The sequence below is a fragment of the Falco biarmicus genome, chromosome 1, assembly GCF_023638135.1.
Source record: "Falco biarmicus isolate bFalBia1 chromosome 1, bFalBia1.pri, whole genome shotgun sequence".
In the NCBI taxonomy this organism is placed as follows: Eukaryota; Metazoa; Chordata; class Aves; order Falconiformes; family Falconidae; genus Falco; species Falco biarmicus.
This window is the reverse complement of record NC_079288.1, coordinates 38808418-38863147: the sequence shown is the minus strand read 5'-3', so window position 1 is coordinate 38863147 and position 54730 is coordinate 38808418. Positions and strand designations below refer to the sequence as shown.

The window sequence follows — 54730 nt, the reverse complement described above, 5'->3', positions numbered from 1 at the left end:
AGATGGCTAGACATGACTGCAAGGGAAGGGAAGGCAGCACTACAGAGTGCCGGTTCAGCTTTCAAGTCTTGTGCTCCCAGGATCTACATGCCATTTCTTGGATGTGGTTTGCCCTGAGGGCAATCTCAACAGCTGTGGAGTTTCAAGCAGATGAACAATGTAGTTTTCAATAAATTTCACCGAGCAAATGAAAGGATTTTAACTCATTCCTGCTAGCACACTTTTGCTCTGAAGGCTCTTCCAGAGCCAAATCCATTCACATCACGAGTGTTTCCTGTTTGAACCCCAGGGCCTGGCTGCCGGAGCACACCTGAACTAGACTGCTCTGCTCCGGGTGTTCGGGGAGCTCTTCCCCATCAGAACAGGCTTCTCCCAGCCATGCCCATGGGTCCTGGGAGGTGTAGGTACATCTCTGCATTTACCTGTGTCACTTAACCCACCCTGGTGACCTGTGGGTGGAGGAAAGTACCAAATTTGGAGTGTGGGTGCCCTCACCTCCAGGTGGGGAAGGAGGAGGTGGTAGAAAGAGAACTTTGCCAAATCTCCTCTTCCGCAGTGGAAGCTGTATCTCAGAAGTTCAATTTCCTTTGTATTCACACTTCCAGAAGCAGGGCTTGTGCACTCGGAGGCATGTTCTGATCCTGGCTGAAGGCTGATGTCATTAGTTGTAACTGAAAGAAGGGGGTTTGAGTCCCCACATTCCTCAGCCAGATCCAGTCAGGGAATCGCCTCTTCCAAAACACCTCTGGTGTATCCTCAGATCATGAGGACAACAATTACTGTGAGCTCTGTGAATTCACCTGCTAAATACAGGACAAGACAGCAGACCTGAGCCCAGAGATTTTGTTTTGTTTTCTTCATGGCTGCAGAGCACCCCATAAGCAGTGCAGCTAAAAAGCCAGCGCAGGTTTGTTTGCTGTGTATCTGGAGGGTCTGAGCAGTGAGACACTGCCCTTTGCTGCCTCTCCTCTGGCTGGGATCTGGCAGGTGGTTTCAGGGAGCCCAAAGCAGCAAGCTTGCACCCCTGGCGGGAGATAACAGCGCTGAGTGGGCCCTGCAGGCATCTCACACCTTTACAGGCTCCCCGCTTTACCTGTGCTGTCCCGGTGGATGTGCTTGGGGCTTAGCATTTCCTCCTCAGCCAAATGTCTGCCCAGAGGCCATTCCCTTCCACTTGTGCACAGCTGCTCCCTGGCTGGTCTGGTTTCCCCTCTCTGTTGCAGACACACAGCAAACATCCCTGGAGAGTGCGAAGTGCAGCTCCAGGGGCAGGGGGCACTGACAGCCCCAAGGCATCTGTAGTAAAATAACATGTAAGTATGGAAGCGTGGATGGGGTCTGTCTGTAAGGCAGAGGCATCCGTGACCTTTTAGGAGGCTGTTAGCACCAACCCACGAACAGCTACTGCTTTGAACTAGAATATTACAGTACCTCCCCCCAACTCCCCCTTCCCAAGCAAAAACATAGCTCATACAGCACTCAGAGAGATCTTAAGCGATGCTGCAGCCTCTACACAAACAGTTCACAGGCACCCGTGATTCAGGGTCCTTTGTCTCAGCTCTTCAAAACGTTTCATGAGTTTTAATCACCGCATTGCTCTCCCTGCCCTACTGAGGCTGTCCAGCCACCAGCTTCCAACATCTTTCCTCAGACAGAGGCCATCTTTTCTTTCCTCTGTAGAAGAAGCAGCTGGTGTCTCCTTTTCATATGGAGAGTCAATAACCCCTGCAAATGCACAAGGAACACTGGTTGTGCACTCCGGTTTGTCATGATTTCTGCTGAAATGCTTTTTCAGCTGCAGTCTCCACCATAGAATGCTAAGCTCAATGCAGAGTCCATCCATGGGCTTCTCCATCAGAACAGTGCATACATCCTCTTCGGTAGGAATAGCCTGGCCTTTGCAAAATCAGTGGTCCAAGCAAACACCTCAGGTCTCTGGAAAGGCTGGGCACTGTGTGGGCCACACTGGATTCATTCGCAGCCTTGTGCAAGCTCTTGTGATGCTGGTTTTAGACTGTTCTTCAGGGTCTTGAGTTTGGTCTCTGAGCGCTTCCCTGGATCTGAGGATTCTACCGTGAGTTTCTGATAATGCAAACTTGGCGTTCAGCCATTGCTGCCCAAGAGAAACTGGAATAACATCTGGGAAACCAGTCTCTGCCACAGTCCATCAGCCAATTTATTCCAGTAACCTTTGTTAGTGGCAATGCAGTGTGGGTCACAGACATGTCTTTCCCCACAGCATCTAGGGTAGCACGAGCTCTGAACTGCAGGGCACTGCATCACTGCTGCATAAAGCAACAGCTGTGACAGGCACTTTGCATCCCAATGGGAGCCAAGAGAGTAAAACACCAACTCGGTTACCTCTCTTTCTGGTTACCTCCTCTGGACCGAGTTTGCTCACTCTCGTCTTTTCTGCTCTGCTGGCTCATATCCTTATTGCTTTCACAAGGCTTCATTCAGTCAGAGCCCACAGCCTGGTGCTGGGAAGATGCCTCATGTATGCCTAGTTCTGCTCATCCAGCACCAACCAGCCCAGCTGCCTCCCTGCCACAAGTGCAGCTGCCCCTAGTCCTGCCGAGATGTGGGGAGCACTCTCTCCTTCCTAATGCTGGCCCTGGCTTGCCAAGCTGGCCTGCACATCCCAGGGATGGACACCTTCCACTCATCACAGGCAAACACATGCCATGGGGTGATGGGGGTGATGCCCGAACAATGTGGAGGGGCAGGAGGGTCCCAGCAGCAGCGAGGCTGTCCCAAGAGGGACTGGGAGAGTGGTACCTGTTCCAGGCCACGCTGCTCCAAGCAGAAATGTGCATGAAGAAAAGCCTCGACCCACACCTTGAATTCCACAGCTGGGCTCCAGGGACAGGGGGAGGGAGAGAGGACAGGACAGGACATTTCCCACAGACCCGCAACTTGTTCGTAAAAGCCTCATCTCAACAGCCCTGCCTGCCTCCTCCCCCATCACCTCCACTGCTCACACTGGGTTTTATTAACGCAGTCCCCTTAGGCTAGAGGGAATCACATCCCAGGAGACATTCCAGTCTCAGCTCAGCTTCGGAGAGGATCAGAGGGAGCCAAGGGTGGGGGGCGTTTCACCAGGACGTTTCATTTGCAGAGAGCTGGCAAGTTGAGAGCACTGCAAGACGGCACTAGCAGCCTCCTTATCAGACACGAGCAGCTGCAGGCTGGAGCTGAGTCTCTGCTCGGCTCTGTATCTCCCAGTCATTTCTGCTTTGTCCGGGCTGCTGGCTGGAAGCTCTTAGCTTGGCTCTGCCGGGTGCTGGGTGCATGGCCGGGCACAGGGAGTCTGGGCAGAGAGACTCACCCTTTTGCTCAGGTGATGAACACAACTGTTGGTGACATACAGCCGGGTCCCAGCTGCCACAGGGGCTCAGCCCAGGCTCAGCACCCTTCCCTGAGCACCAACAGGGCCTCAACTGCCAGCTCCTTGCAGCCATCGCGCTCTGCACCAGTCGGGGCTGACACTTCTCACCAGGAATGGGAGCTGGCTCCCCAGCGTCTGGCTCCTCAGGTGAATTGTGGTGTGCCCTGAGCCTACGCCAGGAAAATGCCGGCAGATGAAACCTCGTCTCAGGCCAAGAGACACGAAGATGGATGTGTTTTCCTTGCCTGGCTTATCTCGCAGGCAGTGCTTTTCACCGGAGCCCAGCACTGTTTGTGTGCGCTCGGCTCCTGGCACGGGGGCAGGAGATGATTAGACAACAAACACTGTGGCGTACCTCTCCCGAGCCTGCAGCCTGCCCCTGCCCTGCCGAGACCACGGCCCGGCAGGGAGCTGCTTCGCGGGGCTCAAATCCCAGGGCTGGCTGCAGCTGCATCAGGGCCACAGAGGGCGAAGAGGGAGGAAGAGCCGCATGACCCTGCAGCTGCTCGGACACCATGTCAGCTGCAGTGCGAGCTACACGGGGTTGGGCTGCAGCTGCCTTAGCTGCTCCCCCAGGGACTTGCTCCTGGGCTGGACCCCTGTGCAGGTGCAGTGCATCTCTTTTTCAAGGTGCACTGTTTGGATCCAGGGCAGTCAGCACAATTCCACCCATTTTCATTTAGAAGATTTTAAAAAGCTCAAAGGAAATTTGAAGCAAAGCATTTTGCTGACCAACAAACGTTTTTTACATATTACTTTACATATTTCTTTACCTTTCCACTTGTGAGTCCAGGTGCAAAGGCCAAATTTCCTGGAACCCCACATCCTCTTCTTGCCCCCTCCCCACGCCCATGCTTTGGGCTGCTGAGGAGAACAGGGTAAGTCAAGGCCTCTTCAAGAAATACTCTTGATCACTGGTGTTTACAAGGGCAGTAAGCACTGTGCATGACCTCCAGCCATGTTTGCACCTACTACCACCTGTACAAACACCCACTTTGGCTGCCCAGGAGAAAAACAAGATGCCAGGGCCAAAGGAAAGGGGGATCCCAAAAGCAAGAGGGTGAGAACAGAGACTTGCCTGATGGGGATGTGTTCCCATTTGTTACCCACTGAGCAGTAATGCTGGACACATCAGTTCATGTGGCCATCACCTACAGAGAGAAGAGGAAAGACATTAGAAGAGAAATCAAAGGGGTTTCTCTCTCCTGGGGATTTGGCTCCTGGACCCTCTTCCAGCTGCTCAGGCAAGTGCTCAGGAGGTGTAAAGCTCCATGCTGACTTCGCAGGGAACCTAAAATCAGGTCCTCAGCCACACAGAATACAGCTGTGAAAGTCACACCAGGGAGGTGGCAGGAAACAAATGACTTTGGACAGACAGGCTTAATCCATTAAAATTTATTTTCTCTCTCACTTCCCTCCCCTTTCCTCTTTGCTCTCATCAGAGACCTCTTCCCGCACCTCCTCTTTGTCCAAAGGGCCTTATGGCAGTTTCACACCCAAGTGGCCCATTGACTGAAACAGTTATTCCACAACAGAGCAGAATCGGACCCACTGTTCTCTTCCTTCATCTTGCAGTCTCTTTCCACCAAACACCTGCTGGGGAGGGGGCTGCTGGGAGACATTATCCCAGTTGCTGGCTCCTGTTGAGACTCACGTTAGGATACTGCTTTGCCTGCCCAGGCATTCACAAGGTCCCTCCTTGCTGGAAAGTCTTAGGAGGGTGGGAGAAGAGCTAACGCTTGTGACCAGAAGGACTTGGAAAACTCATGACAACTCTGCCACTTACTAGGACTGGAAGGCACTGGAGCAGATGCTGAGCAAGAAAAGCGAGGCGTGAGGATGCTGTATCAGTAACATCAGTGACTGTTGGGACCTCCCAATCATGAAGGCTTCTGCTGAGCTGCTGCAGCCATTATGAAATCCCTGAACCCCAAATCTGGCTCCAGCCTGGCAGGAGCTTCAGGAAAGCAGACAATGCCTGCACAGACAGATGTCAGGCTGTTGGCCCTCTGGGGCTGGAGTGGGAGCCCTGTGCTCATCTGCCAGCAGCCTCTGTACGTTCAGCAAGCTGCAAACAGAGGTAGCGATGGGGGCTGCACAGACAGGACAGACAGTGGCTGAGAGAGCTCCTAGCATAGAAGTCCTAGAAAAAAACCTCTGCAGGCTGCGCATAGGGCCCTTTGCAGAAGGTGAGTACACAAACACCCAAAATGCCCAATGGGCCATTTTCCTGCTGCTAAACATCTACTTGCTCAGCTGGGAAATATTTGTAATCCCAGACACACCATCCACTTTTCTTTTGTATTAAGTGCCTTGGCAGGAGCCAGCAGTTCTCACATGCTGTCCCATCTCTGCAAGGACTGTGTTTCCCAGAACACCCCCTTCAAAAGTCTCCCTTTATTAAGATGAGCCAAACTGCCTGTTGCTCACAGGCTGCTCCTGTCCCTTTCCCCACTTCCCCAGGGCACCAGCAGGCTCCACTGCCATGGGTTGGAAGGCACTGAGGTCCCAGAGACACCAGTATTCAAAGAAAAGACACTAAAGAAAAGAGAGACAAAGGCAGGAAAGCTTTTCTTACTGGGACCCAGCTGTCTGGCTCAGAGCAAGGCAAGAAACTAGGATCAGCTCTGCACTCCCAGGGCTCAGATGGAATAGCAGAAGAGTAAATTCCACAGTGTAAAGTCTGAGCCCTGTGAACACCAGCTCCTTGCTTCTTCCCTTTTGCTTCTTCCCTCCTTCCCTTTCCCCTCTTCCAAGTAAGGCCTTGGGAATATGCCAAACACACTGTTGTGGTGTGGGAACATCTCGCAAACAGCCCGCTAGCTAAGTGCTGCAGCACCTTCCAAGCACAGCCACAAACAGACTCTTTCTTCTCGCATCTGCTTACCGTATCCAGTATTTACATCCTCAGGATGGTTCCCATAAAACAAAACATGAACAACTGATCACAGACAAATAAAACAGTAATATAGTCTGGGATGTCAGGAAGCCTTACCCACTCCCTGCACACCAGCACAGGCAGCTGGAGATCAAAGTTTTCTTATTTGCATACATTTCTTGAAACAATTTGCAGCTAAACTCAGTCTACTGAGGGGATGCTGACACAGCCCAGGGCTTCTCCCATAGAAAGAGGAACCGAGAAACCAGATCTGTGCATTGCTGCTTCCATCTCCAGGTGGCTGAGCAGATGGAGGCTTTGGCATCTCCAAAATGGGGAGCCGCTCCCTTCCTTCCCTTCCCTTCCCTCAGCATCCTGCACAGCGAAAGATTTCTTGGAAATGGTAAGTGAAGGGCTAGGCGCACACAGATGGCTCTAGTGGAGCCCTGCACAGGCAAAGCAGGGACGCAGACACATTTAAACCCAGAGATCGGATATTCCCCACGGGGACTGAGTGGTCTCGGTGAGTTCTGAGGGTCTAGTTGGATTGGGTTTAGTCCTTGGTACCCCGAGGCAGGAGAGGTGAAAGACACTTTTAACTGACCCGTTTAAAGCCGTCCCAATCCAGGCAGAAGCCAGCAGCAAGACTGGAAGCACTGACACCGGGCTTGGGCGGCTCCAGCCGCTGCTCCCTCGCCTTCAGATGCAAAAACCCGGCGGCGCTGCAGTGTATCGCCCCCGGGGCGCAGTGCGTGACCCCACGGGCACTCGCAGGGACCTCCACAGCCTGCTCGCGGTGGGCACCCGGTTACACGGGGCCGGGCAGGCGCGGGAGGGGGGTCCGGGGGGTCCCGCCCGTCCCGCCCTGCTGCGCTCCGCCCCGCCCCGCTGCCGGGGGCGGTGGGGCGGAGCGGGGCGGGACCCCCCTCCCGCGATGCCGGCGGGCCGTGTCCCCCCCGGCCCGTGCAGCCGCGGCTCGGGGAGAACAAAAGGCAGGAGCGGGAGGAGGCGCGGAGAGGAGGGCAGGCGGCTACGGGGGGGTATAAAGAGCTCAGCGGGGACCCCCCCCCCCCGCCCCATGTCCGAGCCCGCTCCACTGCCCGGCATGGCCCGTCCGCCGCTGCCCGCTGCCGCGCTGCTGGCCGCCGCTTTGCTGCACTGCGCGCCCGCCGCTCCCGCCCGCCGCCACAAGCCGGTGAGTTGGGACCACCCGGTGCCTCCCACCCCCGGTGCTCCGTGTCCCCGGCCGAGTCCCAGCCGCCCCTTGCCCCGCCGCTCTCCGGTGCGGCCCCGAGAGGAGCATCTACCCGGTAGAGCCTCCGCTGAGCGGGGTGAGCCTCCCCCCCTTCCATCCCCCAGGCCGTCCCCGGGATGCCGGCAGCGGGCAGCGCTGCGCCGGCGGGAGACACCGGCCCGGGGACCCCCGCTCCGCGGGCTCCTCCTGGCGTGTTAGGGGAGTTTCCACAGGCGTGCTGCCGTCTGCGGAGCGAGGGAAAAACAAGGGGAAAACAAGGGGAAAACGGGACAAGGAGGCTTTACAAGAGGACACGGGATCCCCCTTCCTGTGAAGGCAGCAGAGCACTGGCTGCCTCTAACGGCACCCCCCGCCTGCTGTGCGGGCAGCGCCGAGGAGCGTTACGGGGAGGCTAAAGGGATGAGTCGAAGGAGCAGGCAGGAGGGGAGCGGCGGGGCATGCCTGCCAGATCCCAGCACCTGGGACGGAGCTGCGAGCAGCTGGGACTGCCGCCGCCGGAGAAGAGCAGCAGCGTGCGAGGGATTTGGGGGACGGGAGAAGACAGAGAGCTCCTTGTGCTGGGAATGTGTGCCTGTGTAATCGGGTTATTATATACATGCGCTTCGCTAGTGCGCCATAAAATAATGATAGAGCAAATACCCAGTAGCAGCCCAAGGGGATTAGTTCAGGTTCTGTCGATGGTTTTATTATCAACTCTGTCATCTGAGTACTTTCTAACTTGGCTGTTAAATACGCTGTGGGCTGGAGCTTGGCACAAAGCAGCCTTGGCCCCCAAAATACTTGTATTATTCCAAACGAAATGTCCATGCATTTGGCTGTACTCTGCCTTTGAGGAAGGTGAGGTGAGCACTTGGGCAGTAGCACTCTGCTGCACCCCAGTTATGACACTGCTCTGTGGATTTCATCCCTATCTGAATGCAGCAAGTGGTGGGCTGGGAGGACAGAGCTCCACCTGAGTAAAGCTGGAGACCACTGGTTCCTGCATTCTGCAGGGACGTTGGCTGGGCTGGGGGCTGCCTCAGACTCTGCCAAGTCCAAGCGGTGGAGCTGCTGCTCCTGGAGGGACCTGCACAGCCTCTGGTCCTAATCTTGCTGCCAGCAAGGACCCGTGCGGGATTCCCAGGGAAGGGAAAGCCAGCCTGGGTTTCACACTGTCTGAACTTGGGTCTGGTCCAGCTGTGACATGTACTATTCATCTGCTTTTGCCAGTGCTCCCAGCTGCTGAGTGACTGCAAAGGTTGCTGGGGCTCATCTGTCTTGGCCAGTGCCCCTTGAATGGGGGGAATACACCAAACTGCTGAAGAGCACAGAGTTAATGCAGGGGTCTAGGTCTACTCAGGCTCCCTGTCCATGTAATCCACCACCACACTCCTGAAGAAGGTCCCCACACCTGGGTAGCGTGCTGCCCAGAGATGGTTTCTTCCTCATCTCGGGCTAATGCTCTGCATCATGAGTGCTAATACTTTCCTCTTGGCTGGAGTAATTCCAGGTGATGCTTCTACAGGTATGTTTTGTTCTGGGACATCTTGTGCTTGTGTGTTTGAGCAGCCATCTGGAGCTGGGGATTTCGGATCAACTCAGTCTTTGCAGAGATGGTGACTGCATTGGTTTGGGGTTGGAAATGGACAGATGCTTTCTCCTTTCAAACAGCAGTTCTCTCACCCCAAATAGCTGCCCTTTTGAGTTCCTTATCTGGTGTCAAGGCTTCTGAAGGTTATTCTACTGCCTCTGAGGTAAAGCCAGCATCACGGTGGTTGCTCTCACATATGATGTAAGTAAATTGACAGCTGTGCCCCCCACTCCTCTCCTGCCTGGGGTATGCATGTCAGTGTGGAACAGCTGAAACGGGATTGCTGGGCTCACAGTGTTGTGTTGCTGGCCTCAGCCCTTCTCTACACTCTCTTACTAGAGAGCTCTGCCATGCATGTTCACTTCTCTGGCTACTTTGAGCCTCCTTGCAAAGAGATGTTTCCCTATGTCTAATAGCAGCTAATTTCCTGTCGGGGCACCTTTTGCTGTCTGGTGATGAATGAGAAAGGAGCCGAGGGGCTGTGCTGGGAAAAGCTCAGCCTCACTCCTACAAGACAGACAACGGTGACTTCCTCGAACTGTGCTAGTAGATGGGGTGGGCAAGGACTGCCCTAGGTGCAGCAGAGTGCTGCATCATGGCTATTTGGTGCTCCAAAACCAAGTCACAACATCAGTAACTGAGGGGGGAGGGAATCAAAGGCTAAGATTCACTTTAAAGCCAGGCTACACAGGGCAAGTTGCAGGACCTGTGTTCTTTGTAGCAAACCCTGTAGATCTCCTCCACTTTTACATTAATGCCTAAAGAAAGAAAGAGAAAACTGAGAGCAGAATACAGGCTGTGTCTGGTGTCCACTGTAAAACTTGAGAACAAAAGATCTGCAGTCCTCCGGGCAGTGCACGCGCAGACACTGAATTCCTGCATTGCTTTCAGCTCCCCTGGGAAATCAAAGTCAGTCCATTTGCTGGGAAACTGTCTTTCTGTGGAGAAGTGGTAGGCACCCTCCCAGCTGCCAGTATAATCCCTCAGGACCCATATCCTGCAGCTCTTGCCCTGAACCCAGCAGGTTCCCCACTGGAAGCACGGCTGCCTTCCCTGCAGCCCAGGAGCCGGGGAGGCTGCCTGCCTTGCTCAGGGCTGAGGCAGCTCCTGCACGAAGGGTTTGATTTGCACTCTTTGATTTGGCTATTTAAATACTGCCAGTGAGTGAGTGTTGGTAATTTTAGGCATGTTTATCCTCTGCTGTGGGAGAGACTCAAGACACATGTAAGCAGTTATTTTCCAGCGGGTTTGTTATGTTTGAGCTTTCACATGCAACACACATGCATAACCCTGCAGTGTAGCAAGACTTGGGGTATGCAGCTGGCGAAGTGCACTCACTGGGGAGGGAGAACAGAGCAGGGAGAAGAGAAGCACTTTGAGGAGGATCCTCCACTCCAGCTCATGCTGCACTTTACTTGCTTCCCCCATGTGTATCCTGCCCTGGCACCATAACCTGGGGGGCTCAGCAGAAGGCGGCTGCACTGCATAGGTCTTGTTTAAAAAGAATCTTCCATAGAAAAATTGTTCTGCAGAGACTTTTCACACCAGAGACACTGTCAGCTCTTTCCTACTAATCCCAGATATGTGGACAGGTAAATGAAGGGTTCCTGGATAATCTTATATCAGGGATGGCCCAGCTTGTAACATGAATGGAAGCACTGCTGAGTGTGCACATAGCTGTCCAGTAAAACAAAAAGCAAAGCACTTCAGGGGTTCACTAAGGGCCACAGACATGTTTTTAGAGGTTCACTGAGATCCTCATGCAGATGAGATCCACAAGAACAGACAGGTGACCAGACTTCCTCCTCATCTTAGAGGGATTTGGGCAGGAGAGAGACATCACCATCTTACAAAAGTGGCTCTGTGAGAATTAGAAGGGGGGGGGGGGGGGGGCGGGAAATCTCAGACATCTCCAGGACATTGGGCAGGGGGACAGTGCTTGTCTTGTGGGTTTGGAGATCCCAGCCTGCACATCTGAGCAGCATATGCTCCCTGAGGGCAGAACATCCCCCCCATAGCTCTGAAGAGGGCTGCAACTGTGCCAGGTAGCTGTACCCTGTGGGACATGTCCTGGCTGTTGTCCTTGGGCTGGGCACTGGTAGCTCATTGCTTACCTTAGCTTGGATGTAATTGCACAACAAACAAAACCTCTCAACCCTCCTTCCTCCTCTACCTGGAGTGTGCCACATCCTAGAGTGGTTTCTTGGTTTCAAGGGATTTCTAGGTCTTCAGATGAAGGGCTCTTGAAACCTTTTGCTATCCTGGCATCCTGGGGCTTTTTTGCTTTGTAAGTACTCCTGTTTCTGGCAAACTGTTGCTTGGGTGACACCAGCAGCTTGGTTGTGGTGTTGTTGATGGACTAGACTCACAAACTGTCACGTAATTAAAGTGATAATAAAAATAGTCCTGTGGTGTTTATTCATTTGCTTTCTCTTGTTACATCAGAGCCTGGGTCTTCTCATTCTGTCTGTGGGCATAAACATTTGCAGTCCATAATGTTTCATGTTCCACGTTGCTTAGGAAAAATAAACATTTTCCTTCTCTCGTTGCCAACAACAACTACCACCAACTAATCTGGAAACAAACCGTCAGGTCCCAGGAGGTGGTACTTGATGGTGCCACAGAGTATGGGAAGTGAGCGGAGAGGAACCTCCAACTGTGTATGCACGGCCAGGCACTGTGGCACCTCCCATTTGGCCTCATTTGGCTGAAGTTTGGCCTCAGCCTTTGCATTGTCCCTGGACCTGTCTGCAGCAGAATCGGGCTACAGCCCAGCATGAAGGAGCTAGTCCCGTAGCAGAAGTATTTTGTGTAAGCAAAGACTTCATAGTTAGAGGGGTTGGGAGACTCTGCCTTGTTCTGGGGAAGGCAGGATCAATAAACCTGTGGCTTTGCCTGGGTATTGTTTCCACTGAGTTTCCATTGTTTCCACTAACTGCCTTTACCAGGAGCATGCTTAGCTCAGGTTCTGACCAGACCACAAATATAATCCATTTCTGCTGTGAAATTTCAGCTGCAGCATTAGTACCTTCCAAGGCCAGTCTGCTTCTGGGACACAACCTGACTAGAGTGGAGCTGGCTCCAGTTTTACCACTAACCATCAGCTGTAGCCGCACTTTTAAGTCCAACTCCTGAAAGTCTATGCTGGGCTGAGAGGCAGGCTGGCTGTAAAGCTGGCTATGGTACGCTGTGCATGAGGACAACAATGCTGATCTTGGACAGGAACATTGCTGTAGGCTGTTAAGGGGTGCGGGGCCTCTGGGGGGCACAGCCACCCAACAACAGTGGACAGAAATGGGGTGAGAGAACTGTCTACATGAGAACTGCAGGAGAAAGCATCTCTGCTCTCCCTCTCCACACACTGAATTAAGGGCAGGAGCGCTCCAAGATGCAGGCTCATAGGTGGAAGTAGGATAATGTTACTAGCTAAACAGGCAGCAAACACCAAAGCCTTGACAAACACTCTGAGTAACAGAAGGAGAAAGAAGGGAGAAATGGAAAAGCAGCAGCAGAAAGGATGGGGAGGTGGGGAGAAAGCACATGAGCTCATCTCCTAGTAGAAGAGGAAACAGCCTCGAATGACAGGGGAAGTATCCAAGACTGATGGGATTCACGTTGTAACTTGTGCAGGCACTCCTGTCTGACGGGAAGAGGGGGGGAGGTTCTCCTTTCATGTCCATGTTGCAGAAGCAGGCAGGAGCCCAGGTAATTAGGTACACAGCAGAGGAGGCAAGTTTAAGTTCAGGGCAGGCAGCAGAGGATGGACCCAGGCAGAGGAGAGCACTGGGTTTGTCAGTACCAGGCACTGACCTCACTCTTGAGGTTATTTATACACAGCATTGCTGATTCTCCATGTAGCTGTGCTGCTCTGGCTGCTTATTCTCCTGGGAGGCTCTGGAGGGCGAGTGCTACCCAACACAATGAGGTTAAAGATGCTTCTGGCTCCTCGGGATGGCTGGGACACTTCCTGGGAAGTTTGGCTGGTGTTCGTCTGGCCCCAGCAGACCCAGAAGTGATGGCTGTTGTATCACATCACTTGAGGGCTGATAAAGCTGCGAGGAACTAAGTGAGCAGTCTGTACCTCCACCGCGGTTTCTGCTCTCCCATGGGATCTGTCCTTTCCCTCCTGTTCCCTTTCAGCCTTTTGGTCACAAGCTGCAGGAAGAGGCACTTTCTTTGTGAGGAACTGCGGCCAGCCTGCAGCACTCTTTGTGTATAGCTTTGCTTCTCTGCTCTGTTTACTGCCCTCAACCCTTGGTTTCAGGCCTGGCAGCCCCTCTGTGCTCATGTTGTGCAGACATTTTGCTGTTCAGTCTCTATTGCAAAGCCCTGACATCTTCCCTTGGCTAAAAACTGTCTGTTTCCATGCGCAGCAGCCACCCCTGACTGTGGGTTTTACTAGGAAGGGCAGTGCAAGAGGCTGCACACGTTTAGCTGGCTCTGCACTCAGCTGGTCTGAAGGCCTGCCCTGGGTTGCAGGGATTTGCCTTTGCTTTTGTCCTCTGGTGGCAGATGAGAGCAGTGGGGATGCCCTGATAGTTACTCAGCAACACTCCTCATCCTCTCTTCACAGGTCTGTAGTAGCTTCAGCAGCAGCACAGCCCTAAGCAAACCCCTAATCATTCAGCTGGGGCATTATACCATAGCTCAGGAGAACAAAGCCAGATCTTCCCAGAGGAGGGTGGCTTTAGTGCTGGGTGGGAAGGATGCAACTGTAAGCGAGAGGACGTTATCTGCGCCTTGGGAAGTGCCTGCAGTGAGGTGTGTCCAGCCAAGGAGACCAAAATCTCCAGCCTGACGTGTCTCCTGAGCATTGTTTGGCAAGTGGTTTCTGCCTGTCACATTTCCCCTTGCTGGCTGTGCCTGCAGTGGCATTTTCCAGCCCTTTCCTGCTATGGTGCTAATGTCAGTGCAGTGACGACAAGGAGAGACTTGCTGTTTGTATAGGGGCACAGTGAGTACACGGGGCAGCCAGGCAGGTCTTGCCTTCTGCCTCCACCCAAAGCTGTTTGCGGGGGGGCCACAGTGTCCCCTCCCAGGGCCTGGTCTCAGCAGAGGGTCGGCAGCCAGGAGCAGGAAGGATCCTGCCTAAGGCAAGGTGGGGTTTGGGTAACTGGAAGTTGGGATTCATGCCAGTGGCCTTGAGCTAACCAAAGAGGACAGAGAAAGCCTACCCCAGGTCTGCCTCTAAAACATGGGATCTGTTGGGGTGAGAAGGAAACAGGCAGTTCCTCCTCCCTCTGCTCCTGCTTGGAGGAGAGCAGTACTTTTTGGTATATGCCGCTGCCCCCAGATGGTAAGGCAGCAACTGGCCTTCCTGGGAGACCTGGGAATGCACTTAGCAGAGCCAAGACAAAAAAACAGGGGTAAGCTTATCTGGGTCAGCCTCAGCCCGCCCACCTACCTGGGCAACTCCTGAGGGTTTCCCAGTGGTCCCAGTTCCACAGCGAGAGCTTTCCCCAGGATCCATCTCCACTCTCCCATGTGCCTCAGAGACTCTGTCCTGCACCTCCTGGTCCTGGGAAAACAGACACATTCATCATCCCATGCCCTCGGGCGGCAGGACCTGCCTCTGGTGGCAGCGGGTACTCCTGAGCACACCCAGGAGCAAGGAGAGCCAAGTGGCCCTCCAGGCTGGGCTTTGGAAACACAGCTGCCATTATGCTGGGTGCCAGGCAACTCTTGGAGAGCTCCTCACAGAGAGACAGGTACCTTTGATCTGGCAGGGCTCCAGCATTCAGCAGGAGCAGCCCAGTGCAGACATGTGTGGGACAGACCAGCCCATATTCACTCCTCCCACTAAAGCACTGGATGGATTCTCGATGCCATGGCTGGTGGCTTGGGTAGGCTTTGCTGTTCGGGATGTAAAACAGCTTTCTCGCTTTGCACATGTTGATGATGTGGTTCCCATAGTGTGTGAGAGTGCGCTGGGACACCAGGACTGGGTCAATGGTTTCTAAGGCAAAGGCTGGCAGTACCAAGCCACCGAGGGCATCTGCCTGGCTGGGGAGGATAAGCCAGCAGGCTGGAGTAGTGACAGACACATGGAAAGCCTAAACTGACACATGGACACCTAAACTGCACCTTGTGTGACCTCCCTGGCTCCTTTGTCCATCTGTGCATTGCTCAGAGGCACGGGGCCACTGTAGAGTTGGGAGCTCGGTAGCGGAATTAATGCCAAGGGCTTCACACTTCATTCCAGCCCGCATGAATGGGTTCATTGTAGGGAACAGAGTGGTGGCAGCACGCGAATTACACAGCATCATGGCAGCTCTGGCATTATGCCATCCTGGCTTTCACATCCTTGACAGGGCAGCAGCCAGGAGACCTGGCCTGGAAGAAGACAGCTTTTTGCAGGGGAGGGAAGGGGACTCCTAAACCCCAGGTCCTCACTCGAGAGCCCTGTAGGATGGAACCTGCCCGTCCAGGTAGAGATGTGTCACTGCAGTGTCTCAGCTGCTCCTGCTGCTCCAACACCTTTGAATTTGCCTGCAAAGAATCAGGGAAAAAAGTCTGCATTTGGACCTCTGGCTTGTGCAGTGTGGTGATGCAGGGACCAAGTGTCTTTCACTCCACATGCCTCACAGCAGGTGGGGGATTATGCTTAGGTAATGCTTCATGGTGGCCCCATAGTCCTGCAGTCAGGTGAGAAACCAATGGAAAACAGCTAATTAGCATTAATTAATGTTTCCAAGAGGAACTGTGCTTTTCCAACTTAAGTGTGGGAGAGCCCAGGTGATGTTATCCCCAAGCAGAATCACAGGTACAATGAGGCAACAGGGTATGGTCCTGTCCCACCCTACCTACAGAGTCAGTGACCTCAGGCAGTGATGGGGCTGTGGGACAGTTCCTGCTGCTCTCTGTCCCATGGGCTCAACTGTCATGCCCCAGATCCATGTGTCTGGCTCTCCAGCTTGCAATGACCCCCAGCCATGCTGAAAACCTGCTCATCGTGCCAGGACAGCAAGGGGACACTATGGAAATGACAATGGGGAGCACAGTTGTGTGCTGGGTACTAGAGGCTTCCTTCCATTAATATCACCTCTACCCAGGGCCAGGAGGGAATAAAGTATGTGGGGCAAAGGGGGAGAATTTACTCCCTAGTGATTTGTTTCATTTTTGAAGGGTCTGGTTCTCATCCACAGCTTGCAAAAACATTTCCTGCTGGTCAGCTGCCAAGGAAAAGAGGACCAAAAATAGCCCAGTGCTTAGGGGATGCCATGGTGGCATGACACTGTCTCGCAGGTGTGACTTGGCCTTGGAGCAGCAGGTCCCAGGGAAGGGAAGATGTTTGTGGGAAGCAGTTTGTGCCCTAGCAGCAGGGGAACAGCCCCAGGCAGGGGTGGAACTCACCAGTGCAGGACTGCTGTGGGCAAACATTTGCCACTCTGTATCAGGACATCTCTTCCCAGGCACTGAAGTCACAGCTTTGCTTTTCTTTTTTAGGATGTGTCTCGAAAGCATCACACCTGGAAGGAGCAGAGTCCTTGGCTGTCTTCCTTGGTGAACGCTGTGGGGACTGGTGTTCCTGCTAAGGGCTTCCCTGTGGGTGTGGATGAGCAGGCAGCACGCTGGAACCCACCTCGGTGCGGCGTGCCGGACCTCCCAGTGTTGCCGGACAGCCAGAATGGGCGGAACCGGCAGAAGCGGTTTGTCCTCTCTGGTGGACGCTGGGACAAGACCGACCTCACCTACAAGTAAGACAGGCCTGAAATGGGAGTCAGGCTGGGTTGCTTCTCCCTCCCCAAACCTCTCAGTCTGATGTTCCCTGGAGCACAGCACACTGTGATGTGACCATAAAAGCTGGAGGGCAGCCAGGGGGCAGGGGAACCACATGCTGAACCACCAGCAGGGTTGTACCTAGCACCTCTACATCCCCTCATGCACATGCTCCCATAAACACAGCTGCCCACCCACTCCTGCCCAAACCCATTCTGCACAGCCATTGCATCACCCCTCGGTCAGTTCCACATCAACAACTCCGTGCACATATATTCACTTCCCTACATCAAACCCCTGCCACGTGCCAAGATGAGCCTCCACTACCAGCCCTCTCCTGCTGTGCCTTTACCCCCACAACCACCCTGCTGTAGGCTCACCTCACAGTTTATTTTAAAAAGACCTTTGTATTCAGCTGTTACTGATGTTCCCATAAACACAACTTCAGTGTAAAGTTTTGTCCTGATCACCCCACACATTCTCAATTGTGAAACTGCTCAACAGTTTTGTGGGAGGGTTGTGCTGCCTCCCCAGTTGCCCACAGGGGTTTGAGTGGAAAAGTGAGCACACTCGTATGGACCTTGACAGCATGTAAATAATCTTTTGTTGAATTAAACACAGGAGACAGTTCCCCGTAGCATTAGGGGGCTGTAGATAACAGAAAGGCTTCTTGCTTTTTTTTTTTTTTTTTTTTTTTTTTTTTGTCAACAGTGTTACAGAAAGAAACAGAGACTAACATACACCAACCCTGTTAATGGAAGGGAAAGAAAGCCCCCTTTGTGGCAGACCTTATAGTCTTCCTGTTATAGGAGGGCAGAAGAGGCAGCAGCTGCTCTGAGTGAGCCCAGGTTTCCAGGGGCAAAAAATGCAGAGACCGAGGAGGAGAAATCACATCACACTGCTCCCAGGCGCCTCCAGGGGGGTGAACTCACAGGGACAGACTTGGGAAATGCTGCAGCACTTCACTCCAGAAAAACACAGATCTGCAAAGCTCTCCAGAGAGCTCATCTCTGGCCCACCAGCCAGAGGGTTTCAACACTGATGAGATTTACCTGCTGCACATGTTACTTGGAAGAGGGTGCTGGACCAGTGGTTGTATGGATTGGAGATGTTCTGGTGCTGAGTGAGAGTGGCAGCCCTAGTGATGTTGATCCTGCAGCTAGTGTCTTCATGACATCAGTGTCCATGGGACAGCAGGTGATGCTCTTCTCATCCAGTGTCTGTTGCCTTTCAGAATTATCAGGTTCCCATGGCAACTTGTAAAAGCTAAAGTGAGAAGGACCATTGAGGAAGCTTTGAAAGTCTGGAGCGATGTGACCCCGCTGACCTTCACTGAGGTGCAGGAGGGACGGGCTGACATTGTCATTGATTTCACAAGGTGAGCATGGTGAGCAGCAGCACCCCCCTCCCAGACAGAGAAGCAACCTTACACGCAAGACCCCAAGCCTCTAACCAGAGCCGAGAGCTGCTGGCACACAACTTAGGCACTTAAATGGAGGCTCATATATCTGCTTTCAGACACCAGGGTTTTTTTTGGTTTTGGTTGGGTTTTTTTTTTTGTCAGCTGTGGGCTGCTTGGTGTAAGTGCAGCTCTTCCATGCTGGCTGCGCACAGTACCATTACTGATCATTCATTAATTTTCCTGGTACATTTAAGTTTCTCTGCCTGCAGGCTGTTTTTTAAGCGTTTGTTTTGACTTTCCATCTTCAGGTCCTCCATCCTGTCCCTTGACTGAACGATGTAACTGTCTGCCCAAAGACAAATATAGTTTCTTGGTTAAATGAATCTTGGCTCCCAGCCCTGAAATTCACTTTTGGCATAATACGCATGGGGGCAAAGACTTCCCTCTGCTGCATGTTTGCACAAAACTAATAAAAGCAATGGAGACCGTCCAAGCAGTGATGCGATTTGCATGCTGTGTATTTGCCTGTGCTTCCCTCAGCTCTCTAAAGTGGCCACATCTCTCACGGGCTTCCTTTGCTTGTCAACAGCGAGCTTGGCTTGAGTGAGGACCTGAGGGTTTCTCTGTGTTCGCTGCTGGATGCCCCTCCATATCCCCCTGCCACTCCTCAGCTATTTTGACTTAATCTTGCCTTGAGCAGTCACCTCCTTAATTCTTCAGGCTCCACGGTCACCTTTGGGCTGGAAGCTGAACAGGGGGAGGAGAGAAACATCCCTGAGAAAACACACAAACTCCCCAGGGCTTGGTGTAATTGAGCTCTGCTTCCCCAGGGCTTGGTGTGACTGAGCTCTACTTCCTTAGTGCCCCAATGGAGAATCAGGTTTGTGGCAATCAGAAGGGCTCTGAGCAGTTGTTCTAGACTGGTGGGGTGAACTTGGGATGGGAGTGAGAGCTGCTGCCCCTCGCAGTGGCTCCCCACCTTTGGCCATACAATGGTGTTCACTAGAGATACATGGCTGTTTGTCTGAGGTGCAATGTGTCCTCCCTCCAGGTACTGGCATGGAGACAACTTGCCTTTTGATGGGCCTGGAGGGATTCTGGCACACGCGTTCTTCCCCAAGACACACCGGGAGGGAGATGTCCATTTTGACTATGATGAGACCTGGACGATTGGGAATAACCTGGGTACGGTACTGTTTCAAGGGGAGCTGTGGAGGCTCCAGGATGCTTATTGATGCACTTGTAAATGATTCTGTTGTGGTCTAAACAGGGACCCTCTAAAACTGAGAGGCAACAATCATTTTTGTGGTGTGCATTGTTGTCGCCCACCACTTACAAGCCTACTGTTAGTATTCATGTCTTTTCTTCTCATCTTTCAGCCACAGCAAAGCCTGTGTCCAGCCCCAGGACCCTGGCTTCCCAGTGGGCTCCCCCTCTGCAGGGGAAGCAAGAGAGATGACTCTGCCCAGCCATGTGCCCTGTCACTTGGGAATTGCACCCAGCATTGGTAGGAGCTGTTAGAAATAAAGTAGGGAAAGGATGAAGGAAAACAGGCTCAAGCACCAGGTGACACAATTGTCTTCCAAAGCACAGCCTCAGCCCCAGCCCCTGCACACACTGTTCATCATCTGTGCTCAAACAAGTCCATAAAGGGAAACTACACAGGCTCCAGCTCTGTCCCTGTGGCCTGGGAATGCTCTGACCATAAACAATACCGCATCAAGTCAAGACTTTTTTTTCCTTTTTTTTTTTTGCTTCTTTTTGCTAATAATATATCCAAGCTGGTAGCTTTCTGCTTAGGCACTCAGGGTCTGGTGTCACAGTATCTCATGAGATACTGCAGTACTGCCTGGGACCATCTGGATCGGTGCCCAAAGCATCAGCATCAGCAGGACCCACCAAAATTAACCCAAGTTAGCCCATCCTCCTCTTTCGCAGTTTATCTACAGTGACAAACAACCACAAAGCCCAAGTTAAACTTCTGCCTCTCAGGGGTTTCCCAAACATTTTGTCCATGTCAGTGTTCAGGGCTCAGATGGGCTCCCCCAAAGTCCACGTCATTGTCAGTTGTATGCCAGCCTGACTCTCTGTGTGGGGCACAGGACTGCTATGTCTCCAATGCTGCCCATGCTGACCCAAAACGAGAACCACAGAGCACCAGACCTTTCTACAAAAGCATTTCTGCTCCTGAGGGAATGGTGGGCTCTGCCCTTTTTCACCTTCTGTTGGGACTGGCTGTGTTGTTGAAGAATTTCCTACATTCTCCCACGAAGACAGTGTCAGAGGCAAGCCAGGAACTGAAAATGGATGCCAGTTCTCATCAGAATCCAGCCTTGTTCTGTGGCCTTCCCCCCACCCCCTGCATCTTCCACAAATAAATGTTGTAAAGGCTCTTTGCAGCTAATTGCCATTTAATATGCTGAAAAGAGCTTTACGATATAAACATGGATAAATCCTTGACTCAGCTATCAGTGAGACAGGGAAATCCTTGGGCTCATTTTACAGATGGGAGAGCAGAAGTACGAGGAGGGCTAAGGTATGCCCTGAGGTCACCCCAGAGTTGTGCAGGAAGCAGGACTCCACGTGGAGGACATTCTCTGAGGGACACAGTGATGCTCCCCAGCACAGCTCCTTCAGGCATGCTGTTGTTCATCTACCCCGGAGCATCTGACAATAGCACAGCTGATCTGCCAACACTGGAAAGCATCAAGTGAGGAGCCTGCCAAGCTAAACAGAAGTGTCTGAAAGTTTGTAATAAATCACTGAATAGAAATCCCACTTTCTCAGCTGACCTAGATATGTTGATTTAATTAGGCCAGTGCTGTACAAATTCATCACTTTAACGTGAAGCTGACCAGCAGAGGAAGACAGGGGCTCACCTTCCCCTCCACCCTTCCCAGGCATTCCTCCCAGCTGCATGCTCCCGGTCCCATCCCATCCTGTTCCATCGCATCCTGGTGCTGAGAAGTGACCTGCTCCCTTGGAGCCAGCAGTGAAATCCTGCTTGGAGCAGCGAGGCTCTGGCTGACTCACATCCCTGCCTTTCTCATCACTTGGGCTGCAGCTTGAAGGATTTCTGGCTGAAAGCGAGTGAATGAATATGCTGGGACTTGTCAACAAACAGCCTCTGCTCACAGGCTTTGCTGCTTAATGCGCCTCTCTTCCAGCTTTCCCTGAAATATATCAACTTCAAAAAGGATCCATTGGAAGCTAAGTAACACCTGCCAAATGACACATTTTTGCATACCAAAATCCACTCTTCTCCCTCTCCTTTTATAAATGCTGCAGGGTTGTGTGTTCCTAAAACATGATCTCCCATAAATCTACTTGAGTCTAGTGAAGAAGGCCCAGCCCTTGACACTGGATATTTTTTTGTGGATTTATTTCTAAATGTCACCTTCTTGACACAGTCCACACACAAGCAATAAATGAGCTCCCTCTGCTGTGTCTGTGACAACAGCTATTAGCAAGTTTTAATCCCAGAGCATTCCCTTGCCAAAGCTGGTATCTTCCACAGCGAACATGATCTAAATGTGACCTGATATGCGACAGCTGTAGCCAACAACTGCTGTAAGGTTGAGTGGACAAAAACCATGTTTATCACCCCACCACCTACATCTATGGTCCAGACTTCCTTCTCCGTGCATATTTCTCCTTTCCCAAAGTGTGTGGAAAACCCTTTTCTTCCTGGTAGCCGATGAGCCCCTGGCGACAGAATTGCAAATTACCAACATACCCAGGCTAATACCTGAGTTTTATGAATTCACTCACAGTGCTCCTGAACCAGTGGATCTGTTAATTAAGCCCTTTGATTCCTTAAAAACCCCACACAAACACGGTGTACATAGGAAATGTCTAGGAACAACAACCTGTAAGCACGGTAGTGGAGGTAGATTTCTTTTTCCTTGTGTTAAACTCCTCAATGACATACCTCAATGTATTGTCAGTGGCTGGTAATTGGTAGAAGTGACCATAGGAGGCATGTCCCACACACAAGCAGGCAAAATCATCTCCCATCTTTTCTTTTTGCAGGCACTGACCTCCTGCAAGTGGCTGCTCATGAGTTTGGCCATGTCCTGGGCCTGCAGCACACAGCTGTCTCCAAGTCACTGATGTCTCCTTTCTACATCTTCCGCTACCCACTAAGTCTGAGTGAGGATGACAAGCAAGGTATTCAGTACCTCTATGGGAAACCCAAACTGGATCCCGATCCAACCCCAACTCAGCCAGCAGAGCTGGCCCAGCCAGACCTTGAAACAAATGAGATCACTAATGTGGAGGTGAGTGAACAGCTTGCCCATGTCCTCCTCTAACAGCACAGCTGGGACCGCCCTCACCCAGAGGCCAGCAGCAGGCTTACATGTGGTTTGGTGTTTGTGTCTTCCTCTCATGCTGCTGAGCCTGGGTCCAGACCCCATGGGCACTGCTCGCCAGCCTTGGGTGTGTGGGGCAGGGATCTTTGGGCAGCACGTGCCCAACCAAAACTGGCTGAAAGCAGGACAGTTGCTTGGACACAGGGACTTCCCATCCTTTGAACCCAGCCTGGGTGAGGGGGGGGTCCCTTGAGTCCAAGCACCTGACCGGCCATGCTTTGACAGTCTTTACAGCCTGACGCCTGCGACACAACTTTCGATGCTGCATCCACCATCCGAGGGGAGCTGTTCTTCTTCAAGTCCCGCTATGTGTGGCGGCTTCGAGCTGGAAAGCTGCAGGACGGCTACCCAGCTCTGGCCTCCCGCCACTGGCAGGGGATCCCCAGCTCTGTTGATGCCACCTTCGAGGACCCTCTGGGCAATATCTGGTTTTTCCAAGGTAAGAGCTGGACTGGGATCAGACGGCTCAGAAATGCATCTCCTTTACTTATGGGTATTCAGGACCCAACAAGTTCCTGGGAGGACGAACCTTCTGGGCATCCTCAGCAATCCAGTGATCCCTGTTATTTGTTTCCTTCTCTGTTTAAATTTTTGAGGCGGGAAGAGAGAAGGAGGGGTCACTTTTATTTTAGATACAGCCAGAATATCCGGTTCTCCTCCTCTGGAATGCAAACATTTGTTTTGAGTCTCTGCCCTGGCGATGCTGCTGGCAGAGGAGGAAGAAAACACTTGCTTGGTCTTCCCAGCTGTCCTGGGAAGCACTGTGCCAGAAGGGAGCCCCAGGCAGCTTCACCTGTTGTGAAACTTTTGTGCCTGTGCCCCAAGGCTCTGCTGAGGGGACAGACAGCATCTTCTTTCCTCCTCAGAGACCTGGATGCGGAGCTTCTGTAGTACCCTGAGACCAAATGAGCTTACAGGGATCCTGTCTGCAGAGCCAGGCAACCTCTGGCCACCACAGGGATTAACAATCACCCACAGCAGGGGGAAACCTCCTCCTGGCCATGTCTAGAGTTCAGGGCCAGCAAGAAACCCCATTTCAGCTCCATGTTTTCTTTAATGCTCTTTCCAAGTGTAAATTTAATAGCAAGAATGCAGAATGATGTAGGTACCCAGCTGCCCTGGGTGTACATGCCCTCCCTGTCTGCGCACAGTGAGACTGAGTACCAGAAAGCACAGCACACTGCTCTACAGGCTGTGTTCCTGCATAAACAGATTACTTAGCACCTGACCTCCGCACAAGGACTTACAGTGCTAAAATTGGCAGGCTCCTAGCGTGAGTTAAAATGAGATAAGGGGAAAGTATTACATGCCGTAGGCTAAGTACAGAGATTCCCATTTCAATTTAATCTAGAAATACGCAGTCTCTATTTCAGCTTGGCAACTTCTTCCTGGTTTTTGTAGCTTGCTCCTTTATAGCCGCATGCCCCTTTTATGCCTCTGCATGCCCACATACATTCTCCTCCAGGCTCTGAGTTTGCAGGGTAGAGGCTGGTCCCTCCAGCCAAGTCTTTTATTGTAACTTCCACAAATAGAGAAAAGACAGCTGCTAAAATGGTCCTCCTTGTCCCATCACTGACACCCTCTGGGCTGGACTGAGATGGGAAGTCAACCCCTTGCACTGACGGCACTTTGGGCACCCATCTGTGACAGTGGCCATGACACTGCTGGGGTTTTTGCCTCTCAGGTACAGCTTTCACTGGAGCTCTGCCAAGGCATGAGCTCCAGTTGTGAGTTCACTGCTGAATTATCAGACTCCAAAGAGCCACTGACCTCTTGTCTCCCTTTTCTGTCTCCTCACCAGATTCTCAGTACTGGATTTATGATGGCGAGAGACGGGTATCTGGTCCCACCCCAATTGTGGAGCTGGGCCTCCCTGCATCCCCTGTGCAGGCAGCTCTGGTGTGGGGGGCTGAGAAAAACAAGATCTATATCTTCAGTGGAGGCAACTACTGGCGCTTCAACCCTCACACCCGCCAGGTGGACAACATCTACCCCCGGGCCATGGCTGACTGGCGCGGCGTCCCTCAGGAGATTGACGCGGCTTTTCAGGATGAGTTTGGTCAGTGCAGCAGGGTTATGGCCTGCTCTGAGGCAGCCAGTCAGGCTGACACCGCTGCCTAGCAGATTTATGCATTTGGTTGTAGTGCACATTTCTGAGCTATAGCACGTGCCATATAGTGTAGAGAGAGAAGGGAAGCTACCTCCAGTGGGTAGGAAACTGAGGCTTCTCCCATAAAAGTGAGAAGTTCTATCATTTTTAATTGAAACAATCAACAGTTAAGTGTCTGATAGAGAAAATTCAAGCTTCTGACTAAGAAATGGTCAGAGTCCTGCTTAGCTGTTACTGCTTCCAACAAAGAAAGTGATGAGAAGACAGCAGAAATGCTGCCCATGCTTCAGCCTAAGCAGCTGTCCTGAATGAACGGGCTGCTTTTGGTGTTGCCCAGTCTTCCCAGATGTGCCCCATGCTGAAGACAGGATGGCAGTGCCACGGAAACACTGTGGACAGCCAGGGTGACTGTAGCGGTAACTGCCTCTTTTTGCGGTGACTGCCTCTTTCCTTCCAAAGACGTGGTAGAACGGCTCCCCACTGCTTCCAGATGGGGAATGCAGCTTCCTTGCAGTAACATGCTCTGCAGCAGGTCTTCACAAGCTCCCCGTCATAAGCCCTTTCCAGGTCCTAGATGTCCTCTGCCCTCTCAGGACTGGGTCACTACATGAGTACAGCATATTTAAAACCACCAGGATTATAAAACAAAATCTATCCTGTTTACTCTCCCACCAAAACTAAAATAGTGTGAAAGAACAGTGTAAGCCACAAGCCTGGGTTCAAGCGAAACAAATTTAGCAGTATTTCTTGCCTTTTCCAGGCTCTTTTTTGGTACTGCACATGCTGCAGAGTATCAGCTAGAGAAAATTCTAGGAAAGAACTCTGAGCTGCATGAACCCTATCTCTTCTAACACTTCCTCTCTCACCCACAGGTTTTGCCTATTTCCTGAGAGGCCGAGATTACTGGAAATTTGATCCAGTCCAGGTGAAAGTTCTGGAGAGCTACCCACGCCAGATCAACCAAGACTTCTTCAGCTGTACACCTTCCTCCAACTCCTTCAGATGAGGGGAATGCCTGTGTCCACCACACTCCCCTTTCATCACCCATACGTTCAGCAGCCACACAGAGGGTTCCTTCTGCCATTCCTGGCCTTCTTGCAGGCTCAGCATCTGACACAACAGATGTCTGTCACAGCAAGTGACAATGTTTGCTCCTCTCCACTTCCAGCAGCCCCAGCTTCAGTTGCTGTCAATGTAAAAGCATCTGCTGCATTCTTCGCAGGCAAGAGCAGCCACTAAGCCCTTAACATGGCCATGCTTTTCTAGCAATAGCATCCCAAAAGCCATCAAGCCAACCTGGAATGGGGTCACACTCCTAATTAACCCAGACCCCATCCTCTAGAACTGATCCGATGGCATTTCCTATGTTTACATGGCTCACAACAGCAGTCTTTTGTTGCTCCAGATGTTGACCTGGGAAGAGGGCTTTCACTGAGACACCTCCCTCAGCCTTAGTCAGAGGCTTTGAAGGACACAGACCATACCTGCAGAGGACTGCAGACGTGCAGCTGCTGCCAGGGTCACTTCACTGGGGCTGCAGCAGTGGCTGCTGGGACCCTGCCATAGCCCTACTCCTGGTTTTACGTTGTATGAATAGTACGCATTAGGATTTTATACTGATTTGTACATAGACAAGGGGCCCCCTTCCTTCCACGGTGCTGGGTGCCAGTGCTGGACGCTGCCCCGTCGCTCCCTGTGCTCATACCGAGTTAGGTTTCCCCATCCTGGGTTGCTCACACCTGCACTGATGGGTCTCATACCACCATTCCCGGTCTGCCTGGACACCAGGCTGGGGGCTGACACCGTACAGCCCTACTCCCACTCTTTGCACACCCCTCGTTGCTACATAACCTTATGCCAAATAACACCAAGGGGGCTACGGCCGGTTTCTTTCCTTTCCAACCTACCCGTGCCGCGCCCGGGTGACCTGCTGGAGGCAGCGCAGCGAGCGGCCTAGGGGCGCGGAGGGTGGCAGTGACCGTGGCCGTGCCCGCCCCACCGCCGGGGGTCTCGGTGCCGGCCACTCCTCATGAGCGCAGCTGTAAATGTTTGTAGACCGTGAACACGCCCCCACTCCCCACCTACACATACACAACCGTGTGTGAGTACAGCCTGTATTTATGTACCGCCCCGCGTCAATAAACCGCCTCTTTTCTAAGCACCGCCCGTCCGGGCCGCCTCCCGCCGCGTTCCCGCTAGCGGAGCCCTCCCGCAGCCAGCAGGGCGGGGTGTGCCGCGCATGCGCGGAACGGCGGCTGGAGTAGGCCGCGGCGCCGCCCGTCGTTGCTGCCCTCGTCGCCGCCGCCACCGGCGCCCCAGGCCCTCCCTCTGGACGCCGGGCGCTGCCGCCGCCCCTCTCCAGCCGCCACGATGATGATGATGGCGCTGAGCAAGACCTTCGGGCAGAAGCCCGTCAAGTTCCAGCTGGAGGAGGACGGCGAGTTCTACATGATCGGCTCTGAGGTGCGGCCCCCTCGCACAACGGCCCGGGCGGGAAGCGGGCCCGGGGGCGGCTGCGGGGCGCCGGGCCGGGCGGAGGCGAGCTCTCGGCGGGGCGCGAGCTGAGGGCAGCCCCGCAGGGGGGCACCGGGGTCCCGGCCGTGGGGAGGAAGCGGCCTTCCAGCCCCTGCGGGCTCCCTCTGCCCCCCGCCGGCGGGGCGCTGCGGGGCGGCGGGGCCCGGGCTCCGCGTGGGGGCCGGCGGTGGGCGCTGCCCGGGGCCCGGCCGTGCCGGGCCCAGCGCTGCCGGTCTGGGTGGCTGGCGGAGACACGCCAGAGCCCGGCCCCGCGCCCGGACACTGCATGCGGGTTGTGGCACCGCGGCTGCGCTGTCCGAGGCCGGGGTTGTTTCACGCGCGGACAGGTACTTAAGCCCACGCCTGGGCCTTTGTGCTGCGCAGCACCACCGGCACCGGCCAGCGCAGCTCCGCCGGCCCGGTGCAGCCCAGCCGTGCCAGCAGCCCCGGCGGGCAGCGCTTCTGCACCCCGTGCCTGTGCGGGCCCTTTAGTTACTCGTGCTGAGGGGCTGCACTGCCCCCCGGAAGAGGAGTCGCTGCCCCCCGAAGAGGAGCAGTACTGAAGCAAGAAACATTGGTGCTTCAGCACCGGGGAAACGATCGCAGTGGAAACAGGAAAAAACCCCCACATTGTAGCCCCCAGCTCAATGCAGAAAAGGGAATATTGGATAAATTAAATTGCCAGCTCTGTAGGGTGAGCAGGGACTAAAGACTTCTCACTGTCTCATGTGAAGTGTAAAGTTTGAAAGAAGAACTGTAACTGCAGTCTGCGAGATGGCCATACCAGACGCGTGGAAGGGGAAAAAGGGTTGCTTTTTTTATCTACCATTCATTTCTGTCGACGAGCACTGTAGAGCAGAGGATATGATTAAAAATTACCTGAAAATAGGTGTTAAGATCAAAATGAGTCTTGTCAAGCAAGGAAAAAAGACCTTATTTTGTGGCAGTCTGCCAGTGTACCAGCAGTCTAAAAATTTGATTTTACAATCTAGAAGTAGTTCTGTTGGTCAGCAAGTCCTGCTGTGGCACAGGTGTGGATCTTTGTGTCAGGAAGAACAGAACTGCTTTACAGATGGTGAGTAAATTTAAAAGAGCAATTATTGGCAGCAGTCATATTTTTACATGTTCAAAGGTTTTAAAAGAAAATACAAGTCTTTAGGCATTTGCTGTATTCAAGCAATGTCTGGAGGGCACAGAGGTTCAAAGTAAAAAAGCCCAGCTCTCCAACAGTGACCAATCTGGTTTGGTTTAATTCCTATTGATCATTGTGTACTGAAACAGAAATTGAAGTAAAGAAAGGTTAAGTGGTCCAAAAATGTGTGAAAGTGAATGGAGTTTTTTCCTATTAAACTGATTATTGTCAACGGATGGGAGTTCTTTTGTATCAACTAGTGATGTAAGTGCTGATAAAAATTTTGTTTTCTTGTTGCTGGAAAAATTACAATGCTATATGATGCCAAACCCAGAGCAGCCAGTCTGTCACAAAAAAAAACCCAAAAAATTCCTTTCAGGAGGTCCCTCTTACCATTACAAAGAGCTGAATTTGTTTCAGCTTCTGCTAAAAATCTCTTAAATGGAATACCAGGCTGTACTGCAATACCAGGCCACATCTCCGCTTTTCTTCTTGTAGGTGGGAAATTACTTGCGTATGTTTCGGGGTTCCCTGTACAAGAGATATCCTTCGCTCTGGAGGCGACTAGCCACAGTAGAAGAAAGGAAGAAGATAGTAGCCTCTTCACATGGTGAGAAGATGAGTAAACATTTTCAGTAATGTTTGTCTGAAATCTGAAATTTTGCCTTCAAAACTTGGGGTGATTTTGAAGCTTGTACACCTTGAGGGCTGTGCAAATCACTTCAGATTGCCCCAGTGATGGAGCGCTCTGCAGTAGTGGTGCTGGTAGCTTCTGCTTCAGCCTGGCAACAAATACCAGCTGATCTGGGGTTGGCTGCATTCATCACAAAGCAAAAGCCACATTTCAAAATCAATACTGTATTTCCAAAGAGATGTTTATAGACAAAGGGGCATCTTCATCTCTCTTGTCAAATGGGTGGGAATGTTGCAAGGATGCCCCATTGAAAATGTGCATCTTTGCTTAACTTTGTTTCTTGCAGAGACTGAATGTTTATGACTGCCAGAATTTGTTGTGGTGTGTCACTGCTGATGTGACTGCCACAGTGAGAATGTAGCTGCCTCTGTGTCATTTTTGGTGGAAGTCTAATAACAAGCAGTTGAATTTCTTGGCAGTATGACTTGTGGTACACTCTTTAGACTAAAGCATAATAAAAATAAATGGTTCATTCTGGACGTAATGTCTCCTTCCTCCAAGTATCCTGCTGACCTGTTGCTTTCTTTTCTTTTCTCTTTTTTTTTTTTTTTTTTTTTTTTCCCCCCCCCAACAGAAAATCAGCGGTCTCACAGTCCCAGAAGATGTAAGTCTTATCTGCATGCTATTCTTAGCTGTGCTAGAGGAAGAATCTCCACTGTGACCTTTGGTGCTATTCCACTATATATTAATGTCTAGTCCTCTTCCTCTGATCTCTCCTTGTGATTGCTGTAATTGTGCATCCTGATCCCGTGCCTGAACTCTTCTTTCTCAGAACCTTTACAGGACTCTCAAAAGCAGATGGTCTCTGTAATTCAGCAAGAGCTGTTCTGATGTTTCTCCCTTTCCCCCCAGTCTTATCAGCTTTTCTGTTGATCATTGCCTCTCTGTTTCCAACCTTTGAGTCCACTGAGGATCTGTTCTTTTCTGGGCTTTTCCTCCCAGAAGGCAGTGGAAGAGATTTTATATCCTATTAGGAAAAATTTCTTCACTGAAAGGGTTGTCAAGCACTGAACCAGGTTGCTCAGGGAAGTGCTTGACTCATCATCCTGGAGCTATTTAAAAGACGTGTAGATGTGGCGCTTAGGGACATGGTTTAGTGGTGGACTTGGCAGTGCTGGGTTAACACTTGGACTCAATGATCTTAAAAGGTCTTTTCCAACCTAAACAATTCTATAATTTTGGCAGATGTAGGTATGCAGAGCTAAACCATGTGATTGCAAAGGGCAGCTCAGAGTAGGAAAGAATAGTTTTGCTCTTTCTCTCCTTAAGTAAAAGCATGTTAGATTTAAAATTTAACTAATAATTATGAGTGTGTAAGGACCCTTTTTCTGAATATTTTTTTGGTAGCGTTCCTTTCCATCTTAAGTAAATTTCATAACAGAAATGGCCAGGGTCTATAAATAAGTTGTACCCTGGAAGAATGAGCTTCATCCATTGGTAGTACCTGAGGGAAGCTTATGCAATTCTAACCCTCCCTGTGTCTTGACTCTTAGATGAAATGAAAGATGTTTATTTTAATAGAGTATGAACAGGATAGCTATACAAGGTAAAGAGATACCGGTGCCTTTTGCAAATCTTGGCTCTGTTACTGTGCAGCCTTTCCAAGGTGTCATACTGCTTTTGTACATTGAATTGTATTTCTTCTCTATGCTTTCTGGTGGAGATTGCCATATGTTAACTAAGACATTCCACCCCTGCTCTCAAGAAAGTCACATTTATTCCTGCTGTTTAGATGGGTGTCAAACCTCAATTATATTTCTTTAGTGCCTGGCACTGTGGCTGGGCTTCTGATCACTTCAGCGCAAGTAATCTACCCCAGTAGTAGAACATCAGAGAGAGTGGAGGCCTCTGACAACTCAGAAATAGCAGTGGAATGTTTTGTCATCTCTGTTTATCTCATGTACAAAATGCTGTATGTCAAAACCTTGCTCAAAAATTAAATGGCTATGAGAAGATAAATGAAGCCCAAAGCACTCTTGGGGCACACACTCATACCACCCGGTAACCTATTTTAGTTCTTCCTGCAGCATCAGGGAGGGCTTTTCACTATGCAGCCTGTTAATGCTACACTGTGATGGAGTGCTTTTCCTTGTTAATTATTGGCATCTTTCCTGGTAATAGATCATGGCTATACAACATTAGCCACTAGCGTGACGCTGTTAAAGGCCTCTGAAGTGGAAGAGATCTTGGATGGAAATGATGAGAAGTATAAGGCAGTGTCTATCAGCACAGAACCTCCTACCTACCTCAGGTAATCAGCATTGGTGAGGGCCAAGATCAGAATGGAGCTGTTTGGAAGATGTCAGCTTGGGCAGGAGTCGCAGGAAATTGCATAAGCCCAGGCTGTTGTGCAGCGGGGTGCTTGCCAGTCTGTGCTAACAATTATTTGCAGTGTTGGGCAAATGAAGATCTCCAAAGTGTAAGGGTTGGGTTCCTGCCCACATACAACAGGAAGAAAAAAATAAGTGTTTGATGACAAAGCTCTCTTTGCAGTTACTGTGTTCCAGCTGTAACAGATGTTTTGCAGAACACACTCTGCACGTACTGCCTTCTGGAGACCTTGCATTTCTCAGCAGTCCTTTTTATAAAGTACAGACAGAAAACCCAAATACAAACCTAGTATTTATAATGGTGCACCTGGATTAATATCTGATGAAAAACTGTGAGCTGGAGAATGGGCTTCCCAGAGGCTAGTGTGGAACATGGGTTCTCAGTGGAGCAATATTGTTGAGGCTTCCAGAATAAAATAGCAGGAACTCATAATAAGACTTTAAAGTTTAAAATTACACCATTCCTTAAGTAGCAGCAGTGGTGCTCAGGGTCTGCAGTTTAACATAGTTTCCTTCTTCAGAGAACAGAAGGCAAAGAGAAACAACCAGTGGGTGCCAACCCTGCCCAACAGTTCTCATCACCTGGATGCAGTGCCATGCTCAACAACGATTAACAGAAATCGCATGGGCAGGGATAAGAAGAGGACATTCCCTCTGTGGTAAGGCAGCTTCCTGCTTCTGAAAAGTGGAAACAGTTACTAAAATGACATGCTGCTGGGGTAGTGCTCATGAGTTGCTATAATGTTGTGATTCATCTCTTGACAGAAGACCTATAGGTTGCTAACTTGGAGGTTCTTTGTTAAACTGTGTGTCTTGAGGTTCTTCCTTACAGCAGCCAGCCATGGCTTAGTGAAGGCTTTCCTTTTGTCAGGAAAACGGTTAATTCTTTTCCTGATGAAATCTTTCCACTTTCTGCTGCTTTGCTAAGCAGCTGTCATTTGAGGAGCCTTCAGAGCCTCTGAAGGGCAGGCTGCCTCTCACTGACATATTCCAGTAACTTTGATCTGATGTATTCAATGGAAAATGCTGCTGTGGCTCACGACTTTTATTTTCCATTACAAAAGTTGAGGAAGCAAAGATAAACATAATCCTGGGAAACTTCCTTGTTGTATTTGCAGGAATGTATTATGATAGATGTAATAAAAGGTGATAAATGGGTATTGGTTGCCATAGCCCTGGAAGCTTGTGTTGAGGAGTCTTGTCTAAAGACTGATTGGGGAGTTGGAGTGTGGGGATTGCTTCCAGCAATCACTGCCTTCCCTCTGTGGATGCCAGATGTGGCATGTGCTAGTTGCATATACTGTGTTGTTGCTCTTCGTATTAGCTTTGATGACCATGACCCAGCAGTGATCCATGAGAATGCATCCCAGCCGGAGGTTCTGGTTCCAATCAGGCTTGATATGGAAATTGATGGGCAGAAACTCAGAGATGCGTTTACGTGGAACATGAATGGTATGTAGGAAGGAGAGTTTCCTGAGGCTGAAGAGCTATGGTTGTATCCGTCACCAAATATGAAGAGGGAACAAGCATGAATGTCCATGTCCTTGCTCCATATACGCAGAGCTTTAAAGCTGTCCTACTTTGGACTGTGTTCAGCTCTCGTGTCTCTTAGCGAATGCTCTGCCACTTCCATGGGCTGCAGTCATTCCTGGACACATGTGCTGATGAGTTTTAATAGGCATGTCCTCCTGACCCAGTTTGTCAGCTTAGTCTGTTAGTATTCTGTTAGCTGAAGTACCCTGAATACAAAACAGTTAATATGTGTGGCTTCTTTATGTATGTGGATTATATTAGACCATAGCTACATTGTCTCCATGGAGCAAATCAAGAAGGCCCTAAGTCCCTGTGTCAGTACACACATCCTTACAAACCTGATACAAAACACCCTTTTACCCTTTTATAAGCAAATCGTGATGTGTTTGGGATCCCCTTTGTCACACTATGAGATTAATTTTGTGTGTTCTGGAATGGCAGGCATTGATTTCTGAGAAAGTTAACAGTGTCTATTCATTCTTGTTCTGTATCAGAAAAGCTAATGACCCCAGAAATGTTCTCTGAGATTCTTTGTGATGACCTGGATTTGAATCCTCTGACCTTTGTCCCTGCTATTGCCTCTGCCATCCGACAACAGATTGAGTCGTACCCAACTGACAGTATTCTCGAAGATCAGTCAGACCAACGAGTTATTATTAAGGTAATACAGGAATGCAACAGAATGAGAGCTGAACCATTTGGGTTTCTCTGATTATGTTACGGGGGCGTAAGAGAACAGAGGCTTCCCTCGGAGCAAAGGAGCTCTTAATTCCAGTCCTGTGTCCAGACTGCATTTTGTCCTTTGTATTGAGAACAGAACCAAGGTGGCCGGTTATTAAACAATTATGTGCCAGCCCCTGAGATGATAAAATAGTTCAGTTAAAGCATTGCTGTGTTCTTTTGGAGGAACTGAACCTTGGTGAGCAAATCTGAGTTGTCTTCATGCTACTGGAATTAAGAATTCAGTTAAGGAGCTTTGTGGATGCGATGAACTAGGAGTTACTGCTCTGCTCCTCCAGCCTCTGCCTCCTCAGTTAAATTACCTTTGACAAACTATTGTGAGAATGGAAACAAATGACCTGTTTCTTCCCTTGTCTCCAGCTAAATATCCACGTAGGGAACATCTCCCTTGTAGACCAGTTTGAGTGGGACATGTCAGAGAAGGAGAATTCACCTGAGAAGTTTGCCTTGAAGCTGTGCTCAGAGCTTGGCCTGGGTGGGGAGTTTGTCACTACTATTGCCTACAGCATCCGGGGACAGCTGAGTTGGCATCAGAAGACATACGCCTTCAGGTACAGAACTGTCGTCTTCCTGGTATGGCTGTGGGTGTGTGTTTGTACTTCATGGGTGTTCGCATCAATGAATTTTAGAACAGCTGACCTGATGCAGAAAGTTTCATTTTAAGTCAGTCCTTCTGGCTTGCACCTGTTCTGTCCTTAAGATTTTTTTGTGCTCATGCTCAGGTATCATTTCCTGTTGGGTGTAATTACATTTAAGGACCAAATATTGATGAAATGTCAGCTGTGGAATGAAAGGCTGTTGTAATTAACAGTGACTGAATACCTTGTGTTTCCCTCTTCTGATGTATGATAATAACGAGCCCTGGATACATTGTTTTGTTGGCTTTGCCTGACTTGAGCCATCCACCCTCTGAACCTTCAGTGTGTTGAACCAAGACTGATTGAAACTGTAGCTCTCTTACTCTGGCTGATGTTGAAGTTGGCTTGATCCTAGGCCCTTCTCACAGCTGGTATGCAGCAGTGTCAGGTTTGATTAGTCAGCTTTGGAACTTGCCTCCCGATGATAATCGTTTCCAGTTGTGCTGTGTAGTGTTCTGTGGTGAGTTACTGTACTGATGTTATCCTCAGCATATTGCTGAGTCTGCAGGCTGTAAGTATGCCTTAATATATGCGTTGTGAGGTTTCTTGACCTTGGGGTCATGGTGGCAGTTGAGGAAGTTTGAGAGTTCAACAAATGATGTATTTGCAGAGGTGAGGAAACAGTACTGTTGACAACAGTTTTGTAGAGGTCAGTTCAAGGAAGCAGGATTACTTGCCTAGTCAGCAAAGGGAAAGATGACCAATCCTGTTCTGCCTCAGGGAGAGGGCAGTGAGTAGCTAGTGTGGATGTAAGGAGGAGCTGGAGGCTGTGGGGCAGCTGGCTGCTGCTGTGAGCTCTGCTCCTTCCTCCTCCTCAGTCTGAAGGTTTTCTGTATGGCCAGCCTTCTGTGGAAAACAGGCACTGATCTGCTTTGCAGTAGTTGCTCTTCCACTAGTCTCACTCCACTTCCTCTGGAGATTATTTTTATCCTGAAAATCTTCCACAGCAACTACTTGGTTCTAAAATGATCTCCAGCGTTGTTAATACTAGAAAATGGAAAGGGACCCTTTACAATATAGGAATTAAACTCTTCTGCTGAAACTGTTAGATTGTGTGTCCATCCTGATGATGCCCCTTGTTTCTTCTCGCAGAGGTGGGGAGGTGACTTCTGCCTTTCCATCCATGACGGCTGACTGATACTTGCCGATCCAGCATGGGACCACATCCAACTGTAACAACAGAACAGTGGCATGTGTTCCTGAGAAATGATGGGAACTTGGAGGGTAGTACATGGGAATGTGGTACCTGTAGTACTGCCTCTTCTTCCCTGCTGCAGAATGTATTATAACTATGACAGAAGTGAGCTAGCACTGTGTTATAGCCTGCAGTAGCAGAAAGTGAAAGTGTCCCTGCTGGTAGAGCAGTCCTCAGAGTCAGTGTGAAGTTGACTTTAGTCTATAGTTTAAGCTAGCTATGGCTGGGAGCAAGTTCATTTCCGTAAGGTATAGTAGGATTCCTTGTTGCCTGAGCATTCCCAGCAGTTTGAGCTTTATTCTTCGTATCCTTTCTGAAGTATAGAGGTGGCCCTGTTCACACCATGCTGGCCAGGAAGCCCTCTTTTTTTCTATTCACTATTTTATTTACCTTCCCAGTTAATTTAATTTGACAATTTTTTAGCATACTGCCTCCCAACCCACAGGGCATTTGTTCCTAACTCTTGTCACCTGCTGCATTAGAGGCAGGCATTGTCCACATTTAGTGGACAGTAAATGTTCTCCCTCCTTCTTAAGCTTCTCCATGTGTTGCAGACACCAGAGTTAAGAAATTAATCTGTGTACGCATTAACTGCTGCGAGGGGGAGGTAATTTCTGTCCTTGCTTACTATCAGTATCTGTAACTTAAAGCAAGTAAAATTTTAGTTAGCGCTGCCCAGGCTCTCTCATATATCATATTAATGCCGACTTCGTGCTATTCTCTCTGAAAACATATATCTGGCTGTGGTTATTAAAAAGTGCTTCCTTTTAGGGGTAGTTCAAACAGGTGGATTTCAGACCTTCTTTAGACTGTGGTAATATTGCAAGGGGGAGAATAAAAAACTAGCAAAGGAACCCAAACAGAACAAAGTGTGTAGACATGAGCTGTTCAGGGAGGAAAACACACCTAATTTAAATCTTGTTTTGTGTCATAGTACAAACAAGTCCTCCTCTTCCCTTTTTTCTTCCAGCAAAGCGGTAATTTTGAAACCTTAGAGTGATTAATGATATTTGGATTCTGTGGCTGGTTAGTTCCTGAATTCCCAAACCACAGGAGCAGTGGTTGCTCCAAAGTCATTCCAGTGATGTAAGGAAAGGGTCTGCTTTAGACACATCAAAAGAACCTTAATATCTCAAGGGACTGAGGGGGATGAGAAATCATGTGCCTCTTAATCATCAGAGGGAGAGGTGAAACTGTCTTTTAGCTGATGAAAGCCAGGGCAGTTCTTCAGCTGGCCCACTCTGTGCAAAACAAGGAGAGCCTGAAAGCCCAATGGACAGGGCAAGACTGGAAGCAGACAGGTGACTGATGCTTATGGGATTTTCAGGGGGATGGTGTGCTGTGATGATTCCCACCTCAGTACTGAGTATTTCTAGGGGCAGCACACAGCACTTTATAGCCAGAGTTTTGCCTTTGAGACCCAAATGAGGTTCTCTCACACACCAAAGCTACATGCCAGAGGAGTCACCTTTTCCAAAAGAAGATGTTTCCCTGCCCTGTTGGCATGCTAGTGACACTGCTGCCAGTGGCCTGGACCCTGGCTGAGGGAGTGTCTTGCTCTACTGGAAATCCTACAGATTTCAATCATTCTGCCAGCAGCACTGTCCTCTTCACCAGAAAATAACAGGGGAGGAGGAGCTGTCTTTGGAGGTTGGGAAAGAAGGGAGGATTTTTTTCAGTTTCTCTCTTGATTCGTTTCTAAAGAAACATAGTATCTGAGTTGGCTTGCAATTAAGTTATGTGCATGAGGCCAGCTTTCCAACCTCCATTTAATTCTAGTGAGTGATCAGTGTTAAGCATAGTAAATGAGGTAGAGACTATGCTATCAAGTCAAAAAAGGCAGTTAAGATCTAGCATTTGGCCTGGAATGTGTAACAGTCCAGGGCTAAGATGAAATTCCTGGTTTTGAGTGTTGCTTCGTGGATGTCAGCAGTACTGGAGGTAGATTGACTAAAGCTTTCTCCTAGGATCAGATAACAAAGGCTGTGGATTAATTTTTCATTGTAGCATTACTTTGAAGAATTGTTATTCTAGATTAATAGCTCTGATGCAGACATTTGCTGTTTCTATGGCAATTTAGCATTTGAGTTCCTTCCTGGGGGAATGAGAGGGCTGCCCATGAGTGCTGAAATCCTGTGCACAGAGGCATGTCCCTGGGGAGGGGGCTGGATGTGTGCGCACACCTGCTGAGGGGTTTCTCTGACACACACAGGTCGTGCAGCTCAGGCTGAGCCCCTTCCTAGAATTCAAAGCAAATATTTACATTCCGAGGCTCCTCTGTATTTATGCTGGGCTTCTGGCTCCACTGTCAATATTTGGGAAGCAACTCCTGGTCAGTTCCTGTTGACTTTTACTGAATAGTGGCTAGTGAAGCAGTAAATATTTCTGTGCATGTGTTAATACAGCTGGTCAGGGCAGAGGGATCTCTGAGGAACAAATCCTGTGATCTGGGACAGAGCCTGGTGTTTCATTGCTTGTGCAGAGAGTAGCTGCAGCTTCTGGTTGCAACAGCAGGTCCTAAAAGACTACCCTTTCCATGGCAATTGGGAGAATTACGCTTTTTCCACTATCAGGCTCCCAGAAAGCCAGACTTTTGCCAAGGAAGAGCTGTCAGAGGTGTGCTAGGCAAACTACAACTAGGAAGTCAGAGTTGCAGAATGACAAAGCTAGACAAAGAGTGCTGTTAGCAGGCCCTGCTCAGCTGCTGCTGTGGGAGAAGAGCTCCCAGCACTAATAAACGGGTATGAACTTGGCCTGTGCTTACTGGGTTTGAATGCTGTCAGCCAGTTACGTAACGGCCTTTGTGGGAGAGAACTGCGTCAGCCACAGCTGCTTTGACAAACCCCTCTCTGGTGGTGAAAGGAGATGGTAGTAGTTGGTCTCCCAGGAACTTCAGGCTCCACAAGATTGTAACCATAAGCCCCTGGCATGCTTCTGGGAACTAGGCTGTACTAAGCAGGGCTAAGAATGAATGCTTGAGCCTGAGACATGGTAAATGATGCTCTGTTGTCCTTGTGTCTTGTATCTGGACTGGTAACCCAGAGAAGTGCTCTGGGACCACTGATGGATGTTGCTTTGCCTTCTACCCTGCCATGCAGCGAGAACCCTTTGCCGACTGTGGAAATTGCTATCCGCAACACCGGGGATGCTGACCAGTGGTGCCCTCTTCTGGAAACCCTCACAGATGCCGAGATGGAGAAGAAGATCAGAGACCAGGACAGAAATACAAGGTGCTGCCACTCATTCAGACAGTTCTGCTTCTGGCCTGTATCTAAGAGAGAAGTTAAAAGCGTTGATGTTTGTCTTGCTCTACTGAGAGCCAGCTGGTGGGATTTAAGACTTGCACACTGCAACAGAAACTCATAGCCCTTTAGCTTCAGGATATTAAACTGTTATAACCTTGCTCCACAAATACTTAAATCTCTACTTGAACCATCTCCTGCTTGAAGCAGTTTCCTGTTGGTTATTTTTTTAATTTCTTCCTTTCCCTGGGCCTCTGCTTGGGCAAGGGTGTTTGTTTCTATAGGAAGGCATTCGTCAAAAATACTGGAGTTTCATGCACTGTCATGCTACCTAGAATCCTGCCACAAGGCTTCCTCTTATGTAGGGCAAAATGCTGTTTGATGTAGGAATGGGCAAGCTCCCAGCTCCAGCCTGACTGATGCAACCTGTTTGCCAGCATGGGAGCACTGTTGTGATTCCAGGAGGAGCTCTGCCCACCAGAGACCTGCTAAGTGATGTTTGACAAGCAGTCAAGAGCACTTGCTCCTACTTGGTGAAATTGCTCCTGGCAGATAAAAATTAACTGCTAGAATCTCTCCAAAAGATACGTTGTGGGAACAGTAAATATGCTGGCTTAGCTCTTTCCCAGGATTTTGTTTTTGTACTGCTGATTAACAGTTTTGTAATTATTTTGCTTCCCAGCTATGGCTGGCTGAATTGTTTTCAGTAGCGATCAATCAGTAGCAGTTCAATCCAAGTTGATGAGCAAAAAGTGCCCTAAAAGCTGTTACTGAAAATATTGTCACAGCCTTATCAACAGGGGCACTCTCAGGTGGCCAAGGAAGTCTGTCTAGGCAATAAACCTGTCTGCAGCATTCACAAAGCTGTGGTAGCCTCCCCAAAAGTGTTGGTTTTAGTAAGACTTCACATGACTAACACAGCACTTACTGTACCTCTTTCTCTCTCTCCTAGGCGCATGAGACGTTTGGCCAATACTGCTCCAGCCTGGTAATCTTCCTGTTGTGACACTGGTGCTCTTCCTACAGACTTTATCCCTACTCCTCTCCCCAAATGGATCTAGGATTGGCAGGGGTCTTTCTGTCCCTGAAGGGGACACACATTCCACTTGCCAAGAGTTTCCAGTACTGCTGACTTCTGCCCCCACCCCCTCCACCTAAATGCCACGTACCAAGAATGCTGCATTAGCACATGATCTAGCTAAGACCTGTGGCAGCTGCTGGAGCCCTTATATACCTGTGTGTGGACAGTGTAAAGATTCTTTTGTATAGGTGCAACATGCACTATTAGGACAACTTTTTAAATAAAAGGAATGCATACTACTTAGGCTGAATTCAGTATGTTTGAATGAATAGTGAATCTTGCTGCTTTTCGTGCTATTCTGGTAACAGCCGTCCTGGGACCTAATATTAATGCTTTGGGGTATAATGCTGAACAATCATGTGGATTCAGTTTTCCTGAAGCATGATGGAAAATGAGTGCTTTACTTCAACAGCTATAACAGCCCAAAACCTTTTGCTGCAGGGGAAGGTGAGAATAAGACTGAAAACTTGAAGCAAACAACTCTAAAAGACTGGACTGTTACCACACTTAGTACAGTCTAATGAACTCGGTGAGGTGTTCAGCTGGCTTACTTGACAAGGGTAGGGTAGAACAGTTTAACTAAAGTCACAAACTTAACATTCATTGTTGTCAGATGTCAACCTAGTGCATGGTAAACCCTTTTTTCAGTGGAGGCTGCACCTGGAAAACAAAAATTTCTGAACTGGTACAGAAGTTGAAGTCTGCAATCGCTGAAACTGCAGCTTCCTTTTAGTGAGTGGCTTTGCTGCAGTCATTGACAGCACACATAGCTTCCAGTTACAGTGCACAGAGCATCCAAAGCAAAGTGCATTAGCACTGCAATGTCAATATTTTGCAACCCTAGAAACAACCTATCTTTCCCTGGGGAGTTTAAAAACAGAAAATCCATTGAAGTGAGATTAAAAAAAATTCAAACTTGCTTAAAAAAAAGCTAATTAAAAAGTCTACCTTGCTGTTGAGGTACGCCATCTCTTTGATGGAGTTCCTACTATTCACTGCCAGAACTGATGAGTATTGCAAGCAGGGCAGATTTTGATGGCAGCCTGACAGTTATGTTCAGAGCTTTATGATAAAGCCAGTAGGTTTTATGATCCTTGCTGATCCACCCACACTGCTAGCACAGTCAAAAAAATCACTTTCCAACCTTAGTTTATCATGTTTAGACTTGAGTAATAGCAGAGCCACTTCTGGTTCCTGGGTGGGAGGGAACTTTTTCCAGATGTTAGTTTGCAGAAACCAAAAACTTGCAATTTAGAAATAATATTATTGCAGTCTTATCCTAGGTGCCTGTGCCAGAGTGGTACTCTATCCATTTATTCCTTATTAGAGAGGCTAAAAGGTTATTTCAGCAAGTAAGGCAAAACCTGGGACTCCTGCTGCATCTTAGCCTCCCACGTAGAACACTTATTTTGCCTCACGGACATAAAAACTCCCAACTTTTCCTGAGAACACTTGAGCCTCTCTATTATGGTCAGGTACTTCTGCAAGCAGCCTCTTCAGGGAACTGGACGAAAACAGGTATGAAATTGCTGTAGCCTTAAACTGGCGCCTGTAGTGCAATTTTTGAGTTGCTGTGAAGCTTGTGGTTACCCAATACTCCTAAAGTTCACAAGAAGATAGGGATACACAAGGACTGCAGTTTCTGTAGCGGGTTTACAAGTACCTCCCCTTGCTTCTCAAGTCCTAGAGAGGCTGTAGGAATTAACCCCTCCAAGCAACCAGGAGCAAGACAGGACAGTCCAGGGGGCCAAGTCCCAGAAAGATGAGAACTACAGCCAGCTTTCTCCATGTATTAGGACTACTAGGGAACAGCTGGAAGCATCTTTCTTGTTCTATAATCACAGCTCCTTAGGTTAATCTAGTACCCCAGCTAAAAATGTAGCCCAGCTTTTGCATTTCAGAGTCCCATCTCTGAAGCAGTTTAAAACAGAATGTCTGCAGACTTTAAAGACAAACCTCCCAGGGACTGAAACACCAGCTCTGTACTTTCAGGTCATGAGCAAAGCACACAGCAAGTACCTTTTGAATCTGAGGCTGCTTAGCCCTTAGTACCACTGTTTCTTCCAGAACAAGATTATCACTTGTACAGGTCTTTCAGCCTCTTACTAGAGGGAAACATAAGTGCAGCAAAATAGCATGTTCAAACAAAATCTGATTTTTTCTTAAGAAGAAAGGTGTTTTCACGGGAAGCCCCCAGCAGGGATGAGGGGACTGTGTTTCAATCTTCCTTTGCTACAAGGCTTCTGTATCATTCTTAATTGGTTGCTGGTTACTCACATTGCTCTTAATAGTTTGCAAGCTTGTCTAGCAGAGCAGACAGCAGCATTACCAAATGAGCTATCCTAAGACAGTGTTTACAGATCTACTCCAAAGGCTATAAGGTCTGGTAGAAGCACACGTGTGCTGCATTAGTAAGAATGATCAAATCCATTTAGGACAGCTGTTCTTGTTAGGGACTAACTTGTTTTGTTTTCCCCTAAGTTGAAGTTTCAGAGCTAAAAAATTCAACAAGTGGTATTACACTGCACGTGCAGACAGCCTTTATTACTAGTGTCAGGTGCTGCTTCCAGTCACTGCCTGGATCAAGTGTCCAGCTCCGTCCCCTGTCCTTTCCCAGGCATCCCTTTCTCCAAGTAGACACCCCTCCCCTTCTCATGCTCTGCAGTCCTGCTGACAGAAGAGGGGGAGGACATCTTGCAGCTAGCCTGAACTTAACTCTGCCCACCAAAAAAAGATCAAGCAATCAGCCTGTCAGTTTTGAACAAAGTTCTGATGAGTACTGGTGTCCTCTGTCCCTGGCAGAAACAGACACTCAACTGAAAAATAAAGGACTTTAATGTAAAGACTCTTTGGAAACAACAAAAAAAGGGGTGGGGGACTTAGAGGAAAGGAAGAGGCTGAGCTACATTCTACCATGGTAGCTGGGAGTACTACTTCATTGAAAGCCCACAAAGAAGCCTCACAACAGTGAGAGCCAGGAGCATTAGTCTTTGTACAGAGGGCAAGAGTGACCTGGCACACAGCAAGTCATTAACAGCAGGAAAAAAAAAAAAAAAAGAAAAAAAAGAGTAACTGGTTGAACACCCCACTTGATAACTTACTCCCCACTTGGGTAACTGAGGAGCCATCACAACTTCCAGTCCCTGTCCCTAGGATACCTCCGTAAGCATTCATCAGTTCTTATGTGCAAAGCTCTGTGGAACCACTTGGTTGAAGGGGAAGATGGGTTACCCATACAAACAGTTAAACATTACACATTGGAATGGCAACTGGTGTTATTCCAGTAGGATCTCTGGGCCACAGCATAAGTCCAGCCGGAAGAAAGGAATCTGGCCACATGGAGAAGTCCCCTGTGTTACTGTGGATGCTGCTGCTGGTTCTGGTCTTGGTCTCTAGGCTGGTTTCCTGCACGATCCTCAGGGAGAGGGTTATAGTTGGGATCCTCTTCGGGTGTGTCAAATACCATCTTCCTGGCAAGGGACATGCCCATCCCACCAAGCAGGCAGGCAAGTTAGGAAAGCGACCTGAGGACAAAACCCCCAGCCCTCCTAGGAACATCCTCACCCTTCACAGGGCTTGGCTGTATGCCACAGCCACCTGCCTGTTGCACCAGCACTAACTGTTCTTTTGTTCAGCTTAACCTGTAACCAGGACAGTACCTGGTTCCTTGACCGCTAGGTCAGCTTTGATCCTTGGCATGAAGCCTTTCTTAAAACTACAGAAATACATCAGAAAAAAATCCTACCTGCATCTAGCATTTTCACAAGCAGTTAAGAACACTCCAATTCCACTAGCAAAGCTTTAAGTACCAGCAATTGCTTTACAGCACCTGTGTACATACATATATAATGTGCAGAGTGCCAGTACTTTCTGCAGAAGAGGCATGAACTGTCAAGCTGAGGTGCTACCAGCATGCAATTGCATCCTGTGGCCACACCACAGTGTCACAGACTAGTGTGCTATGAAAGTGACCCAGGTTGGGAAGCAATACAGCAAAGCCCAGAAATAATCAGCTTTACTTACAGGAAGCCAGGGGTTAATAACAATTTCTTTCCTCCAGGCTGGTTGGGGAAAACGTCCTCCAAGAAATAATAGATGTGACCCACTGCAATCCCTGGAGAGAGATGTCACCAAGGTCAGGCCCAGCTGTGACTCCTTAGCTAGCTGAACCAGAGCTGCCGGGAGCTTTAGCAGGATGAAGCTCCAAGAGTCCCTCACTTGTGTACCCATGCCCCAGCTCCCACCAGAGCCACCTGTGCTACAGTGCCAGAGCATTAGGGTGTTTGCTGTGATCAGTGTGCCAGCAGGCAGGGTACCTGTCAGCCTGAACGCAGCACCAGGTACCCAGGAGACCAGACACAGCACAAGTGTTGGGCAGACCTCACTATACCCAACTGCTGCCTCTGGAGAAGGCACAGCAAAACACAGGTCACAAGCAAGAGCTCAGGCACAAGGCCAACCACCCAGAAATATCAGCCAGCTCACTTTAGGAAACCCACCATCTTAAATAAGATGAAAACAAGAAATGGTGAAGTGCCCCAGTAGCATCTATGAGAATTGAGCATGCTGTGGCCACAGAGCACCCTTGTTCCCAGCACCCACCCATTTTGATTTACCCAGTAAGTCGATGATGATGGAGTTGCCCAGGAGCAGAGAGAATCCCATCAGGACCCAGGGCAAGAAGGGGGCCTGGAAGTTAAGAAGCCCAAAGAAGTTCATGCGGATGTAAGGGTTCCTGCGACTCCACACATACACTAGCATGATGGTGAAAGCCTGGCCCAGAAAAAAAAGGCTGGCAAAGAGTCCAAATAGCTAGGAACTACCGAGTCAAGGAAAAACATATCCACCATGTACACCACCTCCAGGCAGCACAGGGTGCCTTGTGACTAGGAAGCCCAGAACTACAGGCAGCTGATCACAGTGTGCAAGACATTGCCTGTGCCACCAAACCTTTCCTGGGCTGGCTGAGATACCAACACTGCCTGCCTCACCAAGTACACCACATCCCCCTCCCTGCCACCCCAGAACAAGATACTCTGGAGTGGCACATACAGATTGCTCACTCCTTAAGCTGCTGTCTACAACCTCATACAGTCATATGGGGAGCACCTTTACAAAGTGGCCACCAAAAGTGACCCTCAGAGAAGGGTCACTATGATCAAGCACATGACTAGTACAGGCACCTAGACACTGACTAGCCAAACACCCAAGGATGTCTGATAGCCATGAGAGTTCACACACCTTCACACAGAGGTCTGTGGGGGGAGCAGTGCTCCAAGCCATCTGCATAAGCCAGCAGTAAAATATCGAGAAAAGGTTTTGCGCTTGGGAGGAAATATTTCTCCCCATCAGACTATTTTCTCCTACAATAAAAGAACTTCTTATGATGTGTGACAGTACCTCCAGCCACTGACAGGTTGCAAGGGGCTTGTGCTGCCTGACACTCTGACAGCAGACAGTATGTGGGCACCCCACTCCTTGTATTTATGGCTCTGTCTTCTTCCGTCAGCTGCAGCTCAGTTTTCTGAGCCAGCCTCATGCCAGCCATAGCAGCGCTCCAGTGCGCACCACCCACCAGAGCTCAGACACGGTTGCCCTGCTGCAGCTGGACAGTTTCTCAGAGAGCGTAACAAGGGGCTTCCTTTCAGACTGAGCTTCCCAAGCATACAGCCACATGTCCTCTCCTGGGCTCAGGCAGCCCATCCCCTTGCCAGTTGCATCAGTACTTCTGCAGACACCAACACAAGTACAAGCAGCTATTCCTGTATTTTGTTTCTGTTCTAAGCATACTGGGTAAGGAGCAGACCAGGAGACAAGGATGGGTGAAAGGAGGAGCACAAGCTGTGCCATACAGCCAGAAGTTGCTCCTCCACCACATGCCCAGCAGAGCTCTCCCAAGTCTCAGGGTGTGAGCCTGACAGGCCTGGGGCACAAGGCTCCTCTGCCCCATGGCACCACAAAGGTTCACAAGCCAGCTGTCCTGCTCAGCAGGCAGGTAACTGCTACAGACCACACAATACAGCCAGAATATAGACAGCTAGTCGACAAGCCCCACACTATCCACACCATCTCAGAACACACCAAAGAACCTCAACCAACTCAAAAGGATACTGTCATGAGAAACCCTCCAAAGAGGAACATGAAGACAAAGTCAGCTGTCCTTCCACGGAAGGAGCCTTCTTCTAGCATGCGGCAGTACCTGTACCTGAGAGCAGGAGAGAAGGGAGGGGTTGCAGTATAGGAAATTAACAGCTGGCCACCCTGTGTCCCCACAGCATGACTTTACAGGGAATAAGCCAGCTGCAAGCTATTTCATCACAGGAAGCTGTCAGCCACATGTCCAAGCCCCAGAGCAGAACACTGCAAACTTCACCTCATACCACTGACCCCAGGAAAAGAAAGAGGCATCCACTGTGCTCCAGCCAGAGCTCACCCCAGGAATGGGTACTGCTCTCCAGCATGAGCCACAGCAGCGCTGCCAGCTTCTTCAGCCTTTAGGCAGGGGCTGCCTTGCAGCAAGCAGAGATGGAGGTGCAAGAGGTGGCCACAGTTGTCAGGGGAATGGCTTCAATTCAGACCAAAAGAGCCAAGGGAAGAATCCACAGCTCTAGACTGCTACCAATGCAAGTCAGCCTAGGGAGAAAGAGGGATGGGGGAATCACATCTAAGCCAAAAAGGGAGCAGAGAGTTTCACTGAGACCAAAGGATACAGAAATATCATGTTGAAAAAGAAACTGAATCCCAGGGGCCCAAAAAAGAGGAAGTTGGTGATCAGCCTCCATATCTGAAAGAGAAGAGAGAGGAGAGAGAAAAGGAGGTGGACAGACAGGTCTCTCCCCATCACCCTATCCACTGTGCCCAGTCGTACTCCCATCCACTCAGAACTACCCCAGGACACCAGACAGCTGCACCACCTTCATGTGGGACCTCCCTCCATTGGCCACATCCAAGTATATTGCCCTTTCAGGTGCAGGAAAGAAGATTTTTCTACTTTTTTGGAAGGGACAGACAGCCACAATTCAGCAGTCACAGCCAAAATAAATCACTGTTCACACTTCTCTAGAATAAAGCCCTCCCCACACAGCCTGACATCAGCTGGCCAGTGTCACAGAAAAGGAAGAGGCAGGTTTTGAGCAAGGGGAAAAAAAAGGAAATGCCAAGATGGTGTATGGCAGGGAAAGGCTGGAAGAAATTATCCGCATCCAGTTGTCTGTGACAGGAGGGGATACCACATCAGTGACCCAGCTCCTGCCAATCAGAGAAGGTTGCAATACTGGTAAGGACACCCCCTGGATCACACAGCACTCCCTGACCACCCTAAGGAGCATGATATCCAGGGCCCAGCCTGCTGAACCCACCCCTTGCTTTGAAAGGTCAAGAGGGGCCCCAAAGCCCAGCCAAGGCCTCACCTGGAACTTCCTGAAGATGAGGTCAGGGTTGAAGTACAGCTGGAAGGGGGTGATGAACTCCAGCTGCTGTGAGAGACAGGCAGAGCAGCTGCCACCCACTGTCAGGCACCCACCACCCTCAGCCAACCCCCTGGCTCCCCCACCACAACAACCCCCTCAGGGACCCTGACCCCCCCACTACAGCCTCCCCCCAGCAGGGACCCCACACGCCCTCACCACGGCGGCGGTGGTGAGCACGCAGGCGGTGGTGTAGGCCCGCGTCACAGCCGGCATGCCCAGGTACTCCTGCGCGAAGCCCTGGTAGGCCATGGTGCACAACGACAGCGCCCAGCCGCCCCGCGGGCCCTTTAACAGCCCCCTACGCGTCGCCACCTCCGCCACGCCCCCGCGGCCTGCTTCCGGCCAATCCCGACGCGACAGGCGGCGCGAGCTGGCCAATCGGAGCGCGCCTCATGCCCTCGGCCTCCACCCGCCGCCAACCCGGAACGGACCCGCCGCAGCAGGTGACGGGTCGGGAGGGGGAGCGCCCCTGCGGTACTGCCCCCTGGAGGCGGGGCAAGCCTCCGTAGCCAATGGCAGAGAGCAGCCCCAGTGACGAGTGGTTGAGGGAAGGCGGGGAAGGGAAACAGCAGGTCACATGTCTCCCAGGAGAGGGCCAATCACCGGGAAATAAGGGGGCAACGTGTGGGCCGGCGCGGGCTTAGCAGTGCGGTGCGGCGATACAGTGCCCGCGCTGCGGGGCTCCCCCGCTGGCCTGCGGCAGCCAGTCCTCACGGCCGGCCGGCCAGCCAGCCGGTGGGGCACCGGCGTGAGTGGCTCAGCGCGCGTCAGGGGCCTCACGATCCAGAGGGCCTTGCCCTCACCCCCGCGCAAAGGGCTTTAGGCTTTTGGTAACTCGTGCTGAAGCCGCCGCTTGCTCGTGGCTGGAGCCAGGAGCTTCCCCGGGCTGTGCGGGGCCGTGCCAGGCCACTGGGAGGAGCGCGGCGGCAGTGGTCAGGAGTGCCCTGGGCAATGGAGGCAGCATTTTCGCCCAGCTGTCGAGGAGGGGAGTGGAATGTCTCTGCTCGCCACAGAACCGTGTCAAATCTACTACAAAACACCCTGCGAAAGGATGGTCTGATAAAGGTCTGCATAAACCTGACAGCCTCTACTGTTCTGCGGGTTATGCTGTCCAGAGCTGCCAGCGTGCTCAGGAGGCAGGTCTGATGTTACAGCCTTGCCAGTTCCCGACGGAGTGGGCCTGGTGTTGGGTTTACTCAGGGGAATGTTAAGCTGTCATCAGAGCCATAATGAGCCCTGAGATTTCCCTTTAAGCCTTCAGTTAATGGGAAATGAACTCATGGAGGAGGCAGTCTTTGTGTTTTCCACCACCTCCACCCTGACTGTCCTTTGATGAAGAATAAAACCCAGGTGGAAGATGAGGGGACAGGATGGGAGGTTAAAGCAACAAACCGGGGGAGAGAGGGGAGCAGACAAGAGACAGGTGGGCACCCATGAGACCAGGGGATGGGCTCCTGAGCACCCCAGGTGCTGCGGTGCTGAGAGCTGCCTCTGACCTGGCTGCTCTGGGGGGAAGGAGAACCCACTCCAGGTCAGAGCTGCATTAGGGGTCCTGGGAGTAGAGTCGAGGGGAGAACTTGGACCTTGAACTGCAGCAGTATCCATAAGCTTGGCTGTATCATTACAGGCTTTTGCTGGGAGCTGGAATGGATGTGAGGGCTCTGGCAGGTGAGAGAGCTGAGCTTATAGGGAAAGACAACTCATCAGGGCCAGGAGCTCTGCCAAAGGCTGCCCATATTCATGTGGCTATTTCAAATGTTCCACTGCTGCAGCTTGACCATTCAGCATGCCACAGAGCTCACAGCCCCAGCAGGAGGGGCAACTGAGTTGAAGAACTGAGAGTGAATGAATAAGAAGTGAAATAAATGAATAAATAGCATGCTCCTTTGGATGAGGGACTGGAGGTTTTCCATCTGCTCTCACTGCCTGCAGGCAACACCAGCCAGAAGCTGAATTCCAGCACTGTGATTCCTGCCCCTACTTTGTTTGAGCCAAGGCTGGAGATGAACACTGCGAGCCTCTCTGCTGGAAGGAGGTCGTCATCCTGGAGCTCAGTCTCACTAGCTTCACAGAGATGAGAATCCAAATGATAAATCTCACCTATTCCCTGTGGAGGACTATGTGCAAATCAGGTACTGCATGAAATCTAAAGCCAAAGTTATCAGTTTCTCATTTTTCTTTTTTTTCCTTGTTTGCCAGCCAGAGCTGGAGAACTCTACTTTTCCAGGCTTCTGCTTAAGGCCTTCTTTTCTATCATTCATGGGGGAAGGGGGAGAAGTGATGAAATGCCTTGGGAAGCTCACCATCTTGCACTGAAAGAGGCCAAACAAATCTCAGTGACACCCCAGTTCCCAGGATTCTTTCTGCCCATGACCTCACTCCCTTTGGAGCTGAGCCAAGCTGACTTCATGCACTACAGTATGCCCAGGGGCAGCTTCAGTCTTTATTACAATCCTTGTCAAATTTTATGGGTTTTCAGAGTTTCATCCTTCCCACAACTTCACATCAACCTAGCCACATAGCTTAGCTCACTTTATACAGCTTTATAGTAATGCTGACACACAGCCTTCTATAAAATCATGGAATCTAACTAAAAGCCTCAAAAAAGAAAACCCAAACTCTTTGTCCCAGCTGCAAGAAGGCATGAGGGACTGCAAAACCAGAAACACTGCTCAGGAGTTTCTTTGCTGATTTCCTCCTGCCTTGTCCTGTTGTCCTGCCCTGCATGGGACCCAAAGCAGATGTAAGCACAGGTCTGAGCAGCAATGACGTATCGTTGCTGCCTGCTGTCTTCTGGGTTCCCCTTCCTTTTGGATGCAGTTGAATTCATGTCAGCGTCCAATATCTGTTTCAAAACCATCAGAAACTCAGAGTTTCCATAAAAATATGTCTGATGCCCAGACTTCATTTTAGACCAGCTTTGAAAAGGGTCTCTGGGGGCTCTTGGAGCTGCCTGAGGAACTAACTGGAAGAACTCCCATCTGTAACCTTTGCTCAAGTCACTCACTGGAAGAACTGAATCATGATGGTACCAGGGGCAACTCTCCTTTCCATACAGTATTTACCCATCCTGCATCTGCAAGCTTAGTGATAGCAACCTTTTGTACTGTAAGTATTTACAATCCATGACCAACTCGCAAGAAAATATTCCTGGAAAAGAAGGACTGGCACATATTGCACAGCCACCACTGTGGATTCATTTGGCTTTTGTTTTAAAAATATATGTATTTCCTGAAAGGGAGTGGTGTTGCACATGCACAGTGACAGACCACTACTGAACCCTCCTGTTACCTCTGGTTTTTTTTCCCCCATTTCTGGGGTCATTTTAAGGAATATGCAAGCATCTGCCTGGGTTTGCAGGTAAGCTTAACCCTGCAACAGAAACTCAACAGCTTCCTCTCTCGGTTTCTGCAAACCAAAATAGCAAAGAATCAGAAAACAAAGAAAAAAGCTTTTAACTCTCCCCATGAGTTGAACAGCACATAAACCTCAAGAAGGCACATGAGCAAAGATAAATGGGCTGTTGCAGCATTCATCTCTTTTGTTTGTAGTAAATTATTGTGTGTAATTCATGTTTCCTGTCCATAAATGCCAGAGGAACTTGAAGACATGGAATCCATTCTAATTTAGTAAAGACAAAAACAACTCCTTTTGAGCCCATCTGGAACTTGTTTTTATCGTAATTGTTTTGGGCTCAGTAATGAGTTCAAGATCTAACTGCCGTCACTAATTGTTTCAAGAATAAACAGATGCTTTGTTTAAAGGCGGCAGCTCCCATTTCGCCCAGCACAGCACTCTCTCAGGTCGCAGGATGAAAGGAGCTGTGCGCCATGTCAGCACAGGCCTTAATGAGCATTGGCGCCCTTGCCAGGGGTGCTTATCCCCATCAGCAGCTGGCGGGGCAGGAAACCAGCCCCCAGGCATGCAGTGAGTGTCCAGTTGGTGACATGTGCCCTCTGTTCTTTAATCCCATTGCCATTTTGTTGTAAAATAGTTGATGACCTTTTGCAACGTATCCTACTGTGACAAGTCATACCTGGCCTGATGATACATAGGCATGTCCTCCAGCTGGGCTATAGGACACTCAATGGAGAGAGTTCATTCCATAGCCACCTAACCCTAAGCCCCTTGGCTCGAGTAATGCTCCATCCCACTACAGTAGAGTCCCAGTTCTTTTCTTCATTTGAAAACAAAGATACCCCCACTGCCCACACTGAGAGACTCCCTCACCAGGATATGAGACTATGAAAGTTCTGTACAAGCTCTCACCCACCCTAGTGCTCCCCAGGACATTCCATGCCTGAGGTCCGTGTTAGCCCTGGTGTAGAAGAGGAACAGATTCAGAAAGAGCAGTGCTGCGCTCCCTAACAAGTGAGCCACAACGGCCAGAAGGCCCTTACTGGAAGGTTATTTCAGCTCTCAAACTCAGTCCTCAGTGGAATGGACGACAGGTGCCAAGAGCTCCAGATCCACCACAGAGTAGTCACTGAGTTTCTGCTCCAGTTTTGGAAACAAGGCTCCATGAACCCACTGTGCATAGATAAGCTGTGTAATCCTAACTGCTTGAGGCATTTGAAATGTTTACTTTTCAATGTTTAATGGCCATATATAAATTCTTTCTCCTTCATTGAAGGATTTCCTGTCCCAAATCAACTAAATCTACCGTGTGATGACTGAAGTCAGGAGAAAGTGAATCATACAGAGTTGGATAGTTTTTTTATTTGTTTGTTTGTTAGAAAGAAACTAAAGATAGCACTTAGAGCTCAGTCCTCCAAGGACCTGTGGTTTGTACAGGGTTTGCTGTAAATCAAAGTTTATGTTATTTTTATTTCCTGTGTTTTTTTAGTTCAAAGATACAGCTTTGCATCTGGCATATCATGAGAAAGATCTCACCTAAGTCTCTTTGAGTAGAGCCTGATCACATTTCCAAATAAAGCCCCTCTTCCAAAACAACTTCTGATCATGAGTTGAAGACATCAAGCAAGAAAACGTCTGTTTCTTTGCACAGTTATTTTTTCCCAGCACTTAATCATTCTTGTTAAATTCTTCTGCCTTGTGATCTGTCCTCTACACTCTAGGTCACCTCCCACAGCTGTCAGTGAGGAATATCCTTCAAGGGCCTTTATTTTGTAACATCCATTTCATAAGCACTGTGGTCAAATCAACAAGAGAACTGAAAAACAATGCTTGTTTCTTATAAAAAGAGGTCTATGTTCAGCTCACAATAGCAGCACATACAACTGAGCATGCTGTCAGCCCTACAAGGAGTCAAAAATGGTATTTATGCTTTGGTTTTCACCAGAAGGGGGACTATGTGTCCTAGTCCAGGTACCTCTCAATAAGCCAGGAGACAGCTCTAATAAGAAGCTCTATCTGAAGTGGGTGTTAAATAAGAAAACAGGATGAGTCTGACACTCTGACACTGCTACACATATCTTCCTCTCCTGTGACAGCAACATTCAGTGACATTTACTGCCATTTGGTAGAGTTTAAATGCTCTTCTCTTACACACAGAAACCGATATTTTGTTCAGCCAAGCCATTTGTTCTCTCTGGCCTTCAGGTCGCCCAGTTTCAGCTAACTGCCTGCATCAGTGTCTGATGCAAAGAAGGAAGGAAAGGTAATAGTTCAGCCACAGCATGACCTACAGTTCACAATGGATTGAGAAAAGCATATTTCAATTATTTTTAGTATTTTGGGCTTTCTCAGTTTTTCCAAAGAAGTTCTATTGCTTATCAGGAGGATGAAAATGCAGACTGCTGATCCAATGCACAGAACACAGAGCTGTTCTAAAATCCAAAAAATCCTTGCTGGCAAGGAAAACCAGCTAGTTCCCTCAGCTATAGCAGCCCTCGTGTCCTCAGAGGACTCATCTCTCATGTATCTCCTCTGGTCTGGAAAGTATCCCAGTGACTCTGTGCGGTAGCAGAAGCTCCGTCAGCATTGGGTCGCTGCCCTGAGAAACCTCCACAATGAAGCCCATTTCCTGAAGTTCTTATACAGTGTCTAGAACTTACATAAATTGTGGGTTTTTTCTAAGGAACATGAGTGAACTGCTGGAACTGAGAATAGTGGTGTCACAGCAGGGCACTAACTTCCTACAAAGAAAATCCATTTTAACAGCTAAGTTCCATAAACATTGTTTTCAGCATAAAACCAGCAGAACTGCTGGACATTTCTTGAGAAAGCTTCTTATTTGTAGATGATGTTATTTGTCTTCTGTATCCTGAATGAGTCCTGCAAGAGTCAGGACAAGCAGACAGAGGTATTTTGTACTTTACTGTGGTGGTCCTCACAGGAAAGAGAGAAGGATTTATAGAAATAGCCAGGCTAAAGCTTGGGAGTGAGCCAACAACTAGCCAGGGAGCAGCTCCAGATCTCTTCTTTATACTTTATATACACTTTATAGTGTAGTGTTTATAGGGAGACTTCATCCTGTAGATCCAAGCCTCACAGGTGGAAATGGGTCTGCTTCTCTCCTCTTGCAGTGTAATTGCAATTGGTCCAGATGATCCTGGGTTAAAAAACACTCTAAAACATAGGAGCCTCTCAGTGTATGCCAGATCAAAGAGCATGTGTTGATGGTCTTTCCTAATGGTAGGCAGGATTACTACTTATTCCTGCAGTCAGATAATTACAGGCAGAGACTGACATTACATTCTCCAAATAACTCCTCTCCCATGCTCATGGCATCATATTTCACCTTGATTATGACAGGTTTGAGTTCAGTGAAAAAGTATTTGAGGGAAGAGGGTGGTAGGTCCCCACAGTGGTGCTGGAAACCTGCTGAGTTTATGTGAAGGCATCCAGAGCCAGGAGTTTGAGTAACTGCAGTGCGGTGGTTATACCCTGGTGACGGACCCTGAGACTGGAGGCTTCTCATCTACACCAACTGTGATTCTGAAATTGTGATCATAAGGACTGAACTTTGGGAATGCTGGGGGTTTTAAGGTGCAGCAGGAATCCAGTTAGAAACCCAACCAATGTGAACATCTGTCAGCCCAAAAGCACATCATATAGATGCTATGTAGGAGGAAAAAAAATTATCCATCCACTCATCAAGGTGGCTATTACTAGAAAAAACAACCTCCAGGAACACCCACTTGCAGCTAGCCAGATGCACAGACAGATTGAGCCACAGCAACAGCCAGTTTATGCCCTTTCTGGAACAGGGGGGCTTGTGAACAGCCTGTGCCACAATCCATGGTATCTCACTGCCTGCCCACAGGACTTCGCTCATCTCCTGGAGCTGTCATAAGTTCACCTGCTATTTCCCTTCTCTGACCCAAGACTGCCTTGCTTCACTTCATTGCACAGCTTGCAAGCTCTCTGGTTTAACCCCCACTTAAAAGCACTGGGTATGGGTTTTAAAGAGAGAGAAGGTGGCTCCACACAGTTCAGGGAATGTAAAGGTGAAATAAGGAGAGACTTGAGGAAAGCCTGTTGGGAGGCCCAGCAGAAGATGC

At 49.8% G+C, this 54730-nt stretch overlaps 3 protein-coding genes across 13 annotated transcripts; 2 read left to right on the top strand and 1 right to left on the bottom strand.

Moving 5' to 3' along the window:
- The first annotated feature begins 7295 nt into the window (after positions 1-7295).
- Positions 7296-26773, top strand: MMP11 (matrix metallopeptidase 11). Its single transcript, XM_056326729.1, has 8 exons — positions 7296-7461; positions 16538-16788; positions 18045-18188; positions 19264-19397; positions 22245-22492; positions 22811-23024; positions 24387-24644; positions 25568-26773. Exons 1-8 carry the CDS (start codon positions 7345-7347, stop codon positions 25699-25701), a joined length of 1500 nt encoding a protein of 499 aa, XP_056182704.1. The 5' UTR covers positions 7296-7344; the 3' UTR covers positions 25702-26773.
- Positions 26774-26933: 160 nt separating this feature from the next.
- On the top strand, positions 26934-40034 carry SMARCB1 (SWI/SNF related, matrix associated, actin dependent regulator of chromatin, subfamily b, member 1). 2 transcript variants are annotated; one of them, XM_056330980.1, is made up of 10 exons: positions 26935-27158; positions 28840-28951; positions 29610-29639; positions 31157-31286; positions 31887-32024; positions 32690-32817; positions 33393-33559; positions 34000-34190; positions 38571-38702; positions 39667-40034. In XM_056330980.1, the coding sequence occupies exons 1-10, from the start codon at positions 27066-27068 to the stop codon at positions 39704-39706; spliced, it is 1161 nt and encodes a 386-aa protein (XP_056186955.1). In that variant the 5' UTR covers positions 26935-27065; the 3' UTR covers positions 39707-40034. The 2 variants fall into 2 exon arrangements, with proteins under 2 accessions (XP_056186963.1, XP_056186955.1); XM_056330988.1 differs by lacking the exon at positions 29610-29639 and having other exon boundaries at positions 26934-27158.
- DERL3 (derlin 3) lies at positions 35177-47583 on the bottom strand. Of its 10 annotated transcripts, none has more exons than XM_056331009.1 (7): positions 47421-47583; positions 47205-47267; positions 46506-46579; positions 45907-46000; positions 44412-44607; positions 43819-43909; positions 35177-35447 (listed from the first exon to the last, which is right to left on the bottom strand). In XM_056331009.1, exons 1-7 carry the CDS (start codon positions 47511-47513, stop codon positions 35228-35230), a joined length of 831 nt encoding a protein of 276 aa, XP_056186984.1. In that variant the 5' UTR covers positions 47514-47583; the 3' UTR covers positions 35177-35227. The 10 variants fall into 10 exon arrangements, with proteins under 10 accessions (XP_056186984.1, XP_056186989.1, XP_056187014.1 ...); XM_056330999.1 differs by having other exon boundaries at positions 35181-35447; positions 47205-47270; positions 47421-47580; XM_056331023.1 differs by lacking the exon at positions 35177-35447 and adding an exon at positions 42616-43265 and having other exon boundaries at positions 47205-47270; positions 47421-47579.
- Between the last annotated feature and the right edge of the window lie 7147 nt (positions 47584-54730).

Coding starts and splice junctions, on each gene's coding strand:
- MMP11 (XM_056326729.1), top strand. CDS start 7,345: ATGTCCGAGCCCGCTCCACTGCCCGGCATGGCCCGTCCGCCGCTGCCC. Junction 18,189..19,263: donor ATTGTCATTGATTTCACAAG/GTGAGCATGGTG, acceptor TCCTCCCTCCAG/GTACTGGCATGGAGACAACT. Junction 23,025..24,386: donor CAATATCTGGTTTTTCCAAG/GTAAGAGCTGGA, acceptor TCTCCTCACCAG/ATTCTCAGTACTGGATTTAT.
- SMARCB1 (XM_056330980.1), top strand. CDS start 27,066: ATGATGATGATGGCGCTGAGCAAGACCTTCGGGCAGAAGCCCGTCAAG. Junction 28,952..29,609: donor GATAGTAGCCTCTTCACATG/GTGAGAAGATGA, acceptor CCCCCCCAACAG/AAAATCAGCGGTCTCACAGT. Junction 32,025..32,689: donor AAGAGGACATTCCCTCTGTG/GTAAGGCAGCTT, acceptor TCTTCGTATTAG/CTTTGATGACCATGACCCAG.
- DERL3 (XM_056330999.1), bottom strand. CDS start 47,513: ATGGCCTACCAGGGCTTCGCGCAGGAGTACCTGGGCATGCCGGCTGTG. Junction 46,580..47,204: donor TCATCTTCAGGAAGTTCCAG/GTGAGGCCTTGG, acceptor CTTCTCTTTCAG/ATATGGAGGCTGATCACCAA. Junction 44,608..45,906: donor TTGGAGGGTTTCTCATGACA/GTATCCTTTTGA, acceptor GGTAGTTCCTAG/CTATTTGGACTCTTTGCCAG.